The sequence below is a fragment of the Argiope bruennichi genome, chromosome 6 (genome assembly GCF_947563725.1).
Source record: "Argiope bruennichi chromosome 6, qqArgBrue1.1, whole genome shotgun sequence".
NCBI classification, from domain to species: Eukaryota; Metazoa; Arthropoda; class Arachnida; order Araneae; family Araneidae; genus Argiope; species Argiope bruennichi.
The window spans coordinates 118,410,893-118,471,840 of record NC_079156.1 but is presented as its reverse complement, the minus strand read 5'-3'; the positions used below and the strand labels follow the sequence as shown (position 1 = coordinate 118,471,840).

Sequence of the window (60,948 nt, the reverse complement as noted above, 5' to 3'; positions counted from 1 at the left end):
AAATTTAAATAAATGAAATCTGAAAGGTGTAATTATATTTAAATAATTGATACAATTCTAGTTTTGATTTGTTATAAATGATAAATTTTTATTATTAATTTAATATTATATTTACAAATTTTTATATTGTTCTCCTATCCAATTATTGACTTGCTTTGATGAATGTGGCATTGATATAATCGTTATTGTAGGCACATGATCATCTTGTAAATTATTTGAAAGGTTATTCAGCAGGTAACATGAAATTTCGAGTTATTACAGACATATTAATTTGTACAAATGGTTAAATAATTGATATTAATATTATTGGATATTAAATTATTATAGTAAAAGCTTTTGTATTTTCTGTTGAAGATTCAACTACAAAACGATCGATATTTACTTAGTTACCAAATGGATTCTAAAAGTAATATCATTTTGCATCTTCTTTCACTTCAATTTTTTGTGAAATAAATCTTTGCCAAGTAAGTCATGGCAACAGGAAGTATAGCAGAGCTTTCATTTCATATTCTAACGTTTCATATTTTAAAAAAAATACAAATTCGTCGATCGTCCTTGTGAGAATCGTAATTATTTTTTCAACGAAATTAATGTTGATAAAATAAATTTCTAATTAAAAAAAGATGTTATAGAAAGAATTAATTCAAAAGAAATAATTATGGTTCTCGTTCTTTTCATGTTATTCGGACAACAGATGGCAGTGCATATGATGATGAGATGGCAACAATATAGATGGTGACAAATTTAAATAGAACTTGAAACAAATTACAGTAATTTAAATGTCAAGACACTTTGAAAATCGATATCTTGTTGATATGCTTCTTATGGCCTTAGGATGCACCAGCGTCTAAAATTCGCCTGTCATGTTGTCTAAATACATGATTCATATCAATGATCTTAAAACATGTTGCGAAAAAGAGCGACACTGTTCTGAATTGAGCAAAAAAACAATGTGGTATAATATTTGCAAAGATAAGGTAGTGGTAGGCTTTCTTCTATACCGTCCAGGTTTAACTCTCATGGATTACTTTCTTTTTCCATAAATGAGAAGGCACGTGTCTGGTAGGAAGTTTTCTTACTGTCGATGAAGTCAAAACTTTGAGAATTTGCTAGGAATCTAATTTACTCCAAACCAGACTGAACTAAAAAAAAACCTAGTCTTATTAATGTCTGTATTGATATGGGACAATGGATGTGGGATTTATTACGTTGAAAAATTATTCATTGATATCCTCTTGCAATCACTATTTATTTTATAATACTTGATACTCCATAATTTTTATAGGGATTTTTTTTCAATCAATCTGTATATTATGTGCAATTTGACCATATGTATAGTAGAAATATTTACAGAAATAAAGCCATGAGATATAAATTAAACACAATAATAAATCCTTTTGTATTGCATAAAGAAATTATAAAGATACTTTTTGAAAAAAATCAAAGGAAAAGATGCCATAAAGTCAGATCAGTCAGAAAACTGTACTCCCCCTCCCCCCTTTTTTTTTGCAAGCAGTTTAATACGTTTATTTATAGACCACTGACTTCGGGAAAACTATTTTATGACAGGAATAAACATTAAACACAGTCATAAGAGCAAACGATTAAAGTCATTTCTTTTTCCTTTATCTAAAACGGCTCTTAGGCTTAGTCTTTTTTTATGTATGTCGTATAAAAACTAAGATGGAAAAAAAATTATCTATGGTCAAAAATTCCTTGTTATTCATACAGTGGCATTTTAGGTTAATTTATATGATTAAAGTGCATCATAAAATTAAAATACATTTTTTTGTAGTTAAGTAATTAAGAAACTGAAATGATAAAATGTGGATACATCATTTATGATGGTGAGATATATTAATATTAACATTGAACTATTGTGTATAATTTAATTAATTTTTACTAAAATTGGCAAAGTGTTTTTTTATCTTTTTTTTTGAATATGAAAAAGGTAAAAACAAGTTATTGATATTTACTAAAAATATGGTTTTGAGATTTTAATGTATCTCGACTAATGTTTAATTTAGATATTTCATTCCAATTATCAAATAGGTTCAAAAATGCATTTTATATTCAGTTCATGCGCGTGAATTAAACAATTAAATATGAGGTGAATAAGACAGATCTAAATTAATATGTAGACTTTTCAACTAAAGTGTATATTTTTCTTTTTAAATTTTGGACTAAATCGGCCGCTGGGAAAAAGAACTCTTTCCGAAATGCGAATTTCATTAGTCTGAATACATGACATGGCAAAACAAAAAACATGCAATTTTTTAGAAGCATTCTATATGGACAAGGGTAAGACATTTCCATTTTTTTTTTTTTTTTTTGAATATGCGTTATATAGGGCATATTTTTTGCAGAATATTTATACGCAAATTGCTGTATAATCAATTTCGATTTTACAAATATCGCACCTAATTTAATAACTGAAATTTCATATCGAAACACAACTCGTTCAGTTGAGATACCTAAATTTTTTACTTGATTTTCCTGAATATTTTTTTATTTGAGCCTTATAATCTTGAATATTTCCCAAATATTTTATCCTCGCATATATCATTCCAATTCAAGATAACCTGTTGACTACCTTACTTAGACTTTAATGATTCAAAGTAAACTGAAGTCAGTAACATATTAATCAATAATAATTAATTAAAATAAAATCAATGATAAATCAGCATGAAACAAAATAGCGATGTAATTAATAATACAACGAACAGAATTGTTTTTTTTTTTAGTTTCTGCTTTCTTCTAGGACAAGTGACTAATATCACTATAAAATTCATTGATATTTCGTTATATGGTTGAACTTTAATTTCATTTACTACAGGACACAGCGTTAACGAAAGTTTTTAAATGGTCTCAAAACAATATATGTAAAATTTTATTATCTAAAAATAATGACAACTATCCTGGATGGATTTTAAAATTCTGACTATCGAGATAATTTCCTGTTTAAACAGCGAACGAAAATCGGACATTTTTCATGATTTCAGGAATACATTTTAATGTAGGTGTGTACCAGAAAATCGAATGTGTATTTTTGACCCTTTTTCAAATTGATTCAAGCAACAATTTGACACTGAATTACATTTGTAGTCAGAAGATCACATACCAAATTTCACTTATTTTAGCAGCTTCTTTTTTAAGTTATTGTGTTGACAGAGGTCAGAACGGTCATGATTATAGAAGTACAAACAGACACACAATCAATTCTTCACAGATTAGGTTCTAAATTTGATACGTATTTATGTATCAAATGCTAAATTTGTGCATAAATTTATCCATCCATTTCTTTACGTTTCATGTATGTTATGCTCGCTTATACGTTGATAGTAAATTATTAAACAAAAAGATTTTTCTCAATGAATTTAGTAAAATTGTAGAATTGTGGTCATAAGTCCATGAATAAAATTTCATTCCTTTAACTCAAATTGTCTTTGAGTTATCCTGACAGACATAATGCTAAAAATGTATTTTTCAAACTAAGGGAGGCCTGAAACAAGGTGATTCTTCAAATTCTCGAGTTTGAATTCCTGATGATTACGATGTCATATTTATACTATGCACATGAGAAAGTAAAAAGTACCTGCCAGAGAAAAAATGCTTTCTGTGCTGGCATTGAATCACTGTAATAACGAATAAAATAAAAATAAAAAACATTTTGAAAAAAAAATATATGACTAGAAAAATCATGATTTGCACTTGAAAAAAAATATACACCAATTTAACCCTCTCGATTCCAGCGGGGCGGTTTGAGAATTTACCCTATAACATCCACGTGGGGCGGTTTTGGGCGGCTGTAAGCCGTTTTAGGGGTGATGGGTATTAAAAGAGGCTACTCTACAGAACACTCCAGGAGGTCCTCGTTATCTTCGACAATCGCGGCTTTTTCACAGTAGTTTCCCCTGTGCCTTAGGGCGGTAGGGGTTGAGGAGGAATTCACTAAATGGGTTGTTGGCGTACATTTTGTATTTTGAAAGGGTTTTAGTTTCTGTTTTCACGTGTTGTTAGCTCAAAATTGGAAAGATTTTATGGCCATTTATAAAAGAAATTTTCCACTGAAGTTCTCTGGTAACGATGAATGATATATAAGGATACCGACACGTTGTTTATTTTTCGGACAAGCATCAGAAGCCCTTTTCAGTAGTAAGACTATTGTAATGATATAAAGACAAACCATTGCATTGTCAATGCGGCCTACTGTCTGTCCACGACAAGAATACTGCTAGACATTCGTCTATGTTTACGTCGGGCGTTATAGAAACAGGTTACTGTAGGAAGAGTTCATTTCGCAGAGGTAGAAATTCATTCAAGTTTCTTACATTGGCACGTTTAGCGCCAAAGTGGCGATATTTGGTATTATTGCATTTAATTCTTGAAAACAAATTAAAAAAAATAATTCACTCAGCTGAAAATCATTTGCATACTCGGAATATTGAAAATATCCGGCATTCCTGTCATATGTATACAAAGAACAAAACAAATCAAATAGAAAAACTGAATAAATATTTGTATGTCTAACAACTACACAAGAAGAAAAAAAAAATTAAGAAGTAAAATCATGCATGAAAAAACATTAATCGTCTTCATTTCATTTGCTCTAAATTTATATAAGTTATTAATATCAAATTCTCCGCAGCAAACGCGAGGTAATCTAATTTATAATAATTAATCGTACTTATTTCATAAATTTTATAAAAGTGCTTTTATTTTGTTTTAAAGTAAAATGCTCATTGTTAAATAGGTTTGAAACCTTTCCAAATTTATATTTATTTTTCTGATGTATATACTATTTCCCGAAACACAAAATTAACGATTACCACACTATCAATTTTCAGATTTTTAAAAATCAAACTGTGATTTGTAACTTATTTTCAATATGCACAAGCTTTTTACAGCATAATTAATTTCGCAAAGTTTATATGTAAAAGTATTCTGAATTTGAAGATAATTCAAGTGTTCATTCATGCACGTGAAAGATGTCCCAGATTTAAAGGAACCCAACTAAATAAGCCCAATATCGCTTTACATTATTCTACGAAAAACGCGGTAAAAGTTTGTTTTTGTATTCCAGATTACCATTTATTCATTTCCCCCGGCTTGAAAAAGAAATACAATTATTTCAAAGAAAAAATTTTCTCACGAGCTGTCAATTCAAATAAGAGTGATAAATGAGCTTTTCCTTTCAATGTATCCTCGAAGCAATAAAGGATCCAAATTCCTGCATGCATTTTATCATTTCGGGGTTGAAAATTCTTCACTCCTAATGTTCTTCACATTTCTATTCAAAGCCTATCAATACCGTTTGAGAATACATATCTGCTACCGTTTTACTATCACAATCAGTGCACCTGAGTAGAAAGGAATCTCGTTAAATACTTTAATCCTTCTAACTCACATTAACGTGCATACAATTTTTAGATTCTTGGAATCCTAGTTAAGAAGGAAAGCTATTGAAACTACAGAGAGGCGAGACAACAAGTCTCAATAAATGACTATTTTTCTTTATTTTATTGAAAAAAAAGTAATGCGCTACCTATAATATAATATTTTTTCATACCATTATATAGTTGAATAATATTTAGCGATAAAAATTTAATAGAATTACTTCTTAATAATTGCATATACTCATTCAATTCCAGAAAAGAAATTAAATCGTTTTAATCTCTAAATATTTTCATATAGCATAATAGAATCACTATTTTGAATTTCAAAGTAATTCTTTTTTTTTTAAACTATAAATACAATTTCTCATAATTATTATTTAACACTAAGAGCAAAAGGTTAAAACAACGGGGTTTTTTTCCCCTCCTCATTTTTTTTATCTTGACAATGATTGTGATAGTAGATAACTAAATTAATTATACCTGTAGATTTAAGGAAATTACTCAATAATTTCGATGAAAATAAAATACTGAATTGTGAAATATACTTGTTTAAAAAATAATGGAATTCAAAGTTCCCTGCAAGAACTTTTTTTTAATAAATTTTCAATACACTTTTCAAATAAAAAATTCAAAATGAATGATCAATTAATTTTACTTATACAAACAGCTGAGTATAATTTGCTTTAAAAGTTTGAACTGTGCATTTTTTTTATAAATATAATCTGAAATGGATTTCTATATTTTCCAGTTCCATATATCGATCAATTCAAAAGGCGATCTTATTTATGCTAAAAAGTTAAATTCTAATTTACGATAATTATTTTATTAAATTTCAGTTTATAACATTAAATAAAAGTTTTTGATTCAGAAAAAGCTATAAAAGTATATATATAATGATATTTTAAACTCTAATTTCAATTTAATTAATTTCCAAGGTTTTATCTTAATTTAGCCCATAGTAACTTCATGCTAAAATATTTTATTATTTCCTGATAAATATTAGAATCTATTGTTTCTTTCTTCGTTTCACTTTCTACAATTTAAAGTATTATCATATCAATTATAAAAATTAATTAATCAACAATTAACTAACTAAATTTCATGCTTTAAATTTAGTAAAATCTGCAAAATAAATAAATAAAACAGACCTTAAAAAATAAGGACAATCAAAATTATGTTAAACTGAAACTTTTGATTATTAACACAAACATGAATGGTAGAAATCAAGAACACATTAATTAAAAAAATAGAAAATAATAACAATGTATCAGAAACAAAATGTATTAGACTAAATACAATTCCATTCTGCTATAATCTATAATTGAATAATCGAAAAGAAATCAAAAAGCAATTTTAAAACTCACTTTTTATTTATAAAATATATTAATTATGATTAAAAGAATGCAAAACTATATTATTTTAAAATGACAAAACTAGCAGAGATCGAGTGACAGTTGTGTAGTTTCTTAAAAAAATTCTGAATCACTGTCACATGATTCCGTTTCTTCTGAATCGGAATCCGATTCAGTACTTCCAATTTGAACTACCAGTTCGTCTACTACTTCCTCTAAAATTCCATCTTTTTCCCAATAAGAATTTTCAAGTTTTTCCACATGACGACAATGAGCCTCCCATTCCTTGGAAGACACTCCGCCCAAAGCATCGCACAACAGATTCTGTAAGTTTTCTAAACTTAAGTCTCCTGTTATATTTCTCTCTTTGATGAGTCTTTTGACTGAAGACCAAACGTATTCAATCGCATTTAAATCGCAATGGTAGGGGGGAAGTCGCAAGACATAATGCCCATTTTCTTTTATTATGCTGTCAATTTTATATATGATTTCTTTAGGGCGATTCCTATCAATTAGCGAATACAGTTCCGCTTTTCTCATTTTCATATCGCATTCTATTCCGTTATTAATCAGCCAATCGGTCATTTCTTTCTTCGTACTGTATTTGGTAGGTGTCGGATTTGCAACTTTTGTGTGATATGGAGCATTGTCCATGCACACGACACTTTTTGAGCGCAAATTTGGAATGAGTTTTTCCAACACCCATTTCTCAAAATTTTCATAATTCATTTGGCCATGATAATCACCAGTTTTAGTTGACGCTTTGTAAATTAATTGAGCGCCAGGAATAAATCCCGTGGACGAGCCAGCATGCACAATGATCAATCGATTTTTGGAATTTACATTTATTTCGGCTCCTGAAATTGTATCACTTTGCCAGCATTTTCTAAATGTTAGATTACTGTCGACCCACGTTTCATCAATGAAAACTATCTGGCATTTACTTTTTCTGTACTGCCTCATTTTTCGCAAGTAGTTGTTTCTCCAAAACACAATATCAGGTCTTTCGATGAGAAATTTTCTTTTATTCGCGCATTTCTTCCAGCGAAAATTCATTGAATGCAAAACTTTCCTCAATGATTCCTTATTCCAATGAAAATTCAACTTCTCTCTCAATACGGGAAGTAATTTTCTTAAAGAAGGCACTTTCTTTTGCTGGACGTAAAAATCTTGAACTGTTTGACGAATAACACATTTGTCGAAGTCGTCAATTTCACAATTTCGGTCAATAGGCCTTTTACGGTGCTTTCCAGGAGTACTCAAAACTTCCGTTTTGTCCAGTGTCGAAACTTCATTTTTAATTTTCCTAATAGTGCCTTCCGACACTCCAGTCGCCTGAGCAGCTCTTTTCATGGCTTGTGGAAGAGGAACCTTCAAAGATTTTGCTGCAGCTTCTTCGGAGCAGAACTCTGCAACATTATGCACAATTTTACGTGCTTGTGATTTTAAAGTCTCTCCTTTCTTAAATCGAAAAGGCATTTTAAAGGATGTCAAAATTTACGAGACAAAAAAAAATATTAAATAATAAAATGCAGTTAATATTAACCAAAGAAAAGATTAATAAAATATAAAAGAAATAAGTTAAGCGAATATAAAGATACGTGCAACTGCGATTAAAGCGAGAAGACGAATGAGCAATAGATTTTCTGTTATCGCTTCACATTGACGCCAAGAAAAAGAATACCCCCCCCCCAGACTTCTTTCCGATTCCACCCATTGAAAATGGATCATCCCTACCGCAACCTGTTTCTATAGCGCCCGCCGTAAACATAGACGAATGTCTAGCAGTATTCTTGTCGTGGACAGACAGTATTCACATCGCAGTTTTCTCACAAAATGGGTAGCGACAGTTGTTACTATGGAAGGAAGTCGTTTTACACTCCAAGCATCTTATTCTTTCATCAAAGGACTGTCGGAAATTCTGAGGCCGTGTACAAACTACCGCTTTTAAAATAGAATTTAAAAAAAAATGGATGTATCGTCCTCTTCAAAGAATGAGATAAGTTATATAAATACTGAGTTCCTTTTTAGAATGCCATTCTGAAAATTTTTCTTCAGTTGTGAATTTCTGAATCTTTATTTTATGTACTGTGAATCGGGTGTTTGGATTATCAGAGTAATTTTTCTATTGAAACGCTTATTATTTCTTCATTGTGAGTAAAAGAAATCGTGAACACACTGAAGAAGAAATTAAAGCAATTTTACTTGATTCTGATCTATCAACGAAGATGATGGTTGGCCAAAAAATGATACTTTAGCTGATCTCTCGTTTATTCTAAGCAAAGAAGTTGGAGATGAAACTAACGAGGGTCAGATGAACGAGAGAGATAGAGATGAGGAGTCAAAAAATGCTATATAATGTACATATTATCAAAAATTTGCAAATGATTCCCTCTTGTGGAAATTTGTGGAAATTTAATATGAAGCTTTCGTTCAAAAATTTATCTTGTCTTAACAATACTATAGAAAACTTCACATAACATTTTAAAATCAGAAATTCAGCTTGAAAAATTCAACATGATAGTTCATACTAAAAATGTAATATTTATGATTAATGTAATTTTAAATGTGTTAAATCTTCATATTTAGTTTATGAAGAATGTAATGTTTTAGTAAAATGTTCAGGCTGAAAACTGAAGGAATGTATTTTCGAAATATATTTCGCTGAGTAATTTTTCCCCCGAATTTTATTTCATTATTAAATGAAGTTTTAAAAATATGTTATCTCATCTATCGAAACAATTCGATAGATGAGATATATAACGTTTGACGTAATATATTTTTATATTTTAAAAGATTAGTAAAAATGAGTGGCAAAATAAAGATATTTTTGGAATTTATATTTACCCTACATTCTTTTTCGATTATTTAATGTAAAAGCAAGAATCCTTAAGGTTTTGGAAAAAAAAAAAAAAAAATGTGAAAACTTCTTTAAAAATTTAATTAAAGTTCTAAAACTTTTCTCTTAGTATCACTATCGAAAATGCAAAGTAATATTTTATATTTAAAAATTCAATAAAGATAATCGTTTATACTAAAAAAATTGCTAAAGACAATAAAAAAAAATCTTAGCTGAGTGTTGAAAGAACGTATTATTTTCGAAACATCTTTCAAAAAGAGCAATAACATTTTTTTATCCAACGATTGTTTTTATTTCGGTATTAAATGAAGATTTAAAACATTATCTTGTTTATCACTGGAAAACATTGACATCTATACTATGTAAAAAAATGTACTAATTGCATTGATATATGTATATTGTATGTTTTACATTACTATGTAAAAATTTTTTACATGGTAATATATGACATATTATTTAATTTTGGCAATAAAAAAAGTGTAAAAGCCTATTGAGAATTAAATGGAACATAAAGATGTTTTTGAAATTGCTAGTAAAGCCAGTTTTTATTTAAATGGTTTGGAAGCCTAACATGAAACTTACAAAAAATAAATTTAATTATAGAATAAATTTCAAATTTTTTGTAAAAAAATATACCCCACAAAGATGATGAGCGAAACACTTCACACTAAAAAATATAAATACATTAGAATAAAACTCTTAAGCTGATGGAAAATGAATCTCGTTGTCGAAAACCGCAAGGCAATTATTCAAGGTAGAGCGTCGACAGTTTTATTACTTCAGAGTGCGGGGGGTAACTGCCCCTCAGCTAGGAAGAGTCCATGTCTTTCAGAGACACGTTGAGAAAGTCTGGATGTTAAAGGGAGTGCCACTTGAAAAGTGCTTGGATGTTAAAGAGTTAATGTGCATCTGTTGAAATAATCAAAATCTAGTCAATTGGACGGAGATTTGAGAAGAAGGTGTATATCAAAATAGTCTAAGCTGATAAAGTTAACGGCAATTTTTAATAAGCCTATCACTGTTATAATTACATTAGACGGCACTTTACCTTCATGGACTACAGATTAGATACATAATCATATTGGGATAGAACAGCTGTATTTTCAATAATTCTTCATATTTCGTCTTCCGAAATTATTGATAAAAATAAGCTTTCTCGTAAAAAAAAAAGCAAATGAAAATTAACTAAATACAGGAGGAAGTTTCAAAATAACTACTTTGTACCTTGCTGGAGGAAAGATAAAATTTAATAATATCGGAAAACTACTGGAAATAGTAGCAGCAAAACATTATTGAAGAGCATATATCACTGGTAATCCAATTACACTCGATGTACTTGGGTTATATTGCACTAACGTTTGGCATATCATATTGCATAGAATAAGCAGTAATATATTTTTTACTGCAATCAAAAATACTTATAGATTTTTTATTTGGGGTCGAGAGTGATGGTACAGACTTTGATATTGATTGAACGTGATAATGTTACACGTTTATTTGAAGAAATCTAAGCAAATTGTTATTGAAGATTATTTGCTTATTGTATGTAGTTGAGGGAACAATCTTTCCGATAGTTCTTTCATCATATTGATGGGAGCAAAACTGCACACACATTTTTAGGTAATATCGTCAAAAGTTTGGAAATGTATAAAGAAAGAGCTTTGCTCCTTTTCAAAGCATTTCAGCAGTTTTTTTTCAAAGCCTTAGCACAGAATAAACATATTTTGCAAGAATAGTCCCAACGGTTTCAACTAACATATATCTTCAGAATTTAGTAAACAAAACTGTTAACAAAATTTGCTGCTCCAGATGATAAATTCATGCTAATTGCATTCTATATTTGTACGTCTTCTGAAAAGCTGCTTTTCCATTGCATGTGGTGAAAGCTTAAGCTTCGACTTAGTTTGCTATCAAAATTTACCCTCCTGTACGGATGGATCAAGTGCTAGCAGGAACTAGATATTTGTTCTTGGATCTTTCAGCAAAATAGATTCATGCTATTTTGGCTTTCAGCAAAATAGATCCAATAAGTGAAAAAAATACTTTGTACGGCCTGGAAACTTATTGATTGCAACACTGAGAAGTACATGCGTGAAATTGCAATCCATCTCGTTTTGAAAACCAGCAACCGCCAGAAAAATGAACCCTTTTTACTTCAATATCTACTTTAAATTTTGATGCATCGGCTTGCATTGGCCTTATTGACTGATAAGAGAATATATGTGATTCATCAATTCATCAATATTGAGGTTCATATCTGATAGACATTCAATTGTTGGTCCAAAATCAAAAGGAGAACACAAGCAATTGAAATGTCAATTAAAGTATTGACAGAGGCACAAAATCTGAGTCAGAAGGGTGCATAAAAATACAAAATTTAGTCGTAAAAATTCATTCTGACATTCGGTAGCAAGAAAAAACTTTCAAATTACTTGAAATGATGTAATGATAATATTATAAAGGCCATGTTTAGGAATTTGTAATAATAATGTCGAAATATTATGTACAATTTCAATTTGTTTCAAAGACATATCTGTAAAAATCTGAAAGCAAGAAGAAAAGGAGATTTAAACCCTAGTAGCACACAAATATTGTACAATATTATAGGACAATTATCTATATTCGCAATGTCGTTTAATACTGTAGAATATTGATTAATACCATATAATACTGCACAATATTGAACAATATTGTGCAACAGGTTATGCTACCTGGCAATAAAAAAATATTTAAATATCAAAATATGTAGTTTTTGAAATCAATTCGGAAGTAAATAATGATATAAAAATTCTACAAAAATTGTACATGTGAATTTAGAACACAACACATTTGGCGCCTTTTTCTAGCTATGGCAAACAGAAAATGTGGATTACATTGGCCTATACTAATTTTTCCAATGCTTTCCAAACAAATTGGCAAAATGCTCTAAGTGATGTTGTGTTGTTTCTTATAACACTTAGGCAAGCCCGCTGTTACGAAGAAATCGATTTAAGCCGATAGGGGGTGCGTCTCTTGTTTTAGTAGCGCCAACTAAGGCCAAGAGTACGACTTTGCCACTCACTCATCACTCATTCGTTTGCACAATCCCTTTTTACAAGAGGGCATATTCACACAACTCATAGATAGAACAGAGGAAGAACAACCATGCCTGAATCGGGACTCTATCTGAGGATGCCCAGATCACGGGGATGACACTCGAAGTGCTACTTTATGTTATTTCTTTTTTCCCGTGCATGAGAATCAAGACTATTCGATTTTACTTAAGACAACAACAATAATAATGTACCATATTATCATAGACTGCTATCTGTAATTCTATAAAACATTTTCTTTTCTTTTCTTTATCCAAGTATATAAAATTTCTGCGTTCTGTAAACCAATTGAAAACAATGTGTCACTATTAGACTCTTTGAAGATCTTATCTTATCTTATTGCATTCAAAAAGAGAAAATAAAAAAAAAATTAAATGTAAAAGTCCAGACTACGAAGTTTCTGGAGAGACGGCTCATAAATCTTTCACCCACAACAAATGATAATTAACCAAATTTACCGATAGGAATGTGCTGCCATCTGTGAATATGAAATGTAAATACTGTTTCAAAAGACAAATGAATGAATTTTAATTTTGAAATGCAAAATTAAGAAATAGCGTTATAGTAAAATTAAAATTGAAAGAAAATAAAACTTCTAAATAAATTTGAAAACTATACTATTTAGTACATTTGTGATTAACTAACTTTTAAAATAAAGCATAAATAAGGCGTTATATTTAATTAATTATCGTTTTTGTTCTCGAAGTTTGGAAATAGCTTTTATTTATTATTTATTAAAGATTTAGGAAATATTTTCATTAAAATACAAGAAAGCTTTCATAAATTATTAAGCTTAAGGAAGCTTATTAAATTATTACAAATAATTTCAGAGTTTTAAGTTACTGTCAATACTTTAGTTTTTTTTTTTTTTTTTTACAATTTCTGTCTCTTCTCATTTTTTAGTCCAAGTTTTAAAAAAAGCTAAAATATTTTAATAAAAGGAAAAATTTTAATAAAATATAACCTGAAATACTTTATATTATGTAGATACTTATAATTATAAACGCAGATCCTTTTTAACTCTTAATGAAAAAATTTATTTCAATTAATATATTAAAAATTTTACAAAACTTTTTTTTAGATAATTTTTATATTTAATACTGAAATAGTATATCAGTCTGTCTAATAATTCATAAAAGTCTTGAAAGTATTGAAATTAATATTTCTAAAATTTATGAATTAAAATAAAGATAATAGGTTATACGTTGAAATTAGAAAATTCAGGTCAAGTTCGCATTATAAATTTTATATATTAAATTTTTAAAATATCCGAAATAAAATGAAAAGAAATTGGAATTGGTATTTGAAATTGCGGACAGAATCGAATTCCAAATTGTATAAATATATCATGCATAACTATGCTTTAAAATTTAGTTAAAAATTAGTTTTTTAACTTTGTATAGTTTCCGGGCAATTTATGTAGTCTCAGGGTTTTAATAATGCATATGGGATTTCAATCTCTAAAGTATAGAAACAGTATGTTCTAAATGTTTTATGTTTTATCTTTTGTAATACAGATGGCGCCACAAACAAGAGCGGGATGTAATTTTGGATTCCTTGTTAAAACTAAAGATGCGGAAACATGAAAACGTTTTTTTTTTTTTTTTTTTTCCCAACATACATTCCGGTGTTTCAATTAAGATTTCCAGCATGAAGATTGTAATTCTAAATCTGATTTAATCTTTAGAATCGTCAGAGAAAATTTTCTCTATCATTTTCATTTAGTGACAACAAGCAAGCTTAAAAGTTTGTAAACAAATGAAAGATGAATTTTTTAAAACAATTGAAAGTAGTATTCTTCTGTATTTTTTTAAGTTATTTAATTTGTACAGTCATTTTCACTGTTTGCTTTCATTTAACTCACTTGAAGATAACATTATTTTAAAGCAAAATCATTTTTTTTTAAAAAATTGTGACTTAAATACATATTGCTTGAATCAAGTTCTTAGAAAAAACTTCAAAGGTCAGATTTATTCGGGCTAAATTATTCAGATTTATTATATTGAAACATTGAGTATCAGACAATCTGTTTTGTAAATTTTTAAAATGTAAAATTGTAAACAATATAGCTTATTTCAGTGATAATCAGATTTTATCGATTAAAATCATAATTGAAAGCAGTGATTACCATTTCTGAAAAAGGTCGAGGAAATGATTTCATTACTTGAAGGAGTACCTAACCACATATCTGCCTGATTACCAAAAAAATTGATATACCAAGCACCTATCTTGTCGACACTCTTAAACTTTACTTGGTATACAAGAAGCAAACATAACAATAACAGTTTTTCATGGATATCATTCTTGCTTGTGACTGATGGTGGGAAACAAAAGAAGAAAGACCAGAAGAGATTGAACTTGAAGACAGAGCACATGTCTAGAATTGTGGAAATGAAACAGATTGAAGAATCATCTCATACATATCACTCTCAACCACCATCGAGACATAAAGATAGAAAACAAAAGCATAAGAGCTGAAGGTGTTTCAACTTTAAAGTAGGCCAGATCTTATGGCATCGCGGCACTAATACATCCGTACTGCTTGATGAAGATGAACTTTTTATGGAAGAATGCAGACGAAGAGGCACATCAGACATCATAAATCTCTCAAATAATAAGAATAAATCTTAGTGGGTATTCGCTTAAAAAATTAAGTATAAAATTTATAAGTTATAATTGTGCTGCGAAGTAAATTTCTTGGTAGTTAAAGTTTTGTATCTCATTCCTTGAATTTACTCCCATCTCGATTACAAAATTGGAATGATAAAAATTGTTCTTATTTCAGAACAATATTTTTGAAATTTTATTTGTACTTTAGCATATGAAAAACAAGCAAGCTCAGGAACAGATAATTGCGAACAAAGAGTAATTAGGAATTGTGACAACAGGAAACAAAAAGCATTGGTTAAGCCTTAGCGAGCGAGGAAATGCACTTCCTTCTAGCACTACAGAAATAGACAAAAAAAAAATTATCAATTTTTTAAATTTTTCATGTACCTAGTATAGAGAAAGTATAGTAATCCTCCAAAAATTCGAACTCCAGATTTTGATGAGTCTTTACCTTTTAGACCTCTCTGAGAGCAAAAACCAAATTTTTTAAAAAATGTCCGTATGTCTGTGATAAAGCTAACTCAAAAATGTTTTGAGTTAAACGGTTGAAATTTAATGTACAATCTTTATACCAAATTTGCAGATGTGTATCAAATTTTGATTAAAATATGCTTAGGGGAAGTTTCGTCAGTCCGGCTGTTCGAATATAAGTTAACACGATAATTACAAAATGAAAAGAGCTAGATAAGCAAGATTTGGTACACAGATTTAACATCTATAGAGTAGACATCTGTCACATTTTGAACCAAATCCTACTAAGGGTTGACCGTTTGTGCTGACAGAATCATGTAAACGCGATAATTCAGAAACCCAATTACTTAAACATATCTAATTTGGTATGACAATTTGAGAGTACAAGTGAAGTTTTGTGCCTCTCTGGTGAATAGCATGTAAGCCAGTTAACAAATACGCTACACGAGCATTTGCTTTTGCATAATAATTTAGTTACTGGACTGCGAACCACAAGGTCCCAGGTTCTATCCTCGCGCATCCCAATCACCACTAAGTTGGTGACCTAGGACGATGAACCTTCAACCTTCGTACAGCTGTTGTGGCGTCATCTATCCGCAACCAAAGTTTCTAGATTCACTTGACGCAGCAAAACCAAAGTCGTCAGACTCACTTGACGCAGCAACCACTCACTCACACACTCGTTACTTAACTGGGTACATGCCCATTTAGACAACAGCTCAATACATCACTACTCAACAGCCATATCGTTCGTCTCACCTTTGAGTCACTGGAGGGAGAGTCTGTGGTGAATAGCATATAAGCCAGTTAACAACTACGCTGCACGAGCATTTGCTTTTGCATAATAATTTAGTTAATGGACTGCGAACCATAAGGTCCCAGGTTCTATCCTCGCGCATCTCATATCACTAAACCTCATACCGAATTTTTTTTTTTTTTTTTTTTTTTTTTTTTTTTTTGTCAAATTTTTATTCAATCGGTTGACAGAAGCATGTTTAAAACACAAATTCAATTTTTGGATACTATTAACCATATGCCAAGAATTAATCGCCAATTAACTCTTCAAGTGTCAAACAATAGATTCAGCAAAAAGGCTAAATTCACACCAAAAGTAAATATTTCGTAATTTTTGTACGCCAGTGACATATAAGGCATTCTCTGGCATTACAAATTTATTAAAGAATGTACGAGAACGTTTCGAGGTACCATTCCCCCTAGTTTTTCATTATTATTTTCCAGCGTTTGTTAGCTTTAGATACAGCCATATTAAAAAAGAAAGATGCGAAAACGTAATTTTCCTTAAGTTATTCACTCCCTGTATAATTTCCTTGCAAAGTAAGTTGCAAGTTACGTATTTTTTGGATATGTAGGGTATAATGGCTACATATTTCTATTTTTAGACTTTCTCCTAAGAAACAGGATAAAGTTCTTAATTATCCTTGACAATTTCCGAATTGGGGGAATTGAGTACAAGCTTCTATAATAAGAAAATCTTTTTCTTTTTCTTTTATACATTTAGAATAATGTATTTATACAATTAGAATGGAATAATGCTTTTAGTATACAAATGGAATAGAATAATACTTTTATACAAATGGAATAGAATAATTCTTTTATACAAATGGAATAAAATGTTATTTGATGGGTAATGACGTTAAATCAAAGAACATGGTAGTACCCGTCTTTAACAATATGTTATGTTAAATTAATAACTGATATGTTCAAAGTAATTTTCTCTTGATCTACATGCATATTAGTTTTCTGGAATAAAAGTTGGTTAATAGTTAACTGATGGTCTTATTCGGAGGAAAACTAGAAAACTGAATTCGACGGAGAATAAAAAACATGATACTGAGGGAAGAATCAGAATATGACTATTTTGATTCTTTACAATAAGGAACGGAGAGGCCAAAATTCATTAGAACTACAATAAGAATTTTAGAATTGGTGTCATCAATTTATTCATAATAATCCGGGATTTATTTATCTTAAATGTAAATTTAGATCGACAGTATTGAAAAAAAAAAACAAAATGGAAATCCTTTATTGGCAAGTCTGAATGGATTGATGAAGTTGAAGGAAATCAGTTGAATATTGCAGATTTGTTTTCGCGGTTAGTGATTTTTCGAGAGTAAAACAAGACAGATCCAATTATTTATATAGTGTTTTTCTGGTAATAGGAATTTTAAAGAAAAAAGAGATGAATATGAAAATGAACATTCAACTTGAAGATATATTTTAGTATTAAATTAAATTACTCCTTTTTAGTCTGTTTGAAGTAATTTCTATTGTTACAAACATGTAATTTTGGCTTCCCGCATTTAATTGTATTGTAATTGTAATTTTTCCTTCCTTTGCCATCGTAAGAAAGACCGTTTTACGATCAGCCCTGTGGCTGCTGATCGGGTGCCTAGTCAATCGTCTCAGAGATTGGCGACAAAATAGATAATGTTGAAAACTTCGAGAATTTTATCAATCCATCCTATAGGAATTGAGGTACGTCCAGAACCTTCTCGCTCCGCCTCCCGGGAGCTATAAAAGGCCGGCAGTCTCAACCTGCAGTGAATCGTGATTGGAATCGTAGTCGGAGTCGCAGACAAGTAATTAGTCGGCGATTGGGTAACGAAGAAACGACGGAGAGCCAGCGTTGTCTGAAGCCAAGCTATTGTATAACTGAGCTGTGTACCGAGGCCTGTTGTCTATTGTTGAAGCAGCGTCGTTTCGTGTGTGGAGTAGCAAGTCGTGTAATAATGAGTCGGCAGTTGGTTACAGCTATAGTGAGGAGACAGTGGAGAATTTCAGCCGTTTGGAGTGACCGTAGAGCGAAGCTCCGAGGACCCCCTCTCTTGCTGAATTCTGTCTGGCCGCTTTGTGTACTATGGTCGATTACTACTTGTGGGCTACTGTTTGTTTGTCTGAGCGGTTGTGTGCTGCCCTGTGTGTTCGTCTAGGCTGTACATATTTGTCTTCTGTGTCTTTGTGTTTAATAAATGTCGTTGTTGTTTCCTACTAAAAAACTATTTATTTCAGCATCGACCGTCACATTAGTAAAAAGAACCCCCACGAAGGAAGTAGAGTTAATCCGTAGCACTATGTATTAGATATTTCCTTCTCACGTATTCAATCATTTCTGTTCCTATGAAAAGTCACTTCCCATCATTTTTCGACATACAATGATTATAAATTACTCCAGATTAAAGATACTAAGTAGTTACGATAGTTTATATGCGATGTACAATGAACATAATAATAGATTCACATAAATTATGGATCTATTTTCCCCTTATAATATTCCCCTTATATATTCATATAATTATCTTAAATCTCAGCAGTAAAATGAGATTCAAAGATTTCCTTCAATATTTGCTATTCTTTAGTTTTCAAACAACTTCAGCTGCTGAACGTTTAACATAAGGAATGTTAAAAGATTTTAGTTATGATTTTTGTAGGCGATTCTTTTGAAAATTCTTTTTCGTTGTTGTGGATTGTGTTCTATACGTTTGATACAAGAAACGTTTATTGATGAAACCAAATTTGCTTTCCTTATATCGCAAAAAACCAAAAAATATTATCAAGACGTCTTGAAAATATTGCCCCATTGAAAAAAAAAAAAAAAAAAAAAAAAAAAGAGCAGTTGATTCGTTATAGCCGAAGGGTCATCACACTGGTCTCGTAAATTAAGAGATCGTGAGTTCGAATCCTGCTGGCAACAATAAGATTCGACATTTGTGTAAATATTTTTTTTTAATTCCTTGATTTATGTTCTCTTTTGTTTTATGCTCCAGAAGATTCTGGACCTTTCTTTAGTTTACCAGAGAAGTGCTCTGGATTTTTCTTATTGTCCCCAGAAAAGTATTCTGGAACTTTCCCTGCTGATATAAAAGCCAAAGTTTTGATGTCACGGTTCGAGGTAAAGGTTTTCTAAGTTCAGATTTGTACAGAGCTTGTATTTCTACTCTTTGAGTTGAGTTAAAAAACTGGTTTAGCTTTACTTCCTGCGGGTCATTGAGTTCCACGCTAAAGTACCAACGTGACATTGCTCATTCAACATTTGTGTATCGTAATTGTGCAGCGATCAAACAGCATCATGGAAGTATCGTAAACTGTCTTGAGTTTAAAGAATGAAAAATTAAAACAACACTGAATAAATCACGTCAAATTCTCCAAAAGCCTCAAGTGAACATTTTTCTTCCAACACCCACAAATGATTTTCTAGTATTCGGAATTCACGAACAAAAAAAAATCGTATTCTAAAATTGTTTTATTATGGCATCAAACGGTGTCATTATGATCGATTATAAAAAGTCAAGAAAATTAAATTTTAGTCTTAGGTTGTGGTCAATGTTATTTAAAGAAACATCAAAAAGTAATGCTCATAAAGATAGAAGTTATCAGAAATGTATTCAGGATTTAATTAGTGGAGAAAAAATATTGAGGTCAAATCTAATTTCTACTAACCTTTTTTTTTAATCAACTGTTCTAATACCATTTGAAATCGTAGGATAAAACTTTTTGTATAGGAATTATTTTCAGTCAGTGAATTTTGATTGATAACAAAATACACATAGATATTTTTGATATCCCTGTTTTTTTGGACAAGATGGAACTTCACAATTAAAATTTTAAAAGAATGAAAAATATTTTTACAAATTTGCAGCTTTTTTTTCTGAATTAATTAAATCTTTCACTACTAATCTGGTCTAACCGACATAACAAATTATATAATGGTGGGCCAGTTTCTGTTTCAAATCAGGGACATCTTAGACGATGACTTGTTTGACATCTTATAACCCTCTTATGAAACAGAAACTGTCCAGGTAGAATAGAATTGTTCGTTATTTGGGGCAGATCAGTATTGAAAGGGTTAAACTGTCAACGAGTACGATAGTATATTTAATAGATTTTTTAATGAATATAACTTTTTAATTCAAATTTTCTTCTCCCATTAATTACTTTTCATCCTGAAAGTTTAGTATTTCGATTCAAAAACCAACTTCATGTTACATAGCCTTAGACGCTTATTTGAAAATGCCAATTCAACGACAAACAAATGAAATTTCTGTAATGTATTCTCCCCACTTTTTAATATTTTTATGACAACTCGACAATATAATGTGATATATTATTTGATCAATGCCTATGAAATTTCTGTAATGTACTTCCCCTACTTTATAACATTTTAATGACAATTCGACAATAGGATGTGATATATTGTTTGATCATTGCTTATGAAATTTCTGTAATGTATTTTTCCCACTTTTTAATATTTTCATGACAACTCGATAATATGATGGGATATATTTTTTGATCGTTGCCTATGAAATTTCTGTAATGTATTTTTCCCCACTCTTTAATATTTTTCATAATCATTTGACAATATGATGTGATATATTTTTTAATCACTACCTATGAAATTTCTGCAATATATTTTCCCAGCATTTAAATAATTTTCAAGACGATTCGACAATATGATGTGATATAGTGCTTAATCATTATCTGTGAAATCTTTTTGTTAACCCGATTCTCTGGAATAAATTTTTGAATATTTGTGATAAAATGTTCCATTATTTAATTCACTGGGATACGATTCTTGTCACAGTGATATTATCTTCTTTGATGTATTGTCACAATAACTTTCGCAAGTAACTTCCCAGAGCGTTTGGGCTTCATAGATTTATGCAAAAATAAACCATATGTGTGTTTCTGATTTACTTTCAATTTTTTTAAATCTATTTGAATTATCTTTTTATAAATCTTCACAATTTCTTAGAATGACACTTTTAAGATCTTAGTGAGACCGAATCTAAATGCTGTTGTAATGATTTGATCCTGTCCGATTAAATAAAGGATAGCGTTTATATACATTTTTCTTTATTTACAGCCTTAGTTACATAAAAACAACTCTTTCTCATCTAGCTTAAATGAATGATGCTATTTACAACACGGAAATTAAACAAGAATAGTTCCTCGAACAATTTCGCAGAAAACCACTTCACAAGAACAGCTAACAGGCTACTACTGGGGTAGCTCTCGGAATCCACCGAATTTCCTTCGGATGGAATTTTACTCAGAAGATCCGATTCTCACGAAGCTTCTCTGACCTTTCCTTCTCTTTTTCTTCCGAAAAACTTGCATTTTATTTTTCTCTCAGACTCCACCTCTCATGCTCACATTGGTACACTTGGGCTCCCTGATACCCAATCACCGCTCAGAACAAACCTAAATGATCTCTTTTCGACCGTGGGAATATCCGTTGATGATAAACCCTCTACAATGGGAAAGACGAAGATTGACATCTGGAGGGTTTGACACTCTTCCCTTTCGAAGACACGCTTTATTTCCCTGGTAAACATACGTGTGGTTGCTTATCTGGACTCCCACTAATTGGCCAGATGACCGTACTTAAAAGGAGGTCCCCCATCTTGCAATCTGGAGGCACTTAACACTGTGGGAGTTTTACACCTTGATGATACAGCTGGTCAGAAATGCTAATTATCGAGTGTGGGAAAAAGGGACGTCACCATGGTCACCAGGGTTTCAGGGCGATTCAGACGAGTCTTTACACTGTTCTCCGTTAAATTATAGGTGTAATAGACTAAATATTAAAAGAAAATACTGAGAAGGAAATTGAAATGGCATAGCTTATTTTATTCAGAAATCACAAGAACAATATAGCCATCTAAGAAAAGCCAATTCCCTATTCATTAAGAATAAAGTATTGCTTTGAAATCCCATGTAAGTTAAACCACCGTCTTCATATAATTTTCAGGCTTTAGGAAGATTTCCTACGTATAACTTGATCCAATCCATGAAAAAGGAAATTTTCATGTAAGTATTTGGTTTCTCACATTGAATTGTGCTGATTTTAGGTGTTATGCCCACAGCGTAATATGCACCGTCAATGCTTTTAAATAATGCCGATCCTGATTCACCCTGTGGTAATAAAAAAAGAGAATCCAAGTTATCCATAGGTATTTAATTTAGTTAAAACACATGCAGTCATCAAAATTAACATAACTGAAATTTTTATGTTGCGAATAGTGTATGAACCATATGATACAGAACACGATTTATAAAATATTAAAAAAAATATTTGAAGAATTGCTTCGAAAAAAAAAACAATCGAAAAATTTTACCAAGGTAAATCTGCATCTAAAATCACCTGAGAGAATTTTATTTCTCTTATTCGTTGTCATTAAATTATCCGAATGTCTTAGTATTTGAATCCAATCGCTTTTTTATCGTTCAAAGCATTTATTGAAAATCAAACGTTCCAAAGATTACGCTCACATGTAATCAAAAAGGTGGAACTAAAATAAAGATTAAATCTAACTCTGATGATGTATCTACTTAAGAAAATATAAGTGGAAAAAGGGGTTACGATAGCAAAAAATTTTATTTCAGAAGTTGAGATGATTCGTCATATGATCAAATTTTCATAAAAAAATCAATCCTTTAATATACACGAAAAGATACAAATATAGAGATATAAACTATAAAGGAAAGAAACTGTTTGTATTTGAAAAATGTAGGAATCAAAAAAGCAGTTCGGGCTTGAATAATTGATTCAATGATTTTCCTTATCATTTAAATTAAATAAAGAGTGACTGCACTGAAGTAAATCAGAATTAAATATATCTTCGGCATGTGAAATAAATGTCAGGGAAAAGTATTAAATTTTGTGACAAATTGTTGTTTCTCGCAACATGGATTTAATTTCTTAGATTTGTATTCAATGATAAAATTCTCTTTCCCAAAAAAGAAACAAAAGTGCTTGTATTAGATAATCTTCAAATGAGACAAGTGGTTGGGTTGGGTTGGATGGCTGCTTCAATGGTTTTTCCACATCATTACACTTCCTGGGATTCACCACTGTCGCATGTAGGGGATCCTCTTCTGCAACAAAAAAAATTATTACATTAGTGCCGAATTCAGAAATGAAATTAGAAATATTACATCGAATTTAAACAGTGGTTTTATGAACTAGCTACCTATGGATACTAACTAATTCTCCGATTATATTGATGATCCTCAAGTTCAATTAAATTGCTTAGATATGACTTTATATCTGTGATACCACGAAATTGTCATATATTAAAGCCATGTTATTTTAATTTTTTGACATATGTTGCGCTCATTATGGACATGGAGCTTTCTAATGGTGACCAATCCCATAATATCATGGCATTATATTATGGGATGTGTTATATTATGGTATTATATTATAAATGTGGGGTTCATTTATCTTATAAGTTCCTGAGTACTATGAGTTATGTACTTATATGTCACATAAATATACAGAGGATATAATATATTAGACAGATTTTCCTTTTTTAACTTTCAACATTAGAATAAAATCATCCGAATTATATAGTATAAGAAACAATGAAAACGGTTTGAATTTTAAGGCAAAAAAGTAATCTTTTGTTAGAAATTAAGCAAAAAATATTTTTGAAACGTTGCTGATATTCAGGAAAATTGTGCATGGCTATTGAGTTGGCATTCATTAAAAATACATTTTTGGTGTAAAAGTCATTTCTGCGCAATATTTTCGGATGTTATCATAGAAAGACGCCAAAATTAAACCCAATTTATAATTAATTAAAATTTTAAAAATTCATTGCGCATGTGTGCGTGTGTTTGCCAAATTTGGTAGCTGTTAGTCAAACAATCTGGCGAGTGTACACACACACACCACGCGTTTATCATTAGTATAGTTTTCCTGAACATTCAGGTTTTACTGAAATAAGGAATTATTTATAAATATATATAATAAGTAATTATTATTCCTTATTTCAGGAAAACCATTTTTCAAAATTGAATTGAAATTAATACTTGCTATTTTATGGTAATTGAAATTAATATGCAATTATATTGCAATTGAAATAAATGCAAATGTATTGTAATTCAGACCACTTGTGCAATCGCGCATGCATAATAAATCCTTCTTTGGGTATCCAACCAAAGTTTGGGTGCACATGCTTTACCAACCCCAAGGTTATGATAATTTATTAAATGAAATATTTTTAGAATCATTAAGATGGAAAAACTATATTTTAAAAGAGGTTGTGTAAAATTGCCTCGAAAACATATCTTATGATGAATTGGTGAGTTTTTCTAAAGTAGTAGCGCGTTGCTATGGCACAGTTGGATATTGGCGGAGAAAGAAGTTAGAAGATGATAAGCATACCCATGTTGAGATAATATTGAGAGGATAAGCATTAGCTTATTGAGAATGTACAAAAAAGGAATGATTTAAAAAAAAATCGAATCACTGAAAATCATGAAAGGATTTTTAAATATCACGAGAAAACAATTCTAACTATTCTACAAGAAGTGTTGAGCAAAATAAAAATATGTATGCAATTTTTCATATTGTATCAAATTCACATTCTTTCGTCACATTGCAACGAATGAGCATAATACGATTAGAAGTCAATTTTTTGGAGATACAATTTGAGATACTGAAAATGACCGAGATAAATTTTTACAGATGAAGATGTTTTTAATATGATCTTAAAAAGAACGTGATAAAACAAGAAATGGAAATGAAATAAATCAAAAACGTTTTAGTGAGAGTGGTCTTCCCAAAACTTTCTTGCATACCCTCCTATTAATTTGTCATGCCAGAGAACGCCTTACATGGCACTGGGGTAAAATAGTTATGAAATATTAACTTTTGGGATGAATGTAGGATTTTTACTCAATCTATCGTGTCGTCTTTCATGAGTTATTGGGCGATTAATCCCTGACACGCTTTAATATTATTCAAAAATCGATTTTGTGTTTTAGTTGAAACCGAAAATTCTTCTCTGTCAGTTGAAAGAAAAATTTGGCACAAAACTGCACATATGGTCACAAAATCCCAAACCAAATTCATTATATTTAATTAATTGCGTTTTTTAAAATTATTACATTTACTTGTTCCTGAAAGTACAGAGCGACAGACAGTCAACCTGTAGTTGGAATTGGCTTAAAATTCGACATATGTCAACGCTATAGATGGTAAATCTGTGCTCTTAATTTTATCTATCTAGATCTATTTATTTGGAAATTATCGTATTAAATTTTATTCGAACATGCGGACAGACGGATTACCTCACAACCGAATTTACCAAAAATTAGATAGAAATCTACAAATTTAGTTTAAGAGCCGTATACTAAATTTCATCCATCTAGCACAAAGCATTTTTGAGTTATCTTTTTCTTGGGCAGGCATACAAACGAACATTTTGAACTCAGGAATGACTAAAACGTGGAGATTCGTCAAAATCTTGAGTTCGAATTTTTTGATAATTACTATACTGTCTCTTTATTACGTACACGAGAAAGAAAAAAGAAATTCCAAATATTCTGTAGCCGGCGTTGATAAGTTACCATAAAAATATAAGATACCTGCTCAGTATAGGTTACATAAAATAAATAAAGTGTACATACGTTACAAGCAATAGAACTCTTATTTTACTTCCTCGCATATGAAGTATGGAAGAATTATTGTAATCGTCGAAGAATTTTAGCTAGAGATTTTGGTGAAAGTCCACGTTTCAGATTTCCTTGAGTTTGAAAACCATATTTCTGTCACTTTGCCTTCCTGTCAGTCGGTTCGTCTGTCTGCGAACATGGTAATTCCACCACAATTTGAGCAAAGCAGATGAAATTTTATATACGGATTCACAACTGAAATTGTAGATTCTTTCCCCTATTAAACGAAATTCATTCATAAAAAACCTGTATGCCTGGCTGTTCGAGTACAAGTGAGCTCGATAATTACCGAATGCAAAAAGCTAGAGCAGGTAAAACTCTGCTCACAGGTTTACCATCTAAAACATAAATACTTATCAGATTTTGATTCAAATCACCAGATGGGTGACTTTCTGTTGATCTGTAATTTCGCATGTATGTAGACGTATTAACTCAAAAAATGCAATGACTTAAGGCAATGGAATTCGTTATGTTACAAGGTATGTGTGATAATCCTTCTTTCATCGAGATGACGTCTATGTTTAAACTGCTTGCTCCTGCAAGCGAATTAATCACACGATGCACGGGTCAGCTGTATTTTCTTTCTTTCTTTTTTCGAGATTTATACGCGTATTTCATTAACTACCAAAAAACTTCTTCTTAATGTTTCCTTTAAATAAAAATATTTTTTCACCAGTAAATTAATTGAATATTATTTACAACATCCACATTGGTGACTCAGACGTGATCTAAACACGTAACCCTCTGATCTGGAGTTAGGCTTTATTTAAAAAAAAAAATAGAATTGGCTCATACATCGCATGATTAATCCGCCTGCACGAGCACGCAGATTAAACTGTGACGTCATCTTGATGAAAGCAGGATCACGACATATGTTCAGTGCTTTAACTACAACAGTATTTTGGGCGAATCGGCCCGGAAAAAGCTTAAAAAATACATATTATTGCGATAGATCCATTAAAAATGTTAGATTTATACCGAAGATATATATATGTCGTAACTGTCGTTTACCGATACTAAGCAAGTTATTTGCCGTCTTACCCGAAATCCACAATTTTATGCGGAGGAAGGGGTCTAAGTTTTTTATTTCAGATTATGAAAGGAAGTGCAAGAGAGAAAATGTCTACTGCTTCCGAAGAGAAGTTACACTTACTCATTTCCTCCTGGCTGTCTATGTCTACAAGCTTAAGACTTTTCTTGCAGTTCTTCTTCTTTTGTGCCGGCAAACAAATAGGGAAAATACTTTTGCTGCACTTAACCGGTGTTGATAATTGAATAAGTGCTATGTCGAATACATTCCAACGGAAACCATGCTTTGGATGTCCTATTACCTTTTTGGCTTTTAGAGATTCGGAATCACTGTATTCCGTATGGGATAGATGGATATCTTTTGGATTATGGAAACACAATCTGTGAACTCTACTTGCAAAACAGAGAGGGTGATTTTTCAGTTCAATCCTGAAATTGAAACCAATCGCATTCAATTTTTTTTTCATGAAAAATATAAACTATTCGAAACTTTTAGAATATATATGCATTTTTTCAATTATGTAGAGAGAACTGGATATTTCTTAATTTGTTTTCATATAACTCCCTTTTTTGTTTTTAGAGATTAAATTTTAAAACTGATTTTTCATGCAAATTTTCATGAACTAGAGCATAGGAATTCTTTTATAGTTAATGATTTCCGGTGTGAAGAGAATATTTTAAAATGTTCAAGATTTGAACGATTAACAATAATTAGATTTTAGTTGATATCAGAGGTGCCATCTGGTAATTAATTTAAGTATAAATTCCTTATAAGCGCTAAATTTTAAAAAAAAAACATGTTGTTAACAAGTGTAATAAAAATTTTAAAAATAAAATAATTATACTTAAAATTAAGGAGATTAAAACAAAAATATCAAATCTTTACGTAGTAGAAGCAAACTATAAGGAAAATAAGTCACACAGCTAACAAAGGTTTTATATATTCTTAACTATTAAGTGAAAATGTGGAAAACCGTTCCATATTTTTAAAAAAAAAACCATTTTGCCTTACATTTTTATGTATATTTTATTAGAACATTTAAGTGACAGCTTTTTCGATATTTTTAATTTAGCTTTGTTTTTATGACATTCAATTATAAATAGCTAAAACATATTAATTCACTTCATATGGCCTGTTGCATACTGAAATACAAGCTCCGCTACGAGTAACTAAGTGTAATATTCATTCAATAAATAACTTTCCGAATATTGTAGAAATTTAATTCGAACTCACCTAAACACACAGTGTGCTGCTGTTAAGACGAAATTTGAAGAAATTAGGGTACCTCCACAGGATTCACTCTTTTTCCCAACGACTGTGAAATTGACCTTGACAAATGAAATGGTGAACTAAAATATACCTCAAAGATAAAGATGAAGTTTTTCAAGGGGAAATGTCATTTCATGAATTACGGAGGATTTCTCTTGACCAGTTACTAATTACTTGGTCATTTAATAAATGAGTAGGGTTTTGCTGATATCTTGAGTAATAAAAAGATAAAATCTATTTGATTTCCAGTATTATTTCTCTGGTACGTCTTTTATTAAGTGAACTTTAATTCGTGGCTGAACCATTTGGTAAGTCAAATCATTGACTCTCCGACCCGCCCGAAGACACACGGATAAAGAAAACTGAATGACCGGACCTCCGCAACAGCAACACTGGCGGGAACTGTGGTTGAGTCCTAAGGGCAATCACCGGCCACGGTACAACCCTTCCCGAAGGAAGTACATTCCGTCATTTGATGGAAGGAACTGAACCATTTGGTAATAAGTACTTAATGAATAAGTATTTTAATTGATTGGACACAGTAAACTGAAGGCAGTAGTTACCTATTTGGGGTTTGGCAGATGAAACAAAATTTAAGGAATAGTAACTTTTACAGGAAATCATATTTATTGATACAGAATGAGTGGATGAAACTTAATATTGTTAATGAGCCATAACAATATTAAGTTATGTGGCAAACATTACATTTTGATGTTTGGAGATTAATAATGAATGGAAATAATTGCATTAATTAACTCAGAATCAAGAGATGAAGCACATTGCTATGCTTCACTGCTAAGCATATATAATGTCTTATATGTAGATTTAAATTTATGATTATTTTGAACTATGCGAATGATTCATACAAGTTCTTACAAATACTTTAAATCAGCAACTGCATTGTGAAGTATCTTCCAGCTTTGGAATTAATTATTTCCAGTTTAAAGAAACGCTCTCGAACCATTTTCGGTTAAACATTTAGAAAGTTTCAAAAAATTCAAAAAAACTTGCTTTACCTTTTAATGGAACCATAAATCTGAATTATTGAATTGTTTTTACAAATTATTTATTGATATTTCGTCAATAATTGTATTTATCAATCTATTTTAATCGCAAAAATGGAATAATAGTATGACAAAGAAATATCTGAAAGTTTTAAAATTAGACATAAAATAGAATAAAATGATTTATTATTTGGATGAAAACTGGGTAAATACGGTATATCTGTTTTAAAATTTTAGTAAGGTAAAAATAATAATCATAATAATCCTGAAATGAAGTTCGATGTGAAGATCTCTCGTGAAGATAAAAAGTACCAAGCGTAAAATGAAAATAATAATAATAATAATTGTTACATATGCTAATAGTAAGATAATTTTTGTTGATGAAACTGTCGACAATTTTAGCAGCAAAGAATAAATAAAGAAAGATAATAATGAAGAAATAGATAATACCAATTTTGAGTACAGGTTTAAATTAATTCCAAAGTAGTTACAATTTTAGATTCAAACAGAAGTTTGTAATTTGTAATCCATTGCAATTAACTTCAGACAACTTGGAAGTCTAAAAAGACTTTGTGATGTTATCTTGCTTCTTTGCACAAAAAATTCTGTTTTATATCAATCTGAATGAAATATCTATTTACTATAAATTAATGGGAAGAAAGAAAGAATGTACTGAGAGAATGTATACAAGCTTTTTGGTATTAAATGTATAACACAAAAAAATGTAAAGAATTTCAAAAAATAAGCTTAGTCAATCACTATATAATTTTAAATCTTTTGTCCAAATGACAATATATGTTCAGGAGAATAGACTTCATTTCTTATTGGTTAAATAAATTCTAGTTTTAAATGAGTTATCATAGAAAGAAACATTTTTACAAAGGATTTATAATTTTAATCATTAAAAAAATAATGAAAAGAAATAAGAAATTTCTTGAAAAATATTCTAGTGAGTACTTATCCTTTTTATTTACTCAAAAATTCAGTCAAAAAATCAGCTTATTTTTTGTATGACCCGTTTTCGCGTGATATTTTTATTATTAATGGTAACCAATCTTTATCATCTTATCTACTTAATAAATTAAATGCAATGTTGAATGCAATGTATGCTTTTCTAAAAGATCTAAGAGTGAACTTACAACCCACGGATAGTTATCTAAAGGAATTACAGGTCCCTTTTTTGTTCCTGCAGACTTGTAAAGATGAATTCCACATTCTGCAAACAAATATAGATTCATGATTTAAAAATTGTACATCACATCAATGTCATTGCCAATTTTCATATTGTAGTTAAAACACAAGAAATAAATTCAAAACAAAATGCAAACTATATAATCCATTACACAACATTGCCATGGCAAGGGAAAATAATTGTTACTTTAATTCGATTAAGTATAAAGCTGGTGTAACATAATACGTAAAATCATATCTCAAACGTCTTAAAACGATTCTTCGGTTGTAAATGCGAGTTTCTGCTCGAGCTCACAACCTAAGGGACGCGAATCCAGCGCTTATCCGGACTATCCAGACTATCCCGACCCTAATGGTTTGGGTGAGCCAGTCAATAACAGAAGAAGAAATTACATTTCCGCGTTGTTTCTATACGTTAATCCAAACTAGAGAAAATAATCTCCGCAAAACTTTCTATCATACTCTGTAATAAAAGTGTTTCCCATAGGACACCTTGCATGACATTTTAAATATCGGCATACAATAATTACGAAATATTAACCCCCGGCATGAATTTACAATTTTTACTGAGTCTATGGTGTCATCGATAGAGAGCGTTTTAGCTATCAATCATTGGTATACGATTAATGACATATAAAAATCAAATTTGGGTTTTTTCCAACTGATTGTAACAAAAATCAGGCACAGAGCAACAGTTACAGTTTAAAGCTCCATATCAAATTTGATTTATTTAAGGCTTTGTGTTTTTTGAATTATTGCGTTTGCATGCTTCTGAAAGTACAGACTGGACAGGCGGGCAAGCAATCGCTCTATTTAAAATTTAATAGGTATCTACACTATAGACATTAAATCTGCGTACAGAATTTTATTCGTTTTGATCTCTTTGTTTTGTTGTTATTTTTTTTTAACTTGTTTCGAACAGGCGTACGGACAAACTTCCTGTGAACGGAATTTATTCAGAATTTGATAGATATCTACAAAATTGGTATAAAGACCGTGTACCAAATTTCATCAAAATCTCGAGTCCAAACGTTTTTTACGGTAATAATTCTCTTTATCTATACTACGTATACGAGAAAGTAAAAAGGAGACTTAAAAATTTATTTATCTTACTAAAGACCGATTACCACCTGAACGTCATCAATGCAAATGTTCTGCATTTGATACTGAAATTTGTGGATTGAAATCCCGCCAAAAAAGCGGTACAAGCTATCTGGCGATCAACCTTGGAATGTGTTCATATCACTACATAACACCGATTTAAGACTATCCAAATAAACTCTCCAGTGCTGGTCTATTTCGAGACAAATTCTATTTAATAATTTGATTTACTGAATGAAAATCACGATTCTTACGTCTATTGCAGTCTCAAAATCCATTAGATATTATCAGATTATGTTATGGTAGGCAATCCAGAGGTAATTTATGTTTCCGTAATGGATAGTAAACTTGGAAGTAAGAAAAGAGAAATTCTTACTAAGCAGCCAGAGCTCTCATAAATGTCTTTCGTGCTTCATTATTTATATAAACTATTCCTCGATTTGACAAAATCTTCCCATAAGGGATATTTTTATATTTCTAGTATTATAGGCTATGTAATTTAAGAAAATGATAGAAACAATTTGGGATGTTTAAGGGAGAGCTTTCATGAACGGCTTAAAATTTGTTAGAGAAAATGTGGAGTTAAAAGATATTTGTACAATCCATCAAAAAATTGCTTATTATTTTCAAGTTAATTATCGTACAATAAAACTGCGAATGATGGTGATGGTAATAAAAATATAATTTTTATGTAATTATAATTTTTTTCTTACTTAGAAGTGTCTTCATATTTAGATTTGCACAATTTACAAACAGTAATGTAAAATTTTGATTAAATTTTAATTAATTATTAATTATCACACAATTTTGATTAAATTAATTTTCTAACTTAATTTATCTTTGAATTGTGTAAAATGTTGTAATTCTTAGTAAACAATCGATGGATTATGAATTACTGAAATTTTAAATATCAGATAAGTCTTTTCGGTTTATAAGACGTTTAATGAGATAATAATTCTTATTTATTTTAAAATATGTATTATAAATGAGAAGTGCTTTTCTATTTTTAAAAATATAAAAAGGTATTTCATAAATTTTAAAATTAGGTAATAATTTGAAAATTTTGAATAATAGAATTTTAAACTTTTGATGTCAATCAAAATAAAAAGATCAGCAATAATACTACTCCAAATTGTAGTCACTTCAGCCAAGTAAGTTTTAAGAAATGTGGAAATAACCAGAAGTTTTCTGAGAAAAGAGCATTATTTTTACTTCCTTTGTGAGGAGAGACATCTAAGCTTTACCAAAGGATATGCTGGTAAGGAATCAATAGCCAAAATGTAAATAAATTCTTTAGTAAAATAAAACGATTGAATATAAAAAGAAAAAAATTCTTGAAAATTATTTATAGTTTGCTGAGAATTATTGCAATAGTTTTGTAATAATTATCCTATAAACATCATTACAATATTTTTGTTTAATTTATAATAGAATGTTTGAAAGTATAGTCATTTGTCTTTCATTATTCCGCTTCTCAAATTATTTTTCAATTTACTCTTATTTTTTTAAATAAAAATATGTGAACTCATCAAAAATTTCTTTTAAATATTTTTTTTTAAATAATATGCTTCTAGAATACCGGTTAACATACATTATTTATTCTTAAAATTATTTTGAACATGGAATTTAATAAACGTGAAAATAAATGTTTGCATTTTAAATTACTGTATTAATTATTAAATTAAAAACTTAAATATAAGAAAATTGTTTACAGTTGTTACGGTTGAATTTTGAGTTTGTCGTTTTGCTTTAGTTCTTTTCTTGGGCATTATTTGTATATTTCCATTTATTTTAAGAATTTAATTAAACGATTACATATGCAGAGACCTTTTTATGCAAATTTGGTTTAAAGAAACCCTAAACATGGGAGATGCCTTTAGTAATAAATGGTGAAGATGATTCAGCTATAAATATGTGGCAGCTTATTATGCAAATTCAGTTTATGTATTTTTTTAGAGAAAATAGTTCCATCTTAAATGAAATACATCTTTGATTTTGACCTTTATATATAATAAGGAATAAGAAGCGTTCTGATTCGTTTTTGAAGACATTACCACACAAAATGTTTTGAAAATGGCATAGTTATTTTTGTGGTAGTAAATACTACTTTTAAGGAAATGGTAATGGAGGATTATGTACCACCACCAAGTATTTATTGTTACACAATTCTGCTATAAACCCTTATAATTTAATGCATCTTTAAATCTACGCACTTAAACTACTACAGTAGGAAGTTTTGGCATACAAATGTTATTTAAGTTTGGCCCAAACCTCAAACTATTTATATTTTCGATTAACTGTACGAACAAACTTAATGACTTCTTCTTCGTTGCCCGTTTTTCTGATAATGTCATTTTATACAAACGGTAATTATTAGAGGAATATTTCTTTTTAAAGTAAGTATATCAAAAAATGTGTAGAAACATTCGACAGTGATTTTGAAATCTCTTTTTCGAAGAAAAATAAGGAAGAAGGAAGAAATGTCTATAAAATTATTTCTTCCGACCCTTTCACAAATTGAAATGCAAAATAAGAAATTCACGATAGCAGAAATGTAAAAAAATACACTAAACATTTTTTAAGAAAACACAAATAAGTAAATTGAAGCACCAACTTTATTCTAAAAAGAAATGGCTTAAATCATATATTAAGGAAATATTTCAAAAAGAAAAAAAAAATCAATGTTTTTTACAAAGAAAATGTTGTTTTTATGATCTTAATTTTTCATATTTCTTTTAAATGTAATTCAAACATTAAGACAAATCAAATAATTATTTATCTTGTACTAATTTTGTGATTCTTCGCGTTTTTTGAGGAAGATTTGCCGATACAATTATGCCTGCGATCTATTATGTCTGCGTATTTTAAAATCTAAGAAACTATATTTAGACTAAAATACTTGATATTTGTGAACCGAGAATAGAAAGAAATTAGGAGAATTTTATACATATTTCGATCTTTAAGAACAATTTTGAGAAATAATAATTTCTGGATATCAGGTGAGAAAAACATTTCTGTGAGATAATAGTTTCTGAAATTTAGGTGAGGAAAATTTCGAAAATTGGTTCATTTTTAATTAATTAATATCTTAATAAATGTTTGGGAATTGATAAATAACTTTTTTTTTAATAATGGAAAGACGCATAAAAGATAAAGACTGAACAAAAGAAAATATGCATTGATTGATTTGTTTAATTTGTCGCTTTTACGCTTCTATTGATTTTAATTAAATATTAAAGTTGTATTTTTAATTATTTAGAAGTTATTATTCTTCAGTTACAATTAGAACTGAAATTCAAGGACAAAAAATTTTTCTAAATGGTTCTTTTCCTTTCAATATTTTCATTTAAAAAATTACTCAGAGTTTATGCTTTCTTATTTAAACGAGAGCTTTCTCAAATTTTTATTAATACTTGCCAGTATTAGAATAAACTTGAATATTTAAAAAAATCATTCAATTTCTTAATGTTTATATATATATATATATATATATATATATATATATATATATATATATATATATATATATATATATACAAAAGTATTAAAATCAAGTTAATAGTAAAATCAAAACCAAATAAAAATTAAATCGGCCGGATTCTTTTTTATTTGGTTTAATTTTTATTTGGTTTTGATTTTCCTATTAACTTGATTTTAATACTTTTGTATCAATTCATCTGTGTTTTAGAAGTAGCTGCAGTTGCGCTCTCTAAATACTATGAAGTTTCTAACCCTTTTCCTTTTTTGGTTTTAGTTTGAATAGGTAATAATTTTTAGTTGCGATTTCGAAACTGTTTTGTTTTGTTTTGATTGTTTTCAAACTATTTCTTACTTTAGATAGGTTACTTATATATATATATATATATATATATATATATATATATATATATATATATATATATATATATATATATATATATATATATATATTGGAATCAATCACAGTTTTAGGTAATATATTGCAAATTATAGATAAACAAAATAAGAATAAAAAAATATAGTTAAAAATATTATAAGGAAGAATATTTACATCTAAATATGATTTTTTGGGACAAATTCAAATATTTTTATGAAATTTTGAAATTAAACATCATCAATATTCATAAGAAACCAACTGTTCGTCTATTATTTTTAAAAAATATGAGCTCCCTTTAGGAAAAACTTCCAAATTTGCAGCACGAGAATTAAAGAATAATTCAAAGTGGACATAAAGTAATCGCTTCGTTTACTTACTTCTGCAGTCTTCAGACGTTTCGTTTGCGGTTGGATTTGATTTTACAGGGTGAAGCTCAGAAACATCTTCATCACAGTTATTTAATTCATCGTATTTATTATTTTTCTGTAAAAATACATAATATTTATTTTAAAAATTTAATTCCATTTCTTTTCAATAAAAGGTTGCATTCATTTGCAGGGAATCAATGGCTTCAATTTATTTTCAGTAACACTAAAGATTAATGAAAAATATTTTATAGGCGATGCCTGAATCCTATACCCACTTGCCAAATTTTCGTCTCATGTGCCAAGGAGTGTTTACTGTTTTTGTTAATTACATCTTTAGACTCGCATTTAATTCCCGAAATCTTTTTTTATTGAAGTTATTTCCCAAATAAACAAATGACAATCAATATTGATCTGACAATTGATTTGTAGAGCATAAGCCTGTGGTCGATAGCTTATAAAGAACAATAAAATTTATATAATATTTTCATTGAATATAAATGTCATCAGGAATGATAGATTACCTAAGTATAAGATAATGTTTTTTTAGTTATTTTTAAATGTAAGGAAAGCTAAATAAAAAATAAAGGAGATTCGAATAATTCATTGTATAGTGAGAGTGTTGTGATTTTATAATGAGTTTCCAGGTTTTAAATATAATATTTTTAATCTACACAAACACATCTACACTACAAAATTTACAAACACACATAGACAATTAAGTTAAAGTAAACAGTATGGTGGAGGGATTTCACCGTTTCTAACCGAAAGCATTCGGCGTTAGTGCAAGGGTTGCGCATAGGAAAATGTCGACTTCAGGATGCAGGTCTCCCGTTCAACTGCTTGTCTGCAAACTCCACAAGGGGGTGCTGTCTGGTCAAGGGGAAAAAGAGGTGATACAATTGGAAACAGCCTAATAAGGCTTGAGGTATAATTAATTTATATTTGCTTTTAAATTTCTATTTTAATAATATGTATTGATAAAATTTACTTAAAAATAAAATGATTATTTAATAACGTCGCAACGTACGAGAATACAAATTCAATACTAAAACGATGAAAAGTATTGTTACATACACCAAAGAAATATTTTAGGAAATATATTAAAATTAGAAGAAAATGTGGTAAATTGATATCACTGAAAAGCATATTTTTTTAAAAAAATTTTGTAACCCTGAAACATTTTTTATTTAGCCACAATATGCTTTAAAGTCATTAAAGTAAATTTCAAAAAATATTTTTAATTTTGAGAAACTCTTTCTAAGTGTGCACTCATTTTCAAAGGGGAAACTTCCTCTTGAATTCGGTAGCTCTAATCCTCTAAAAAACTTGAAAAACTATATAAAATTTGATAAAGTCTTTCTTAGTGATAATTATCAATAAAACAGCCGGTTGAATTCAGTAACTCTAAATTCCTTATAAAATTCAAAAATGATATAAATTTTGAGAAGCATTTCTAAATGAGTATTAATTACTAAGAAAGAAACTGCCTTTTGAATTTATTATCTCAACGTCCAATGATTTCCTTGTAGAGCTTTTTACCTGGTGACATTTTTAAATAAACGTCACATCAAATACGTCGCAATTTACTAATAGCATAACTGTTTATAATCTCAATTAAGATTCATTCTTTATGGATTTTAGTCAAAAAATAAAACAAATATGTAATTTTTCCACACATTTTTGCCTTTTTCATTTCGTTATTTCTATGTATTATTTTGCTTACACACATAATCTGATAAATTATCTTGACGAATATGATACAAAATTTAAGGTATGTTAACAATTTTTCTCTAAAACAATTTACTAAGTTTTGCTCCTCAATCTCATTGCATATATACATGCATTGACTGGCAAATGACAGAAGCATCATTCTAAAGTTATATATTTTTTGAAATAGGAGAAATATAACACGCCGTAATTTATAGAAATATCAAGATTCATTTTCCTCTCAATTTCAAATATTTTCTTTTCATTTTTGTAATTTTTATTTTGTATTGTGTAAAAAATATAACTGGCGTTAAAAATTTTGTTGTAAAATGTTTGAAAATTTGTGATTTTTATATAAAAATTACATAATAAATTTACCTTTACTATCTTATTGCTTATTAACATAAACTCATTAAAAAAAATAAGATCAAAAATACAAGAAAAATTCTAAAATCATTTTTTCAGAATCCGAAGTTGTTAAATCCTCAAATTTCACCAAAATTTCAATATTAATTTTTTATTTTAATGAAATTCTCTTTTTTTTTATAATTTTATAAAATATTAAAATATATATTTTAATATTTATTAAATTATTTATATTATTTTCATGGGGAATTACTTAATTGGAATTTTCATTGGGGAATTACTGTGATATTATTTTCATGGGGAAAGTACTTAATGCAAAGGGAAGGAAACATATCCTGAATCTAACTTTTAACATAAAAAAAATCACCAAAATTTCGAAGTGGAATTTTTCGATTCTTACAATATTGTTTCACATTTTTCCTTTTTGCACGAACAAAACATTATACAATTTACATTATTTTTTAAATTATAGATAAAATATTTAGAAATTTGTACGCACATATTCTGTCTTCATATCCTGCATATATATAATAAAAAAAAACGAAAAGTGCCTAATTATATTAACTGAATTCATTCATTAATATATTTAGGTTTAGCAGAAAGTACATTCATTTGTGAATGTACTTTCCCTTTTAATCAGCTCTTTTACACGAGAATTTAAATCAAATGATTTAAAAATCTGTGATATTTATATAAAAATTTCATACTAAATTCACCCTCATTATCTCATTGCAATTTATATAATTTTTTTCAAAAAATATGTACAGAATTCTAAAATCAATTTTTTTGAACTCAGAAATATGTAACTCATAACATTCACCAAAATTTCAATATTGATTTTTTTTTATGTTTATGAAACTTTCTCTTTCTATATTCTTATTTTCCATAAAGAAAATACTGAATACAAAGGGTAGGGAAAAAGAAAACGTATCCTAAATCAAATTTTGAACATAAAAAAAAATTCAATAAAATTTCGAATTGGCCATTCGATTCCTGCAATATTATCTCATGCTTCCTTTTTTGCACGAACAATATATCTGCATTATTTTTAAATTATAAATAAAATATATAGAAATTGATATGTACAATATTCAGAATATATACTCACATATTCGGTCTTGGTATCCTGAAAACAAAGGAAAAGAAGAATGCCTAAATATATAGTTTTCATATTTTTATATGGTTACATTTCAATTCTCTCTTCAAATTCTTTTCAAAATCCCTAAATAAACCAGTTTATAAAACACAAATATACATATTTACCTCTGTTCTAGTGAGTAAACATCGAAGCTGAATTAATTTGTTGATACTTTGAAAATTGAGCAATAATTTCATAACCGCATTAACTTTAAATATTTCCTCTCACTTCCGTATACTACAATCTCTTTAGTCAGGGAATTCTACGAACTTATTTCGTCAACAACATAACGGATGTGATAATATTGTTTGATTTCATCTTTCTAAAATAAACGATATTTTGATTGAATCAAACATTCGTAATATAATCCTTGTAAAACGAGAAATTTATATGAAGGTAGAAATGTTGTAATAATTCTTATTGGTGAAATTAATGTACATATTTTTTTCTAAAAAGCGAGTGAATTACTCACACCGTTAATTATGTTTTAGAATACTAGTTTATAAGGCCATATAAATATTTTAACTAGCCATTTTCAACATATATGCTTAAAATTCATTATTGAAAATTCCAGACTAAATTAGATGTAGTCTTAACGAATAATATACTGAATTTGAAGGAATCCTATTTTTTTTTTCTTAACAATAAATTTTGATTGATTAAAGAGTATTTTTAATGATGTATTTTAAATATAATTCTCGAACCATTATATTTAGCATTACATATCAAAAAATCAAATGATATATTTTAACTCCTTAAATTCAGAATTATTGTTTTACGATATTGTTCAAAATGTTCAATATATTCTAGTTTATTGTTAAGTCAACCATCTAACTCTCCGACTCGCCACGAAGGCAAACGGATTTAAACCATAAAAACTGAATGACCGGACCGCCGCAACAGCAACACTGGCGGGAACTGTGGTTGAGTCCTAAGGGCCGCCACCGGCCACGGTACAACCCTCCCTGAAGGAAGTACGTCCTGTCATCGATGGGAGGAGTCAGATACCCCACCTATTAATGTACCCTCCAGGATGGCGATATCCAACCACCATGCCGGAAGCATCTCATCCTCATTTCGAAGTGCCCCCGGGGGTTCTAGTTTATTGTTAAAATACACGAATGTTGCAAGCTTTTAAAATTATGTAATATATTAAAATTACTAATAAACTCACGATTTTAATATTTTAATCTTTTACAATTATTTTCATATACTATAATATTTCGCACAAAGATTGAAACATTAGCTTGAAGATTAGTGAGCTTGTATCATAAATATATTTAATTCTTCATATATTATTTATGAATTCGGGGAATCAAATATATTGACTAACATCCATAAAATGCTATGATATATATAAGGTCTTTTTCTCAATTTAAATGGCATGTCCTTTATGATTTTCCCTTCAAAAAAACTTCAAAAAACTGACCCAATTTATAACAGCAGTGACTAATAATAAAGATTATAAAAAATGCCTATTTCCCTGCTTTGAAAGTGAGTATATATTATATGAAATTAGAGATAATATATTAAATTTTCTATGTGTTTTTTGACATTTTGTATATTGACAAAAATAAATTTCATCGCTGACTTAATCTTCAAAATGTGCGATTTCTTTGTACTGTTATTGTATTTCGAAGCTCAAAGTGAAGAAAGAGGAACACAACTTTTTTAACATTGAGCTAATATGGCTCCTATGTTTAAAATGAACTTTTTTTTTGTTTGCACAAAGAAATATCAAGTCATGTAAAAATTCGCTTTAAATATAGAAAATCTGAAGTATCGTATATCTTTTTAATTTCGTTAATTCATGCTTCCAAGTTATTATAGAAATATATATATATATTATGAAATCTAAAAGGAAAAATTTATGAAACGCTTAACAAATCAAAAATATGACACTTAGCCTGTGCTAATTGAAACCTATACGTTAAGGTAACTAACCACTGAGGCAGTGACAACCCTAAATGCCAAACTTCATTACTTGAACACTTAAAGATTAATCACTTATCTGGCACAGTATAGACCGAACTGATGCTTGAAGTACTTAATCCCTTTACTTATAAACTGGATATGATATTTCTATACTAATGGGCCGTTTTGGGGTTTGTTTCTGTTTCAAGGAACTATAGCAATTGCTTCTAGGGATACCCTTGCTTCACATCCTAAATTCCTCATTTCACTTATCTGGCACTGTATAGACCGAACTGATGCTTGAAGGATTTAATCCCTTTACTAATAAACTGGACATGACATTTCCAAACTAATGGGCCGTTTTGGGGTTTGTTTCTGTTTCAAGGAACTAAAGCAATTGCTTCTAAGGATACCCTTGCTTCACATCCTAAATTCCTCATTTCACTTATCTGGCACTGTATAGACCGAACTGATGCTTGAAGGATTTAATCCCTTTACTAATAAACTGGACATGACATTTCGAAACTAATGGGCCGTTTTGGGGTTTGTTTCTGTTTCAAGGAACTAAAGCAGTTGCTTCTAAGGATACCCTTGCTTCACATCCTAAATTCCTCATTTCACTTATCTGGCACTGTATAGACCGAACTGATGCTTGAAGGATTTAATCCCTTTACTAATAAACTGGACATGACATTTCCAAACTAATGGGCCGTTTTGGGGTTTGTTTCTGTTTCACGGAACTAAAGCAATTATTTCTAAGGATACCCTTGCTTCATATCCTAAATTCTTGCTTCACATCCTAAATTCCTCATTTGAAAAAAGAGATAAGTTTATAATTAGCACAACTGTGTTAGTAGTGTGAGAGGTTTAAAGGCCAGCCAATACATGGCAACATGTGGAGAAGATCTGTTCATAAGAAGCAAATAGAACGACAATATCCTACGATGGATATATCACTCACCTGCCACATCAAAATGGAAGTGAAAAGCAAAAGGCAGGAAGCTTAGAATAGGGAGAACTTAAAGAGGAGATAGATCTCAAGGTATCTAAGGAGTAGGATACCCATACGCCTCAAGACACTTCCAAGCTTGAAAACATACACAATGAATCATAGGGCATATATATTTATACTCAAGTGTTTATGCATTTATCGTTTTCACTTTTCTACTGCGCAGCCATTCGTGGGAACCAAGCGAAAGTTTCGAACGCGATCCAAGAATTGTAAGAATTTTTTCTAAAGCATCAAACGAAATATCGATGACATGCATGTTCCTAATTTTGAATTCGTATGTCATTTGAGATGGTAAGCTGTGTGTTTCGTGTTTTTTTAAGTAATTTCTGTGTTTATGAAAATGGTGTGGTCAGAAAGTGATTGTTGGCAGCTGATTGACGAATGCAGTGACATCCAGGCAGAATTTCAAGTTCTTAAGTTAATCAGTAATATGCTGACATTTCATCTATTGTTCAACCTTAAGTCAACCAGTGTCTTTGTTTTATTTCTTGTCTTTTCATAAATTCGATTCATAATGTAAATGTGGCAACTGCAAACTCAAAATACATCATACTCAAAAATACATCGTTTTAAACATTAGCCGACATACGATACCTGTAATATTCTTTCCACTTTGTTTTTTACATTGGTCTTATACTACGTCTGGGAGAATGCATATATGTGTGAAAAATAACTGCATGTCTAATACTCTACTTATAAATCTTGTTTACAGACTTCTGGCTTACCCCGTGCAGTTAAATTTCTGAGCATTGTTACTAAGTTACATCTGTTATCTTAAAGTCATAAAAATAAAATCTACTGTTGGCCAAATTTATGAATAATACCACCTTTAGTTTTAAATGAAAAAAAGAATAAACAAATTTTAACAGTTTGCATCGCATTTTATTCAAGTATTCGAAGTTATAATAAAAATAGTACATGACGTCTAAAACACGCAAGTTGCATATTCAGAAAGGCGATTGCTTTAGGATTGATTACTTTGAAATCAGTGTATCATCAGAGCTGTTTTCCCAATATCACTTTGAAGGTTTAGGAAGATCTACATATAATTTGATCCAATCCAAAAATGTATAAACTTTAGTGAAAGTGTCCGGCGTATCACACAGATTTGTACTGGCTGTAGATGTTATGCCCAGAGCATAGTAATGCTTCTCGAAATAGCCAAACATCGCCGATCCAGAATCACCCTGTGAAAATAGAAAAATTAAACCAGATTATCAATCAGATTTTATTTTTTAAAAAATAAGCAGAATTAACATCATTTTCTTTATTCTGAAGAGTGACTGAATCCAGAATAAGCAAATTGCGATGTGTTATTTGTAGAGATACGTGAACGCGTGATTTGTAGACATATTTTATAAAAATAATACAATCAAAATACCTTATTCCTCAGGATATGAATATTTATCAAAATATTTTAATGTAAATCTCTTCATTTGAATTTATTGTAAAACTTGGAATTTGATCTATGTTTTCAAAATGTTCAGATGTTCTAATATTTAATCTGATGTCTTTTGCCAGCAATCTCCTTTCAAATGCATGATTTTTTTCAAGACAAGACATTCATCTATAAATTTCAGTAAATGACTTTTTTTATTTAAAATTATCGTAGCTGACTTTATTGAAATATTTCACTTGAACCTAAATAGACTTAAATTCCAAAATATGAGATGAAAAGGAGAATTATTGAAAGGAGAAATTATTACAAAGGATAAAGAACCGATTAAACTGTTAAATCGGATGTTTACACTGTATCGAATAACGAAATTTTGTATCAATATCGAACTGTATCAAATATCTAAAGTTGTTAGGTGAAATCTTAAAGGCTTTTTTCTTTCAGGGGGATTGGTGAGTAAGTTTAGTTTAGTTATAATAACGTCCCGCTGTAGGGAAGCAACACTAGGGCTATTTTGGGACGGACCTCATAATTTTGAACCACGATCAGATGACGAGGACGAGACTGAATTGGCATCCCCCCTTTAAACTTCCAGACCACACCAGCAGAGAGACGTTTGGTTCCGACGGATTCAACGTGCAACAGACCCGCTTACACGACGGTTCTTCGGTTGAATCGGGTCTGGAGCCTGAAACCCTCCGATTCCCAAAGCGGCCCAAGGGATTGCTGAAGTGAACGACAAAAGAATTATACTTGAAATAAAAAAAAGGGTTAAAATAGAAAATTTAATTTTTAACCTGGGTGATCATTCCATAATTTACACTTGCAACAACATAGCGTTGATACACAACCCTTTACTTATACATGAAAGTCATTAAAAGAGGTTCAAAGATAAAGGCAAAGGCATTAGTGAGTTTATTTATTAAAACATTAAGCTAATCTTATCATTAACTAAAAATTCATCATTTCATGAATTTAAAAATTCCGGAGTTAGCAAGAAGATGACAAAGGAGTGCACTCAAAAAGCAGTAACAAATATATAAAATTATATTTTTATAGATGCAAAAGAAAAATGTAACAAAAAACATGAAGTGAGCAGTTAACTAGTGTTTAACAGGTAATCTCACTATGATATCAAAGAAATATTAAAAATCATTATGGCCCAATGGTAACATTGCGGCTTCAAGACCGGATTGTTCCATATCCGAGATTAAATTCTTCTAAAGAACAACCATGTAAGAGATCCCGGTGCACTCTAAATACGTTACGACCAAATGCATTCCCGTTAGTGCGGTGCGAAAGCGCCATGGAGAGATGTGTCATTTAAGGTATACCTTTGTTATTTCACTGTGATTCAAAATTATGAGCTCTATCCGAAAATTGCCCAAGTATTGCTTTAAAACAGGAAAACAAGTGAAGTAAAAACATATTCTCAAAAATTAGAGAAGTCTACTTAGTACAGGATGACTATTTCGTTTTTTTTTTTTTTTTTCCTTATTATTATAAATACATAGCATTGTTTGAAAAAACATTCTCTCTCTCTTTTCTGTCTCTGTCTTCTTATTAGAGGTCTTCATTTTCAATTACTGATTTCAATTTTTAGTTTTACAAAGATAAAATTATCATGAAAATTTACTTTTTATTGCGTTTTAAAGGTAGTAACTTTTATTTTCTTTCTATTATGTTTTAAACGAAGTAAAAACCATTATGTGTTTTACTTCGTTTTGAAACTTATTTTATGTTTTTCTTATTTTGATTTCGCTACCATTTATCAAATCAAAGCCAACACCAAGTAACGTCATTTGTAATAAACACTAATAATTCCATGCAGGAAATTATTGGTGTTTATTACAAATGTCATATAATAGCAAAAACTCTTAAATGAACTTTTTATGAATTATAACAAATATGTGGCTATATTATTGAGTTCCCTAAGAATTAAATTTGATCCTTACATTCAAATGTGTATAGTCATGCATTTCATTAATCTCCTTTTGGAGTGCAAAGTTTTAATCGGAAAGCTGGTTTCTAACATTAGGAGTAATGTTTCTGATATCATCTCATGAATCAAAAATCAAATTTCTGTGAAACCTCTTTTAAATTGCATAATTTGTCCCTTAATCTTTGTCGTAATGAAAAACACTCCATAAATGAAAAAAAAAAAAACACCACATATATATATATATATATATATATATATATATATATATATATATATATATCAGGACGATGCGTCTCAGCATACGATGCAATAATTTACTAGTTTTTCAACATCTCCTTTATTTCACTTGAAGATTTATACTTTGTTGCATCAATTATTTTTTCTCTCAACCAAATCTCCTCCCAAGATTTTTGTGTGACAAAGAATGGAGTTCCGTGAGCTCTTTGGTAGTAGGGATGGCTATGTTTTTCTCCAGCTCATCGATGTCGTTGCTAATCACCTCCATAAGTTGACCATAAACAAAATATTGTCTATTACGTCCCCACAGACATCTGTTTAAACTTTCTGAATCACATTCATCTATCCAGCCAAAACTTCTGCCATACAAATATAAGTATTCTCTTCGCACAAGTGCTCAAAGTAGAACATACAGATCAATCCAGTATGTGATATCTCAGGGTCTCCTCACCGCTTGTTCTACGAAACATCGCTCGCTAAGCGAGTCACTTTTTTACATTTTGTTTTGGTCGTTACGCGAGTTGCTCATTAAGCAAGGTTCGACTCTATATGAAGTAATGTTTCGCTACTTACATGACAAGGCACTTGCCCAGCTGCAACAATACAAATGATGGTGCGATTAAAGTCTTTGGAATGATAATGCAAACGACAAAGATTGGGATCCACCACTTTCACTAATCCTTCCCTAAGCAGATGCCGACCTCCTGTGAAAAGTATGATTAAAATTCAATACATCAGTGCAGAGTGAATTTATAAGTGAAATATAGAATACTACTACTGATTTCTTAAGTGGAATAGTATCATAGTAATAAACTGCTTAGTACTATTTATTTCATTAGTGGTATGAGGAATAGTACAACGAATTCAAATACGGAGTTTAAAAAATATCATATAGATAGAACAATCGATCTTTGTTGAAATACGTATTATTAAAGGGCAGCACCTTGGATTGTTTTTGTATTTAAAACATGGACACATTTAAAGATATATTCTGCTACACTCAGTTTACTTTCTGGTCTGCCTGTACTCACAATTTTCAACAGCATGATATGCATACGTCACATTTTAATTCATATCAAAATAGAATATATAAACTTAAATTAATGAATAGTTATGAATATTTATTTTATTATTTACAATACCACAGTATATTTTCTTGTACAATGGCTATAAAAACAATTGCTCAATTGAAATTTTAGATGTTTTGCTTAAGCTTAAAAGGTAATATATGGTTTTTAAATATCATTTAGTTGGAGCAATCAGAATAACTAATCATCATTTACTTTCTACGACAATCAACTAAAAGAAAGTCTTAAGCCGGTATTAGGGAAAGAAATCCGTTGTTTATATAATTTTAGCTGCGAGTAAAATATTGGTGTTTTTTGTCATTTTTCTCCAAATATAAATTTCTTTTAAACCGTAACTGGAGACGGGAGTCAAAATGACTCCGGGGTATTCTTTAGCTTTGAATATCCCGTGGTATTTTGTCCTTGAATACTATCATCTCCTCAGTACCTTTAAGTTGTTCTTTCAGCCGTATATCGGCAAAAGTCTAAGTATGAGCACAGGCGTATAACCGATGCAACTAATATAATAGATATTATTTGGTTTATTTGCTTAGTGTCCCTAATGTTGCCAATATTAAAGTTCCATCACTCTTACCTTTGATATTAACACTTCGTTGGAATTTTCAGGCATTCATTTTATTACATTAGTTTTAAGTTTGGAATTTGCATTCATCAACATGTAAATCGTCTTATCTAATTCTTTAAAAATTAACTGGATTGAAGAAATTGAGACAAACAAGCTGACAAGGGATATTAACTTCTGATTGTTCCAACACATTGTTGGCAATGTATATCGCCTGTGACTTAACCTGCTATCTAATTAGATATACTCTTCTCTATTAAAATTAAGTAGCAAAGAAGTAAGTAAATAATTGTCCGAATCACAATCATGATTCAAATTATTCCAATGGAATCATGAATCAAATGATTCAAATTATTCCAATGGAATCATGAATCAAATGATTCAAATTATTCCAATGGAATCATGAATCAAATGATTCAAATTATTCCAATGGAATCATGAATCAAATGATTCAAATTATTCCAATGGAATCATGAATCAAATGATTCAAATTATTCCATGGAATCAAAAATTATTCCAATGGAGTCAATTTATAGTTATTGATACACGGCACTTGCTAGTGGTCAATTAAATGTTGGAACCAATAGACGTCTTAGAAAGGAGAAGCATATGGTATCGTTCAAATAAATTCCAAATTATACAAAGGTTCTTTTCGTTATGTGACTCAGGCACTACATGAATAAAATTCAATGTTCAACTTTTAGTGTGTTTTAACAATACAACAATGCCAATTGCAATTGTTCCTTCTCTTTTTAATGGCATCAATTTGATGCGATTATTCATAGGAACAAACACAAAAATTGAAACTGTCCATGAAAGGTAAAAATAGGTTTCTCAACCTTTTTACTTTCAGATATGGGTAGTATAGAGAAAATATAATGAAAATTTTGAACTTGAAATTTTGACGAATCTCCAAGGTTTAGACCTCTCTGAGTACGCAAAACATATTTTTGGAAAATATTCGTATGTCTTAGACAAAAGCAACTCAAATAACACTTTGGGCTAGACATTTTAAATTTGATATACGGTATTTATACCAAATTAGAAGATTTCTATAAATTGTGAGTAAAATCTGTTCGAGGGAAGTTTATCTGTCCGAATGTTCGGATACAAGTTTGCAAAATAGCTACAAAACGAAGAGTACCAGATAGATAAAATTCGATACAAAGCTATAAAATCTATAAATTCTATGCAGTAAAGATCTGACAAGTTTCGAGCAAAATCCAATTTCGGGCAGACTGTCTGTCCGTCTGTACTTTCAAAAACAAGTAAATGCTATAATTAAAAAACGAAATATATCAAATTTGGTATGGGACTTTGTGACTACAAGTGCAGTTTTGTGTCAAATTGTTGCTTCAATCGGTTGAGAGAATCATGTATAAAACACAAATTCAATTTTTGGATAATATTAAAGTATGCCAAGAATTAATCGCCAAATAACTCGCCAAGTATGAATCGATATCTTCAGCAAAAATATTAAATCCTCGCCAAAGGTTAATATTTCGTAACTATAATACGACCGTATAGGCCTTCTCCGGCATGAAAAGTTTATTAGAGAGTATGCGAGGACATTTTGGGGAATCCACTCACGCTGTTTCAATAAAAGATGCATGTGGTTGTTAGAGAAGTTGGGAGAGCTAATATTTCCAACAAGGAAATTGTACTTACTTGTTCCTTCCGGAGTGTTATATCCTGATCCAGCAATCATTAATTTTTGATCCAATTTCTCAAAATTCCTATCAGGCAGACATATAGGCATAATCTTTTTGCTGCATTCCACTGGTGTTGATAACTGAATAAGGGCAATGTCGTTTATATCCCAACGGAAACTGTATTTAGGGTGTCCAATTATTCTTTGGGCGTTTAAGGATTTAGAAGGATCGGATCCCACAAGGTGTAAGTGGGCATCTTTTGGATCGTGGAAACAAGATCTATGAACTCTACTTGCAAAGCATAGGGGATGATTCGTCAAATCTTTCCTAAAATTAAAATTAATAATTATTAATTTCTTTGAGGTTAGTAAGAGCATTTATAGATTTTTTTAAGGTTAGTAAAGGTTATCAAAATTTTTATAGAGAGAGACAGAATCTTTTTTTATCTTCGTGATCTTAAAAACTGTTTTTTAACATTGGATTTATATAAAGTGGATGCCATTATGTTTATTTATTTATATCTTTAAATGGAATACTATTACCTCCTTTTCATGCTCATTCTTAGCACACCTATATGTGCGGCCATATATGCCATATATTAGACATGGCGATCTTTCAGATCACATGCAGGTTTTTGCTTAACAGTAAAGTGTTCATTTTTAATTTTTAGAATCAAATACCTACAATACATATTTACTTCCATACATTTTATCTATATACTTGTGCCAGCATGTTCGATCAATATATACATATTGACGTTTTAAGTTATTAAAGTATTAATATCGAATTTTTTCTTCAAATATCATATTTTTGCTTGATATGGCTCAAAGATATGAAATGAATTAGCCAACTATAAGTTATTTGCGCCCGCAAATAAAAATGTGTATGTATTACAAATTGAAAGCAAAAATGAAAATTCTACTAGAGTTGAATTAATGTCGAAAAAAAGCAGTTATTTTTATCATAATTTTATCAGTGATAAAAACACGCAAATGAATGTTTTAATAGAGGAGTTTGAATTTCATAATAATATTGTTACAGTTTGTGCACCAAATTAAATAAAAAAAGAAGCTCATTAAAATTGATGATCAAAAAGATAATTTAATTATAAAATAATACAAAAAAATTTCTTAGGTCATAGTTTTAGAATATATGAATTTTTATTTTAATAGTCGAGCCATTGCGGTTACCTATCAGGCGATGATAAACACTGCTAAGAACCACGACTGATATTAGGAACAACTTCTTTGCTATCTTAACTAAAATAAAGAAGATGTGTCTAATTACATTGATAGTTCTGTGCAATTAGATAGAAGGTAAAAACCACTAATGAGTAACTCCTATGTTACACTTTCTTAAACGCTAAATTAAAACTTAGTTTTAATTAAGACGCTTATTTCTATCATATTGATAGACACCTATTAGTTCATATTGATAAGAGACGTCTTTTTCTATCATATAGATAGACGTCTATTAGTTCATATTGATAGGAGACCCTTACTTCTATCATATTGATAGACGCCTATTAGTTCATATTAATAGGAGACGCCTATTCGTTCGTATTGATAGGAGACGCCTATTAGTTCATATTAATAGGAGACGCCTATTCGTTCGTATTGATAGGAGACGCCTATTAGTTCATATTGATAGACGCCTATTCGTTCGTATTGATAGGAGACGCCTATTAGTTCATATTGATAGACGCATATTCATATTGATAGGAGACGCCTATTTCTATCATATTGATTTCTCTTAAATACTCTTTCCTCTCACTGAATTCAGTTTTCAGTAAATTCTCTTCTGAACACTTCTTAAAATATTTTACGATTTCATTAATTAACAAAGTGTGAATTAAGTGCTGCTGTAAAAATGTTCAGTGAAACAGTCTGAAACATCCGCATGGTGTTTCTTTAAATTGTGCTATAGTTTTCTACAAAAAATAATAAGAACGATTTTATATTCTAGTTAGAATAAAAAGGAAAATCGAGGAACCACCAGCATAGCTTCAACTGCCCATCTGATTTCGAAAATTTGTTTAATTTGAAAGCTCGTAACTTCTAGATATACCATCAGTGGTCGTCTGCTTTATTGTTTCATGTTCCATTTTATACAGAATCAAAACCTTCACTGTACATTCTCTGTAGGTAAAACTCACTACAGAGTTCGCCAACCCTGACACTGGACCGGCTTCAAAAATTTAATTTTCATATGAAAGCTTCTGGCCTTCAGACCAGCCATCAGTGGTTGACTGAGATCTCTACTCCCCAATTTCTTCAGAAAGCCAAAAATGTTGATTAAGTATATTATTGACAGGGATAGAATTGAAGGGAAAATACGGGATAGAATTCACCAACGGCATCCACTGGTCTAGTTTCAAAAATTTTAATTTTATATCGAAGTTCATGAGTTGAAGATACATAATCGATTATCAATCCGTCCCTTTCTCCCCATCTAGAGAAATATTGAGAAATATAATTTTTATATATCATCAATTTCAATGATCTTATATCACCAACAGATACATATACGTTACATAATTGGATACAGGAAAGTTTAACACTAAAACAGTCAATATCATCATTTTTACGGTTTTGAAATGTCATGCTTAAAAGTTTTCGTATAATTTATATATTGTTCCAGAATTTTATTACAGCTTTTAATGAAATATAACAGCAATTACATATTCCTATTCTATTTCCACTCAACTATTTTAACTTCTACAATCGTACACCTATTTATATCAAGATGCCTCAGAATAACGGCTTTTTCAATTTCAAAGCTTATAATATTTTATGAATCATCTATGCAATGATGGACATTAATACGTATTTATATTCATTTATGCATCGCTTTCAGACTGGAAAAGTGTGAATTACATTTCTCATATAAAACTGTATTGATTGATCGACAGCCGTTACAACGGGATCTATTTTATTCCGATCATTATTCAGTTTAGAACTAAAAGCTCTAACTTTATATATCCTATTAATGCATATAAAAACAGTTTTTCTTGGGTTTTTTTATTAATAATTTTTGAATTATCATATTAAATGTGATTTTCGCTAAAATAGTTTTTATTTTCATAAACTAATTCAAAATTTACAATGAAAGCCATGATCATCATTTCGATCTTGAAGAATAGCAACCACAAATTTTATACAGATCTCATATCGTCGTTTGAGAAATTCCAAGCACCTTGCAACCCCTACATGTGAATTTTCATTGGATAAATTAGAAAACAGTTCGGATACGTTTATTACTTACATCTAACATGCGAGGATACCCAATACATTTCTTTTTGCATGTACAACTATTTTCAACGAATGTCTTACACCAGCTGTAAAGCATGTTATGACAATGCTCCTCTTCGTTGAAATTGAAAAGAAATACAAATTGCAATGCAACGATAGATTCACTTTTCGAATACTTCAGTAAACAAACTTACTTTCTGTGACACATTGCGATTTCTTATCATCAAAATACAATAGGATAATGTCCGAATGCAAAAAACAAGGATATAAAGAAAATAATTTTGAATTTCTTTTATCCTGTAATATTTAGCATATGTCTATCTATTTTTTTACGTTATAAATAAATATTTTAGAATAGTTCCATCTATTTTGTTAACTTTGCATACCAAAATTATCACGAAGATCTCCTACGCCGAGCTGAATGTTAAGAATTCGATATTTCAGAGTTAATTTTGTTTTGAGTTTCTTACGATCATGAAATGTTTAAAAATTTCAGATCATAGCTAACAATTGAAAGATTAATATTAATTAAATTCTATTCCACATAAAAGCGTCATCAGATATAGAAGGTGAGTAAAAATTATCTGAAAGCATGAAAATAAAAAACAGCTTTTATAATTGCATTAAAAATTTAAAAATAATTATTTTTAAAATTATGAAATCCAAAACAAAATCATAAAAAGGTAAGGAACTAAATATAAGGAAAACAAGCCTTTATGATCGCATGTATTTCATTTATTCTTCAGTTTGGAATAACATAAACAAAACCTTTTCATATTTACTGAAGTTATTTTGCTTTATTTATATACTTATTTTACTATAAATTCAAAAGAATAATGATACCGATTTCTGATGATTGATCGTATTTCCATAACAAATAATCTTTAATACTTATTAATTCAGTTCAATTACTATTAATTAGTCAGCTTAGTATAATCTATGTATACCTAAAAGAAAAATAATGCATCACACTCAGAAAAGAAATTACCTAATACTGCAGAAAATAAATTTCAACTTGCCTGAATAAGCAATGTGCTGCAGTTAAAACGAAATTTGCTGAAATTAGGGCGCCTCCACATGAATTCATTTTTCTTTCTCTATGAACAAAGATGCTGACCTTAGAAAAAGTAAAAAGCAATTATTTTCTGTTTAATGCTGAGGAAATTATGAAGGCAATTAATTGACACGTGACATTCAATAAATAAATTAATTAAGTTTTATTTACTTTATGAATATTTGTTACTTTGCCCATATTTAATCATCTTTAATATTTTAAAATAAAATATTTAGGAAATTAGCCTCAATCTATTGCACTCCTATTTGGATATCAGTACATATAACACGATACTTAATAAACATGACATGTTTCAAAATAAAATTTTATGTTCAAATGATGTTAAAGCTTCTTAGTATGTTAAAGGTAAGATATAATGTTTTAAGTATAATTTTAAAATAAAACCAATTTTGAATCATCAGGAAGATAGTGTCATGAAAACATAATTCCGTCTTCCTAATACGTTAATCTTATGTCTGGAGAAAAACATACGCATATATCCGTAATGTATGCACAATATATACCAGATTAAAACCCAACACATTGGCGGCAATTTAGTATCCATTTGGCAACTTGGGAAGTTTGGCGAAAAATTGAAGCTTCTAAAAAATGCAAGAATTAGGATCCTATATCTATTGGAAACGAATCGGAGATCTTTGTAGAGAATTCCAAGATGATCTCACGCTTTATGAGATTAAGTCTAGAATCATGATGTAAATTTTAAGGAGTGGTTCAACTTTCTAAAACATGTGTTTTATAACGATCCAAGTAAAAATTGAAAACAAAAATTTATTAAAGGAAATTTAAAATGTTTACCTTCAATCAGTAATAGATTAAAGTTCTGAAAAATCCAAATATAACCTCAATTCCGTTTATTAGATTTAGAATTTCAATCTATATGCAATATGTAAAATTTTTATGAATCATCAAGTTAACATTTTTACTTTTAATGCATCTTAAAATTCAAAGATCGAAAGTAAGCTTTTTCACATGATTCTTGATCTATCATCACTTTTTTAACAATTTTTGTCGGGATTTTTAACATTATATCAACAATTACCAACATTACAGATAAAAATATGTTATTAATATTCAATAACTTCACAGAAGCGAACTTACAATCCAGGGATATTTATAAACGGGAAGCACAGCCCTTCCGTTGATTATTCTGCCTTTCCCTGTATCTTCGAAAAAACGAATTCCACATTCTGAAAATAAAATAGAAATGAATGATTTCAAAAATATTAATCATATCGGTGTCTTTTTATAACAGTGCTAATTCATTATTGAATATAAGAATATATAATATATAAGAATATATAAGAATAATATATAATATAAGAAGAATATATAAGAAGATAAGAATAATATAAGAAGAATATAAAAGAATATATTCTTTTTAATTAAACTACCCACCTTTAGAGACTAGTATGTTTTCGAAAATTGAAGGTTCCGGATGATATGTTATATAGATTGGATTAATGATGCTAAATAATTTCTACAACTTCCTTTAATTGCTTCTTCAGCAAATTGTTTTTAGATTCAAAATTTTGATAATTATAAAACTGACACTGTCGTAAAAGTTTTACCTCTTGCTTATTGTGGTATGCATTTCTCTAATTTTTCTTTTCATCACCAATTGTGCATGAATTTTAATAAAGAAAATAGAAATCTCTTTTTAAAAATCAAAGTGGAAAAAAATTACACTGTTGTTTGGTGCTGAAATTGAACCACGATTTCATAAAAATTGAATTTCAAGATTTTCTAAAATCCTATCTTATTCTTAAACATACTCAGCATAGAAATGTAAGCTGTATCTATATATTTTGATTTTCAACAAGATATACTAATATTTCAAATTCAGAGTTAAATATTAGTAGCAACAATGTCAAAGATTTGATTTTCATTTTAACGCTGAAATAAATTGTTGTAAAATTCATTTAAAAAATTCGATAAAAATAGAAGAAAATTATGAAGCAAAAAATTTCAATATTGAAAACATATTTTTATTAATTTTAAGAAGATGTAAATTCATTTTTGTGTTTTAATATTTTTGAAAATTGTCGAGGTTATTTAATTAATTAAAGTTTTAAAAATTTCAAGAACTCGCTGAGAGTTAAATATGTTTACCCTATAAAGTATATATGTGGCGTTTTCATAGCTTTTTGGTTTCTTATGGATTACAATAGTGTTTTTAAAAAAATCTGGAACTAGTAATATGAAGTAGCATTGTCACGTGCAAGAATTTTAAAATATTCTTCGAAGAAGATGAAGCCAAAGAAATTATTAATTAAGCTGTCTATTTAAGATTATTCAGTCATTTTTTTTTCTGAACAGAATTTCATAATCAATAGGCAGGATAATGTTTAAACAAATTTGAATCTCAATTACCCTATAAGAATTTCCAAGAATATCATTTGCTTCCCCTTAACTATGTGTATAACTCCTCACCTTAATGGTATCCTGTGTTCTAATAGATAGCTAGAGCAACCGAATTGTTATTTTGGGGATTTATAAGAATAATTGATATTTCACTAAAATTTAGATACAGGGAAATAAAATTACAGGGTTTTTACAATTAAAGATCATCTATTCAGATGGCTTTGTGGCTCCCAAAGATTCCTTATCAAGTAAATTATCAAAATTTCCTTATCAAGTAATTCAAGTACTGCGCTGTCAGAAAACCGTAAGAAAATAAATACAATTTTCGTCAGTAGATGGTGCTGACATAATACCTAAGGTAAATTATACAGATTCGTTATTAAATCAATCAAGGAAAATGTTTACACTCTTAATAAAATTAAAATTTGCTTATTTGCTATGCACTAGAATCTGATTAGTGGTTCCAAGTAGTACAGAAAAGATGGAAACAACGTTATATTATGCAATATGTCATCGGGCAGTGATTATTAAATAATAATAGCACAACAAGTGCTGAATGAAACTTCCATTATTTTCAATCCCGCATTCCATTCTGAAACTTTATTTTCAACTGCATAACGTAAATCATCCTATCTGACTGAGCAGATATGAAGCAAAATAATCTTCTACAGATCAGAGACTAACTTCGACTTAAAACACAGATTTATTCAAATATCCGTACACATAATAATCACATATGATATCTATAATTATCAGTAGTTAATAAAAAAAAATTAGAGGATTTTTAAAGTTTATCTTAAGCAGATTTGATTTATAAATAATATAATGGGCGTAAAAATTAAACGTTTTGTAATTTCTACCTAAATATAGTAATTCTGGAAATTTCTATTGTAATCCTAAAAGGAATTCTTCACCATTTATTGTTACCATATAAGATGGTTGATAGTTGGAAAATTTTTGGTTGGCTGGAAATTTCGTCCTGCTTAAGCGAAACCAAACACTAACCTTAATAATAACAAAGTTAAACAAACTTAAATCTTATCCTCAGTAGAAACAAGTCAATTACACTGAGAATAAAAGTATTAATTTTATTTACAGCTTTATTTATAACTTTTAACAACTTTTATGTCTTTGTTGACAGTACTATCAAAACTGTTTTAAAAGAACATGGAAAAGGAATTTAATAAATTATATATTCAAAGACAATATCCGAAAGCAATTCAAAAGACAAACAAAATATAAGAGAGTGAATATATATATAATCTACTGATTTTACTTTCATTTATATGACATATGGCATTGCTATCGTTCAAAAATTTCGAATTCGAGTCTTTAACGAATCTACATATTTCAGATGTCTTTGAGTTCGAAACATTATTAATGTCGCTATGTCTATCTATTTGTGAACATGATAACTCAAAAATGCTCTGTGCTAATTAGATGAAATTTGGTATGCGGACATTATATCAAATTTGCAGATACCTATCAAATTTTGAGAGGAAACTTTTCATAGGAAATTTATTTTTTCCGTCTATGAAGTAAATGTTAATATTATTAAGGACACTACGAATATAGAACTTTTGCATAAAACAATTAAAGGAAATACAACACAATAAATATTTTCGACCGTCCAAATGGTCATAAAGGATTGTTAATATTTGGAGAAAAGTTTCAATAATTAATTAAAAGATATCAAAATGTTCAGCAAAAAACATGGAGTCATGCAATTTTAACATTTTATAAAATTTCCAAATCATTTTTTTACTTACTGCTGCAACTTTCTTCTGTTTTATTCTCTGCTGAATAAAAAATATAATTCTCAAAATCATTTTCTGTAGCATTATCATCATTCTCCTGTAAACATGAATATACTTATACGATATATTAATAATTATATTTAATTTTGATAAACATCTACGTTCGCATGCAATAAACTAACAGCTTCAAATTATTCTAGAAAATGCTAAAAAAGAAAAAGAATGACTTTTATCGAATAAAGTTCAGTAAATATTAACATACAAATCATTCATTGCATGTTCCAAGCAGCCTTTAACATTTTCATTTTTTATTTTCTGTAAATAACTACATGCTTACGAAGATTTCTCTATTTTATTAATAAGACAAAATGATTTGTAAAGTAGAAGCTTGCGTTTGACGGATAACATATGAATAAAAATAACATACCCATTTAAAAACGTACATTTTTTATTTAATCACAAGTGACGAAAGATAAAATAATAAGTAAATAATGCGCTTTGTATGAGTGGCTTCTAAGATGATGAAAAATTAATCAAAACAAAAAAAGATAATTAAAAAGTGAATATCTGTTTTAAAATAAAATTTCATGATAATATTTTAGATTTCTTTCGTCTAAATGCACTTTATTTTTTAAGATTTATCTTAAAAGTTAATGATATAGCAGGGGCACAATGCACAAAACAAATATTTAGTATTAACTCAAATCTTGGATATAAATTCAAGTCTTAAATATACTTTAAAGTATTTCACAAAATATATTTAAAATTATTTATAAAATATGATTAATATAAAACATCGCACTAAAATGATTTGCAATGATAAATTGCTTATGTCTTTGTCGTAAAGTAGTACTGAATAAATGATTGCCTGCAGTTATTGGGGAAAAATCACTTAAATTAATCTATATTAATAAAGATGAATGTGTGTGTGTGTGTGTGTGTGTGTGTGTGTGTGTGTGTGTGTGTGTGTGTGTGTGTGTGTGTGTGTGTGGTTATTTTGATACGACATTTTTTTATGTAATCGTGTACTTACAAGCGGATATAAAAGTATAATGGGAAAATTGTTTTTGAACTTCAATAGTTCAAACTTTTAAAAAGCATAAAAATAAAAATTTATAAACACCTTCTTATCCTAAACAAATCGATAGATTTTCCACAAAATTTATCACAAATCAACAATGCTTCTCTAAAAGTCACATACTAAATATTTTCTAATTAATTTTTAAATTTTATGTAATCGTATATACAGACAAACAGAGAGACTGAATTCTAAAAATCATTTCCTTTTCTTCGAATTGATAATCATCTAAATCGTCAAAAAAAATATCACCACGTTCCATTTTAATTTTTCTCTTTCGCATTAATTACTAATGAGAAACAATATATGCTAGAAAGAATTAAACGTCTAACTTCATCGAAATACCACAGAAAAATTAGTCGATTTTTACTATATTATATCATGTATTTTTCTGAGCTATATACGATTCATTTATTTTATTCATTTGAGATAAAAAAAATTATAAACGTAATTAGAATCTAATACATAAAATATTCAGAATATTTACTCACATGCCCAGAAGTGACACTCTGAAAATACAGAAACATAAAAATGTATTTATACATTTTTTTTTTCATATCATCAAATAATACGTTTCCTGTTTCACTACAATAGTTCTCTCCTTTAAATTTCAATAAACAAAACTACGGATTTCTCAATATTCTAAAGGAAGCTTTAATGATGAATTCGTTTGCTGATAATAACAATACTTGTCCAATAATTTCATTAAAACAACTTTCCCCTTTGATAATTCCACCTTTTCTTCATGTAGTAGAGTCAGTTACCGAGGAATTTTTTGTGTTCATTTCAACATCAACATCAAGGACGATTACAGCGAGTTCGCAAATTGTACAGACTAAGTCTATGGCAAAGGATACCGACGTGCTCTGATTGGTTTAAGCTTTGGCATCTATTTGGCAATGTTTTGCACTCATAATAGTGTAGTTTTCGCTTACTTGGCTCAAACTTTGTACCTTTCATTAGTTTAATGGAAGATACGAGTGAATACCAACACGATCCAATTTTTATTAATATAATTGTTTTCTCTAAATAATAGTAGAAATACTACTAATACTAATTATTATTAATAATAATAAATATTACTAATAATACTAGTAATATAAGTAACTAATGTTGTTTATGCACAGAAGTATAAAAACCATATGAAAGTAATTACTAAAAATATGATGCAGCAATTAAATAATTCTTATTTTTCTATGATTTTCGTGCCTTTATTAGATAATTTATGTAGTCATTGAAACGTGTTGCTGAACATTTGTTACTTTCCCATTAACTACATATGGGGAGATGATTACTTAATGCCCACAACGTATAAATATGTAAGCTTTAAAGGAATATGTGATTTCGTAGCTAATTTTTTTCAGTTATATCAAAATAATATTAAGAAGAAGCACATACGAAATTTTTTTTAATAAATTGTAATTTTTATATTTTCTGAATTTAGGTTTCAGGATTTGATTTTTTCCTCTGTATATGTGTTTCAGATTAATATTACATGTAAACCGTAAAAAATAGGAGAGGGGGGATAAATCCACAAATTGTATTTATTTTTGTAAAAATATATTTCGGTATGGCATCTTTTTGGCAAAACATTGCCAAAAGGATGCCAAGGCTTAAACCAATCAGAGCACGTCGGTATCCTTTGCCATAGACTTAGTCAGTACAATTTGCGAACTCGTACGATTACATAGCATTGTGAAATCTCATACGTAAAGCAAATGATTTTTTTAATTAAATGTTTGAAAAGTAATATGATAAAAACAATTATGGAGAATTGATAATTACTGTAATAATTAGGTGTTAGACTCTTCTATTATGTAATAACATAAGAGTTATAAATTTTAATGTATGTAATAAGAGAAAGAAATAAAAGTGTGCAACTGTTTATAAATAAAAGTGTGTGAATAAGATTTATAATTTGTGTCTAATTTCCCGCCAATCACGACAAAACAATGCTAACTGTTCAAAGATTTTAGGGCTGAAATAACAGTTTCCAGAATTACCACAATTGGCAAGAAATCGACCAAAAACATCAACATTGACGAATGGACAATATTCTTACGCCAGGCCTCTACGTGTTATCCATATTTCTATTTATCGTGTAGAGTGGTAATGTTGTGTATGAATTTGTAATGAAATACAATTAATAAAAAAACCCTGCAAAAGCATGTTTTCTAACGGAACTAGTTATTGCTAATATTTGAGGATTGTATTTATAAATAAAGAAGCATTTATAATTATGTTTTTTATTATGGAAAATAATTAAATAATTATAAATTGCAAATTTATCAGTTATTTTAAAAATCGTATTGAAACAAAGCAGTTTTTAA

The 60,948-nt window shown here is 29.4% G+C and overlaps 3 protein-coding genes across 3 annotated transcripts; all 3 read right to left on the bottom strand.

The window, feature by feature from the left end:
• Positions 1 to 6,862: 6,862 nt before the first annotated feature.
• LOC129971944 (uncharacterized) lies at positions 6,863 to 8,101 on the bottom strand. The gene has a single exon (XM_056085922.1). The coding sequence runs from the start codon at positions 8,099 to 8,101 to the stop codon at positions 6,863 to 6,865; it is 1,239 nt and encodes a 412-aa protein (XP_055941897.1).
• Positions 8,102 to 23,513: 15,412 nt separating this feature from the next.
• On the bottom strand, positions 23,514 to 39,374 carry LOC129971943 (transmembrane protease serine 5-like). Its single transcript, XM_056085921.1, has 6 exons — positions 39,264 to 39,374; positions 36,092 to 36,197; positions 30,706 to 30,782; positions 28,527 to 28,621; positions 27,417 to 27,721; positions 23,514 to 23,677 (listed from the first exon to the last, which is right to left on the bottom strand). Exons 1-6 carry the CDS (start codon positions 39,324 to 39,326, stop codon positions 23,514 to 23,516), a joined length of 810 nt encoding a protein of 269 aa, XP_055941896.1. The 5' UTR covers positions 39,327 to 39,374.
• Positions 39,375 to 43,184: 3,810 nt separating this feature from the next.
• On the bottom strand, positions 43,185 to 55,201 carry LOC129971942 (acrosin-like). Its single transcript, XM_056085920.1, has 6 exons — positions 55,195 to 55,201; positions 54,507 to 54,609; positions 53,367 to 53,444; positions 49,113 to 49,423; positions 46,368 to 46,498; positions 43,185 to 43,406 (listed from the first exon to the last, which is right to left on the bottom strand). The coding sequence occupies exons 1-6, from the start codon at positions 55,199 to 55,201 to the stop codon at positions 43,236 to 43,238; spliced, it is 801 nt and encodes a 266-aa protein (XP_055941895.1). The 3' UTR covers positions 43,185 to 43,235.
• Between the last annotated feature and the right edge of the window lie 5,747 nt (positions 55,202 to 60,948).

Coding starts and splice junctions, on each gene's coding strand:
- LOC129971944 (XM_056085922.1), bottom strand. CDS start 8,101: ATGAAAAGAGCTGCTCAGGCGACTGGAGTGTCGGAAGGCACTATTAGG.
- LOC129971943 (XM_056085921.1), bottom strand. CDS start 39,326: ATGAAAACTATATATTTAGGCATTCTTCTTTTCCTTTGTTTTCAGGAT. Junction 30,783..36,091: donor AACGTCTGAAGACTGCAGAA/GTAAGTAAACGA, acceptor ATTTGTTTGCAG/AATGTGGAATTCATCTTTAC. Junction 23,678..27,416: donor AGACAGCCAGGAGGAAATGA/GTAAGTGTAACT, acceptor TTTTTGTTGCAG/AAGAGGATCCCCTACATGCG.
- LOC129971942 (XM_056085920.1), bottom strand. Junction 46,499..49,112: donor TAACACTCCGGAAGGAACAA/GTAAGTACAATT, acceptor TACTTTTCACAG/GAGGTCGGCATCTGCTTAGG. Junction 43,407..46,367: donor CTGGGCAAGTGCCTTGTCAT/GTAAGTAGCGAA, acceptor CTATTTTCACAG/GGTGATTCTGGATCGGCGAT.